The sequence below is a fragment of the Mytilus californianus genome, unplaced genomic scaffold, assembly GCF_021869535.1.
Source record: "Mytilus californianus isolate M0D057914Y unplaced genomic scaffold, xbMytCali1.0.p SCAF_46, whole genome shotgun sequence".
NCBI classification, from domain to species: domain Eukaryota; kingdom Metazoa; phylum Mollusca; class Bivalvia; order Mytilida; family Mytilidae; genus Mytilus; species Mytilus californianus.
The window spans coordinates 74759-146847 of record NW_026262697.1 but is presented as its reverse complement, the minus strand read 5'-3'; the positions used below and the strand labels follow the sequence as shown (position 1 = coordinate 146847).

General features: G+C 30.8%; 1 protein-coding gene across 3 annotated transcripts; it reads left to right on the top strand.

Moving 5' to 3' along the window:
- The first annotated feature begins 43059 nt into the window (after window positions 1–43059).
- Window positions 43060–58407, top strand: LOC127699980 (uncharacterized). Of its 3 annotated transcripts, none has more exons than XM_052203352.1 (13): window positions 43060–43869; window positions 44755–45217; window positions 46227–46313; window positions 46999–47033; window positions 47783–47873; window positions 48244–48324; window positions 48719–48806; window positions 50766–50800; window positions 51036–51123; window positions 51511–51848; window positions 52144–52320; window positions 53136–53237; window positions 53902–58407. In XM_052203352.1, the coding sequence occupies exons 1-13, from the start codon at window positions 43622–43624 to the stop codon at window positions 56857–56859; spliced, it is 4791 nt and encodes a 1596-aa protein (XP_052059312.1). In that variant the 5' UTR covers window positions 43060–43621; the 3' UTR covers window positions 56860–58407. The 3 variants fall into 3 exon arrangements, with proteins under 3 accessions (XP_052059312.1, XP_052059311.1, XP_052059313.1); XM_052203351.1 differs by having other exon boundaries at window positions 51511–51854; XM_052203353.1 differs by lacking the exons at window positions 43060–43869; window positions 46999–47033 and having other exon boundaries at window positions 45072–45217; window positions 51511–51854.
- The last annotated feature ends 13682 nt before the right edge of the window (window positions 58408–72089 follow it).

Genomic DNA, 72089 nt, shown 5'->3' with positions numbered 1-72089 from the left:
AGTTGCATATTGACTGTTTGTAAAAGAATGGTGTAAAATACTATGCTTAATAAATATGAATTGTTTTCTGTGTTTGCTTTGACCAGTATTGCAAGTACATCTAGAAACTAAAGTCTTGATGTACTCTTAGTTAAATTTTGCCTTATATGGAAGTTTTTGATTAAATACCCTGAAAAGACCACAAAAACACTTTTCAAAGGCTTTTTTAAGCAGTTTCATACAAAAAAAACAAACAATTATGTTTCATTTTACTAAATTTGTGTTTTAATTACTTGTAAAGTTCACAAAATGTCATTGACAATCACTCTGCAGAAATTCCTGTTACCCCAACATCAGGATGGTTTCTTCGCCAAAACTAGACAGACAAAACTGAAGTAGAAAAAAGTGCCAAATATGAAAAAATAAGACTGGGTATGACCAAACTTTGCATTTGGAAGATTAAAGCAACAATTTAGAATATTTAAAAGCAGTTATTTAACATAGTAATCCAATTACAAACATTTCAACACTAGTTTCATAGATGATGGGCATGTAATCATAAAAGTTATCTACAATTTTTTTTAAATAAAGAAACGCAATGCGTTATGTAAAAATAAATGAATATCTTCATGCGGTCAGATTATTCAAGTGTTAAAATACTTGAAAAGTGCTTATTTACAACTTGTTCTACAACTTAACATGGTGAAACACAGCTAAAAAAAATACACTGTCAAAGGGAGGTAATTCTGATTTTCCATATGATTTTACACATAATGAGGAGAAATATGTGCAAAATGTGTTGTAAAATGTGGGGAATATTTATGCCTTTCATTGATATCATAACTCTCAAGTGTAATTTCTATTGTTTCTTTCAATCTGGACACAAAAACTGATTTTTACCATATACCCCATGCTTCCTCTCACAGTACACTCAGTGCATCTTGGATAGCCGAGTTAAACATAGAAATTTGTGTAAAAAACAACTTCAAATGGTTCCAAAATGCTTCCATTACATTAATATACACAGGAAATAAGTTTTGTGATTATTGTGTGGCCTTGGACAAGTACAGTGACAGAATGCATATTTTCCTATAGGGGTAAATTCAGTAAAAAATCTCCCATTGACTGTAATGCTAATCTATGTCTTGAATTAAATTTATACCTGATTTACTTTTAGAAATTAGAAAAATTCATATATCATTCATGAAAGTACAAATGTAGCCCTATCATTTGCAACAATAAAAACATAGGGTCATGCGGCATTTTTGGGCATTCACATGGCCTTGTTTACAAACACTGTAGATTCGCACTTAATTCCTTCACTGACCCCCATTACTTTTCAACCCTGTAGTAAAAAAATTTAGTACATTCAGCATTTATTTTTTTTTTTTTTCAACTCTAGTTTTTATCCATCTATCAAAAAATATTTATTACAAACATTATCTACCAATCAGAAGAGCACATGACTTCAGTTTTATACAGAAAGCTCTCCCCCAAATGGGCGGTCCCTGATGACGTATATTTATTTACTGAATTTACCCCTATAAGGGACTTTTTAGTAGCTTTTCCCTCTTTTTTTGTAATAATCATGTAATGTATCCAATTTTAAAGTTCCAGTTTCAATACAACATTCATAAATGCTGAACTTGTAAAGATAGAGGAAAATTTATACTACAGCCCATACTGCGGCCAATGTATATTTGGTATATAAAGTTGCATATTGACTGTTTGTAAAAGAATGGTGTAAAATACTATGCTTAATAAATATGAATTGTTTTCTGTGTTTGCTTTGACCAGTATTGCAAGTACATCTAGAAACTAAAGTCTTGATGTACTCTTAGTTAAATTTTGCCTTATATGGAAGTTTTTGATTAAATACCCTGAAAAGACCACAAAAACACTTTTCAAAGGCTTTTTTAAGCAGTTTCATACAAAAAAAACAAACAATTATGTTTCATTTTACTAAATTTGTGTTTTAATTACTTGTAAAGTTCACAAAATGTCATTGACAATCACTCTGCAGAAATTCCTGTTACCCCAACATCAGGATGGTTTCTTCGCCAAAACTAGACAGACAAAACTGAAGTAGAAAAAAGTGCCAAATATGAAAAAATAAGACTGGGTATGACCAAACTTTGCATTTGGAAGATTAAAGCAACAATTTAGAATATTTAAAAGCAGTTATTTAACATAGTAATCCAATTACAAACATTTCAACACTAGTTTCATAGATGATGGGCATGTAATCATAAAAGTTATCTACAATTTTTTTTAAATAAAGAAACGCAATGCGTTATGTAAAAATAAATGAATATCTTCATGCGGTCAGATTATTCAAGTGTTAAAATACTTGAAAAGTGCTTATTTACAACTTGTTCTACAACTTAACATGGTGAAACACAGCTAAAAAAAATACACTGTCAAAGGGAGGTAATTCTGATTTTCCATATGATTTTACACATAATGAGGAGAAATATGTGCAAAATGTGTTGTAAAATGTGGGGAATATTTATGCCTTTCATTGATATCATAACTCTCAAGTGTAATTTCTATTGTTTCTTTCAATCTGGACACAAAAACTGATTTTTACCATATACCCCATGCTTCCTCTCACAGTACACTCAGTGCATCTTGGATAGCCGAGTTAAACATAGAAATTTGTGTAAAAAACAACTTCAAATGGTTCCAAAATGCTTCCATTACATTAATATACACAGGAAATAAGTTTTGTGATTATTGTGTGGCCTTGGACAAGTACAGTGACAGAATGCATATTTTCCTATAGGGGTAAATTCAGTAAAAAATCTCCCATTGACTGTAATGCTAATCTATGTCTTGAATTAAATTTATACCTGATTTACTTTTAGAAATTAGAAAAATTCATATATCATTCATGAAAGTACAAATGTAGCCCTATCATTTGCAACAATAAAAACATAGGGTCATGCGGCATTTTTGGGCATTCACATGGCCTTGTTTACAAACACTGTAGATTCGCACTTAATTCCTTCACTGACCCCCATTACTTTTCAACCCTGTAGTAAAAAAATTTAGTACATTCAGCATTTATTTTTTTTTTTTTTCAACTCTAGTTTTTATCCATCTATCAAAAAATATTTATTACAAACATTATCTACCAATCAGAAGAGCACATGACTTCAGTTTTATACAGAAAGCTCTCCCCCAAATGGGCGGTCCCTGATGACGTATATTTATTTACTGAATTTACCCCTATAAGGGACTTTTTAGTAGCTTTTCCCTCTTTTTTTGTAATAATCATGTAATGTATCCAATTTTAAAGTTCCAGTTTCAATACAACATTCATAAATGCTGAACTTGTAAAGATAGAGGAAAATTTATACTACAGCCCATACTGCGGCCAATGTATATTTGGTATATAAAGTTGCATATTGACTGTTTGTAAAAGAATGGTGTAAAATACTATGCTTAATAAATATGAATTGTTTTCTGTGTTTGCTTTGACCAGTATTGCAAGTACATCTAGAAACTAAAGTCTTGATGTACTCTTAGTTAAATTTTGCCTTATATGGAAGTTTTTGATTAAATACCCTGAAAAGACCACAAAAACACTTTTCAAAGGCTTTTTTAAGCAGTTTCATACAAAAAAAACAAACAATTATGTTTCATTTTACTAAATTTGTGTTTTAATTACTTGTAAAGTTCACAAAATGTCATTGACAATCACTCTGCAGAAATTCCTGTTACCCCAACATCAGGATGGTTTCTTCGCCAAAACTAGACAGACAAAACTGAAGTAGAAAAAAGTGCCAAATATGAAAAAATAAGACTGGGTATGACCAAACTTTGCATTTGGAAGATTAAAGCAACAATTTAGAATATTTAAAAGCAGTTATTTAACATAGTAATCCAATTACAAACATTTCAACACTAGTTTCATAGATGATGGGCATGTAATCATAAAAGTTATCTACAATTTTTTTTAAATAAAGAAACGCAATGCGTTATGTAAAAATAAATGAATATCTTCATGCGGTCAGATTATTCAAGTGTTAAAATACTTGAAAAGTGCTTATTTACAACTTGTTCTACAACTTAACATGGTGAAACACAGCTAAAAAAAATACACTGTCAAAGGGAGGTAATTCTGATTTTCCATATGATTTTACACATAATGAGGAGAAATATGTGCAAAATGTGTTGTAAAATGTGGGGAATATTTATGCCTTTCATTGATATCATAACTCTCAAGTGTAATTTCTATTGTTTCTTTCAATCTGGACACAAAAACTGATTTTTACCATATACCCCATGCTTCCTCTCACAGTACACTCAGTGCATCTTGGATAGCCGAGTTAAACATAGAAATTTGTGTAAAAAACAACTTCAAATGGTTCCAAAATGCTTCCATTACATTAATATACACAGGAAATAAGTTTTGTGATTATTGTGTGGCCTTGGACAAGTACAGTGACAGAATGCATATTTTCCTATAGGGGTAAATTCAGTAAAAAATCTCCCATTGACTGTAATGCTAATCTATGTCTTGAATTAAATTTATACCTGATTTACTTTTAGAAATTAGAAAAATTCATATATCATTCATGAAAGTACAAATGTAGCCCTATCATTTGCAACAATAAAAACATAGGGTCATGCGGCATTTTTGGGCATTCACATGGCCTTGTTTACAAACACTGTAGATTCGCACTTAATTCCTTCACTGACCCCCATTACTTTTCAACCCTGTAGTAAAAAAATTTAGTACATTCAGCATTTATTTTTTTTTTTTTTCAACTCTAGTTTTTATCCATCTATCAAAAAATATTTATTACAAACATTATCTACCAATCAGAAGAGCACATGACTTCAGTTTTATACAGAAAGCTCTCCCCCAAATGGGCGGTCCCTGATGACGTATATTTATTTACTGAATTTACCCCTATAAGGGACTTTTTAGTAGCTTTTCCCTCTTTTTTTGTAATAATCATGTAATGTATCCAATTTTAAAGTTCCAGTTTCAATACAACATTCATAAATGCTGAACTTGTAAAGATAGAGGAAAATTTATACTACAGCCCATACTGCGGCCAATGTATATTTGGTATATAAAGTTGCATATTGACTGTTTGTAAAAGAATGGTGTAAAATACTATGCTTAATAAATATGAATTGTTTTCTGTGTTTGCTTTGACCAGTATTGCAAGTACATCTAGAAACTAAAGTCTTGATGTACTCTTAGTTAAATTTTGCCTTATATGGAAGTTTTTGATTAAATACCCTGAAAAGACCACAAAAACACTTTTCAAAGGCTTTTTTAAGCAGTTTCATACAAAAAAAACAAACAATTATGTTTCATTTTACTAAATTTGTGTTTTAATTACTTGTAAAGTTCACAAAATGTCATTGACAATCACTCTGCAGAAATTCCTGTTACCCCAACATCAGGATGGTTTCTTCGCCAAAACTAGACAGACAAAACTGAAGTAGAAAAAAGTGCCAAATATGAAAAAATAAGACTGGGTATGACCAAACTTTGCATTTGGAAGATTAAAGCAACAATTTAGAATATTTAAAAGCAGTTATTTAACATAGTAATCCAATTACAAACATTTCAACACTAGTTTCATAGATGATGGGCATGTAATCATAAAAGTTATCTACAATTTTTTTTAAATAAAGAAACGCAATGCGTTATGTAAAAATAAATGAATATCTTCATGCGGTCAGATTATTCAAGTGTTAAAATACTTGAAAAGTGCTTATTTACAACTTGTTCTACAACTTAACATGGTGAAACACAGCTAAAAAAAATACACTGTCAAAGGGAGGTAATTCTGATTTTCCATATGATTTTACACATAATGAGGAGAAATATGTGCAAAATGTGTTGTAAAATGTGGGGAATATTTATGCCTTTCATTGATATCATAACTCTCAAGTGTAATTTCTATTGTTTCTTTCAATCTGGACACAAAAACTGATTTTTACCATATACCCCATGCTTCCTCTCACAGTACACTCAGTGCATCTTGGATAGCCGAGTTAAACATAGAAATTTGTGTAAAAAACAACTTCAAATGGTTCCAAAATGCTTCCATTACATTAATATACACAGGAAATAAGTTTTGTGATTATTGTGTGGCCTTGGACAAGTACAGTGACAGAATGCATATTTTCCTATAGGGGTAAATTCAGTAAAAAATCTCCCATTGACTGTAATGCTAATCTATGTCTTGAATTAAATTTATACCTGATTTACTTTTAGAAATTAGAAAAATTCATATATCATTCATGAAAGTACAAATGTAGCCCTATCATTTGCAACAATAAAAACATAGGGTCATGCGGCATTTTTGGGCATTCACATGGCCTTGTTTACAAACACTGTAGATTCGCACTTAATTCCTTCACTGACCCCCATTACTTTTCAACCCTGTAGTAAAAAAATTTAGTACATTCAGCATTTATTTTTTTTTTTTTTCAACTCTAGTTTTTATCCATCTATCAAAAAATATTTATTACAAACATTATCTACCAATCAGAAGAGCACATGACTTCAGTTTTATACAGAAAGCTCTCCCCCAAATGGGCGGTCCCTGATGACGTATATTTATTTACTGAATTTACCCCTATAAGGGACTTTTTAGTAGCTTTTCCCTCTTTTTTTGTAATAATCATGTAATGTATCCAATTTTAAAGTTCCAGTTTCAATACAACATTCATAAATGCTGAACTTGTAAAGATAGAGGAAAATTTATACTACAGCCCATACTGCGGCCAATGTATATTTGGTATATAAAGTTGCATATTGACTGTTTGTAAAAGAATGGTGTAAAATACTATGCTTAATAAATATGAATTGTTTTCTGTGTTTGCTTTGACCAGTATTGCAAGTACATCTAGAAACTAAAGTCTTGATGTACTCTTAGTTAAATTTTGCCTTATATGGAAGTTTTTGATTAAATACCCTGAAAAGACCACAAAAACACTTTTCAAAGGCTTTTTTAAGCAGTTTCATACAAAAAAAACAAACAATTATGTTTCATTTTACTAAATTTGTGTTTTAATTACTTGTAAAGTTCACAAAATGTCATTGACAATCACTCTGCAGAAATTCCTGTTACCCCAACATCAGGATGGTTTCTTCGCCAAAACTAGACAGACAAAACTGAAGTAGAAAAAAGTGCCAAATATGAAAAAATAAGACTGGGTATGACCAAACTTTGCATTTGGAAGATTAAAGCAACAATTTAGAATATTTAAAAGCAGTTATTTAACATAGTAATCCAATTACAAACATTTCAACACTAGTTTCATAGATGATGGGCATGTAATCATAAAAGTTATCTACAATTTTTTTTAAATAAAGAAACGCAATGCGTTATGTAAAAATAAATGAATATCTTCATGCGGTCAGATTATTCAAGTGTTAAAATACTTGAAAAGTGCTTATTTACAACTTGTTCTACAACTTAACATGGTGAAACACAGCTAAAAAAAATACACTGTCAAAGGGAGGTAATTCTGATTTTCCATATGATTTTACACATAATGAGGAGAAATATGTGCAAAATGTGTTGTAAAATGTGGGGAATATTTATGCCTTTCATTGATATCATAACTCTCAAGTGTAATTTCTATTGTTTCTTTCAATCTGGACACAAAAACTGATTTTTACCATATACCCCATGCTTCCTCTCACAGTACACTCAGTGCATCTTGGATAGCCGAGTTAAACATAGAAATTTGTGTAAAAAACAACTTCAAATGGTTCCAAAATGCTTCCATTACATTAATATACACAGGAAATAAGTTTTGTGATTATTGTGTGGCCTTGGACAAGTACAGTGAAAGAATGCATATTTTCCTATAGGGGTAAATTCAGTAAAAAATCTCCCATTGACTGTAATGCTAATCTATGTCTTGAATTAAATTTATACCTGATTTACTTTTAGAAATTAGAAAAATTCATATATCATTCATGAAAGTACAAATGTAGCCCTATCATTTGCAACAATAAAAACATAGGGTCATGCGGCATTTTTGGGCATTCACATGGCCTTGTTTACAAACACTGTAGATTCGCACTTAATTCCTTCACTGACCCCCATTACTTTTCAACCCTGTAGTAAAAAAATTTAGTACATTCAGCATTTATTTTTTTTTTTTTCAACTCTAGTTTTTATCCATCTATCAAAAAATATTTATTACAAACATTATCTACCAATCAGAAGAGCACATGACTTCAGTTTTATACAGAAAGCTCTCCCCCAAATGGGCGGTCCCTGATGACGTATATTTATTTACTGAATTTACCCCTATAAGGGACTTTTTAGTAGCTTTTCCCTCTTTTTTTGTAATAATCATGTAATGTATCCAATTTTAAAGTTCCAGTTTCAATACAACATTCATAAATGCTGAACTTGTAAAGATAGAGGAAAATTTATACTACAGCCCATACTGCGGCCAATGTATATTTGGTATATAAAGTTGCATATTGACTGTTTGTAAAAGAATGGTGTAAAATACTATGCTTAATAAATATGAATTGTTTTCTGTGTTTGCTTTGACCAGTATTGCAAGTACATCTAGAAACTAAAGTCTTGATGTACTCTTAGTTAAATTTTGCCTTATATGGAAGTTTTTGATTAAATACCCTGAAAAGACCACAAAAACACTTTTCAAAGGCTTTTTTAAGCAGTTTCATACAAAAAAAACAAACAATTATGTTTCATTTTACTAAATTTGTGTTTTAATTACTTGTAAAGTTCACAAAATGTCATTGACAATCACTCTGCAGAAATTCCTGTTACCCCAACATCAGGATGGTTTCTTCGCCAAAACTAGACAGACAAAACTGAAGTAGAAAAAAGTGCCAAATATGAAAAAATAAGACTGGGTATGACCAAACTTTGCATTTGGAAGATTAAAGCAACAATTTAGAATATTTAAAAGCAGTTATTTAACATAGTAATCCAATTACAAACATTTCAACACTAGTTTCATAGATGATGGGCATGTAATCATAAAAGTTATCTACAATTTTTTTTAAATAAAGAAACGCAATGCGTTATGTAAAAATAAATGAATATCTTCATGCGGTCAGATTATTCAAGTGTTAAAATACTTGAAAAGTGCTTATTTACAACTTGTTCTACAACTTAACATGGTGAAACACAGCTAAAAAAAATACACTGTCAAAGGGAGGTAATTCTGATTTTCCATATGATTTTGCACATAATGAGGAGAAATATGTGCAAAATGTGTTGTAAAATGTGGGGAATATTTATGCCTTTCATTGATATCATAACTCTCAAGTGTAATTTCTATTGTTTCTTTCAATCTGGACACAAAAACTGATTTTTACCATATACCCCATGCTTCCTCTCACAGTACACTCAGTGCATCTTGGATAGCCGAGTTAAACATAGAAATTTGTGTAAAAAACAACTTCAAATGGTTCCAAAATGCTTCCATTACATTAATATACACAGGAAATAAGTTTTGTGATTATTGTGTGGCCTTGGACAAGTACAGTGACAGAATGCATATTTTCCTATAGGGGTAAATTCAGTAAAAAATCTCCCATTGACTGTAATGCTAATCTATGTCTTGAATTAAATTTATACCTGATTTACTTTTAGAAATTAGAAAAATTCATATATCATTCATGAAAGTACAAATGTAGCCCTATCATTTGCAACAATAAAAACATAGGGTCATGCGGCATTTTTGGGCATTCACATGGCCTTGTTTACAAACACTGTAGATTCGCACTTAATTCCTTCACTGACCCCCATTACTTTTCAACCCTGTAGTAAAAAAATTTAGTACATTCAGCATTTATTTTTTTTTTTTTTTCAACTCTAGTTTTTATCCATCTATCAAAAAATATTTATTACAAACATTATCTACCAATCAGAAGAGCACATGACTTCAGTTTTATACAGAAAGCTCTCCCCCAAATGGGCGGTCCCTGATGACGTATATTTATTTACTGAATTTACCCCTATAAGGGACTTTTTAGTAGCTTTTCCCTCTTTTTTTGTAATAATCATGTAATGTATCCAATTTTAAAGTTCCAGTTTCAATACAACATTCATAAATGCTGAACTTGTAAAGATAGAGGAAAATTTATACTACAGCCCATACTGCGGCCAATGTATATTTGGTATATAAAGTTGCATATTGACTGTTTGTAAAAGAATGGTGTAAAATACTATGCTTAATAAATATGAATTGTTTTCTGTGTTTGCTTTGACCAGTATTGCAAGTACATCTAGAAACTAAAGTCTTGATGTACTCTTAGTTAAATTTTGCCTTATATGGAAGTTTTTGATTAAATACCCTGAAAAGACCACAAAAACACTTTTCAAAGGCTTTTTTAAGCAGTTTCATACAAAAAAAACAAACAATTATGTTTCATTTTACTAAATTTGTGTTTTAATTACTTGTAAAGTTCACAAAATGTCATTGACAATCACTCTGCAGAAATTCCTGTTACCCCAACATCAGGATGGTTTCTTCGCCAAAACTAGACAGACAAAACTGAAGTAGAAAAAAGTGCCAAATATGAAAAAATAAGACTGGGTATGACCAAACTTTGCATTTGGAAGATTAAAGCAACAATTTAGAATATTTAAAAGCAGTTATTTAACATAGTAATCCAATTACAAACATTTCAACACTAGTTTCATAGATGATGGGCATGTAATCATAAAAGTTATCTACAATTTTTTTTAAATAAAGAAACGCAATGCGTTATGTAAAAATAAATGAATATCTTCATGCGGTCAGATTATTCAAGTGTTAAAATACTTGAAAAGTGCTTATTTACAACTTGTTCTACAACTTAACATGGTGAAACACAGCTAAAAAAAATACACTGTCAAAGGGAGGTAATTCTGATTTTCCATATGATTTTACACATAATGAGGAGAAATATGTGCAAAATGTGTTGTAAAATGTGGGGAATATTTATGCCTTTCATTGATATCATAACTCTCAAGTGTAATTTCTATTGTTTCTTTCAATCTGGACACAAAAACTGATTTTTACCATATACCCCATGCTTCCTCTCACAGTACACTCAGTGCATCTTGGATAGCCGAGTTAAACATAGAAATTTGTGTAAAAAACAACTTCAAATGGTTCCAAAATGCTTCCATTACATTAATATACACAGGAAATAAGTTTTGTGATTATTGTGTGGCCTTGGACAAGTACAGTGACAGAATGCATATTTTCCTATAGGGGTAAATTCAGTAAAAAATCTCCCATTGACTGTAATGCTAATCTATGTCTTGAATTAAATTTATACCTGATTTACTTTTAGAAATTAGAAAAATTCATATATCATTCATGAAAGTACAAATGTAGCCCTATCATTTGCAACAATAAAAACATAGGGTCATGCGGGCATTTTTGGGCATTCACATGGCCTTGTTTACAAACACTGTAGATTCGCACTTAATTCCTTCACTGACCCCCATTACTTTTCAACCCTGTAGTAAAAAAATTTAGTACATTCAGCATTTATTTTTTTTTTTTTTCAACTCTAGTTTTTATCCATCTATCAAAAAATATTTATTACAAACATTATCTACCAATCAGAAGAGCACATGACTTCAGTTTTATACAGAAAGCTCTCCCCCAAATGGGCGGTCCCTGATGACGTATATTTATTTACTGAATTTACCCCTATAAGGGACTTTTTAGTAGCTTTTCCCTCTTTTTTTGTAATAATCATGTAATGTATCCAATTTTAAAGTTCCAGTTTCAATACAACATTCATAAATGCTGAACTTGTAAAGATAGAGGAAAATTTATACTACAGCCCATACTGCGGCCAATGTATATTTGGTATATAAAGTTGCATATTGACTGTTTGTAAAAGAATGGTGTAAAATACTATGCTTAATAAATATGAATTGTTTTCTGTGTTTGCTTTGACCAGTATTGCAAGTACATCTAGAAACTAAAGTCTTGATGTACTCTTAGTTAAATTTTGCCTTATATGGAAGTTTTTGATTAAATACCCTGAAAAGACCACAAAAACACTTTTCAAAGGCTTTTTTAAGCAGTTTCATACAAAAAAAACAAACAATTATGTTTCATTTTACTAAATTTGTGTTTTAATTACTTGTAAAGTTCACAAAATGTCATTGACAATCACTCTGCAGAAATTCCTGTTACCCCAACATCAGGATGGTTTCTTCGCCAAAACTAGACAGACAAAACTGAAGTAGAAAAAAGTGCCAAATATGAAAAAATAAGACTGGGTATGACCAAACTTTGCATTTGGAAGATTAAAGCAACAATTTAGAATATTTAAAAGCAGTTATTTAACATAGTAATCCAATTACAAACATTTCAACACTAGTTTCATAGATGATGGGCATGTAATCATAAAAGTTATCTACAATTTTTTTTAAATAAAGAAACGCAATGCGTTATGTAAAAATAAATGAATATCTTCATGCGGTCAGATTATTCAAGTGTTAAAATACTTGAAAAGTGCTTATTTACAACTTGTTCTACAACTTAACATGGTGAAACACAGCTAAAAAAAATACACTGTCAAAGGGAGGTAATTCTGATTTTCCATATGATTTTACACATAATGAGGAGAAATATGTGCAAAATGTGTTGTAAAATGTGGGGAATATTTATGCCTTTCATTGATATCATAACTCTCAAGTGTAATTTCTATTGTTTCTTTCAATCTGGACACAAAAACTGATTTTTACCATATACCCCATGCTTCCTCTCACAGTACACTCAGTGCATCTTGGATAGCCGAGTTAAACATAGAAATTTGTGTAAAAAACAACTTCAAATGGTTCCAAAATGCTTCCATTACATTAATATACACAGGAAATAAGTTTTGTGATTATTGTGTGGCCTTGGACAAGTACAGTGACAGAATGCATATTTTCCTATAGGGGTAAATTCAGTAAAAAATCTCCCATTGACTGTAATGCTAATCTATGTCTTGAATTAAATTTATACCTGATTTACTTTTAGAAATTAGAAAAATTCATATATCATTCATGAAAGTACAAATGTAGCCCTATCATTTGCAACAATAAAAACATAGGGTCATGCGGCATTTTTGGGCATTCACATGGCCTTGTTTACAAACACTGTAGATTCGCACTTAATTCCTTCACTGACCCCCATTACTTTTCAACCCTGTAGTAAAAAAATTTAGTACATTCAGCATTTATTTTTTTTTTTTTTCAACTCTAGTTTTTATCCATCTATCAAAAAATATTTATTACAAACATTATCTACCAATCAGAAGAGCACATGACTTCAGTTTTATACAGAAAGCTCTCCCCCAAATGGGCGGTCCCTGATGACGTATATTTATTTACTGAATTTACCCCTATAAGGGACTTTTTAGTAGCTTTTCCCTCTTTTTTTGTAATAATCATGTAATGTATCCAATTTTAAAGTTCCAGTTTCAATACAACATTCATAAATGCTGAACTTGTAAAGATAGAGGAAAATTTATACTACAGCCCATACTGCGGCCAATGTATATTTGGTATATAAAGTTGCATATTGACTGTTTGTAAAAGAATGGTGTAAAATACTATGCTTAATAAATATGAATTGTTTTCTGTGTTTGCTTTGACCAGTATTGCAAGTACATCTAGAAACTAAAGTCTTGATGTACTCTTAGTTAAATTTTGCCTTATATGGAAGTTTTTGATTAAATACCCTGAAAAGACCACAAAAACACTTTTCAAAGGCTTTTTTAAGCAGTTTCATACAAAAAAAACAAACAATTATGTTTCATTTTACTAAATTTGTGTTTTAATTACTTGTAAAGTTCACAAAATGTCATTGACAATCACTCTGCAGAAATTCCTGTTACCCCAACATCAGGATGGTTTCTTCGCCAAAACTAGACAGACAAAACTGAAGTAGAAAAAAGTGCCAAATATGAAAAAATAAGACTGGGTATGACCAAACTTTGCATTTGGAAGATTAAAGCAACAATTTAGAATATTTAAAAGCAGTTATTTAACATAGTAATCCAATTACAAACATTTCAACACTAGTTTCATAGATGATGGGCATGTAATCATAAAAGTTATCTACAATTTTTTTTAAATAAAGAAACGCAATGCGTTATGTAAAAATAAATGAATATCTTCATGCGGTCAGATTATTCAAGTGTTAAAATACTTGAAAAGTGCTTATTTACAACTTGTTCTACAACTTAACATGGTGAAACACAGCTAAAAAAAATACACTGTCAAAGGGAGGTAATTCTGATTTTCCATATGATTTTACACATAATGAGGAGAAATATGTGCAAAATGTGTTGTAAAATGTGGGGAATATTTATGCCTTTCATTGATATCATAACTCTCAAGTGTAATTTCTATTGTTTCTTTCAATCTGGACACAAAAACTGATTTTTACCATATACCCCATGCTTCCTCTCACAGTACACTCAGTGCATCTTGGATAGCCGAGTTAAACATAGAAATTTGTGTAAAAAACAACTTCAAATGGTTCCAAAATGCTTCCATTACATTAATATACACAGGAAATAAGTTTTGTGATTATTGTGTGGCCTTGGACAAGTACAGTGACAGAATGCATATTTTCCTATAGGGGTAAATTCAGTAAAAAATCTCCCATTGACTGTAATGCTAATCTATGTCTTGAATTAAATTTATACCTGATTTACTTTTAGAAATTAGAAAAATTCATATATCATTCATGAAAGTACAAATGTAGCCCTATCATTTGCAACAATAAAAACATAGGGTCATGCGGCATTTTTGGGCATTCACATGGCCTTGTTTACAAACACTGTAGATTCGCACTTAATTCCTTCACTGACCCCCATTACTTTTCAACCCTGTAGTAAAAAAATTTAGTACATTCAGCATTTATTTTTTTTTTTTTTCAACTCTAGTTTTTATCCATCTATCAAAAAATATTTATTACAAACATTATCTACCAATCAGAAGAGCACATGACTTCAGTTTTATACAGAAAGCTCTCCCCCAAATGGGCGGTCCCTGATGACGTATATTTATTTACTGAATTTACCCCTATAAGGGACTTTTTAGTAGCTTTTCCCTCTTTTTTTGTAATAATCATGTAATGTATCCAATTTTAAAGTTCCAGTTTCAATACAACATTCATAAATGCTGAACTTGTAAAGATAGAGGAAAATTTATACTACAGCCCATACTGCGGCCAATGTATATTTGGTATATAAAGTTGCATATTGACTGTTTGTAAAAGAATGGTGTAAAATACTATGCTTAATAAATATGAATTGTTTTCTGTGTTTGCTTTGACCAGTATTGCAAGTACATCTAGAAACTAAAGTCTTGATGTACTCTTAGTTAAATTTTGCCTTATATGGAAGTTTTTGATTAAATACCCTGAAAAGACCACAAAAACACTTTTCAAAGGCTTTTTTAAGCAGTTTCATACAAAAAAAACAAACAATTATGTTTCATTTTACTAAATTTGTGTTTTAATTACTTGTAAAGTTCACAAAATGTCATTGACAATCACTCTGCAGAAATTCCTGTTACCCCAACATCAGGATGGTTTCTTCGCCAAAACTAGACAGACAAAACTGAAGTAGAAAAAAGTGCCAAATATGAAAAAATAAGACTGGGTATGACCAAACTTTGCATTTGGAAGATTAAAGCAACAATTTAGAATATTTAAAAGCAGTTATTTAACATAGTAATCCAATTACAAACATTTCAACACTAGTTTCATAGATGATGGGCATGTAATCATAAAAGTTATCTACAATTTTTTTTAAATAAAGAAACGCAATGCGTTATGTAAAAATAAATGAATATCTTCATGCGGTCAGATTATTCAAGTGTTAAAATACTTGAAAAGTGCTTATTTACAACTTGTTCTACAACTTAACATGGTGAAACACAGCTAAAAAAAATACACTGTCAAAGGGAGGTAATTCTGATTTTCCATATGATTTTACACATAATGAGGAGAAATATGTGCAAAATGTGTTGTAAAATGTGGGGAATATTTATGCCTTTCATTGATATCATAACTCTCAAGTGTAATTTCTATTGTTTCTTTCAATCTGGACACAAAAACTGATTTTTACCATATACCCCATGCTTCCTCTCACAGTACACTCAGTGCATCTTGGATAGCCGAGTTAAACATAGAAATTTGTGTAAAAAACAACTTCAAATGGTTCCAAAATGCTTCCATTACATTAATATACACAGGAAATAAGTTTTGTGATTATTGTGTGGCCTTGGACAAGTACAGTGACAGAATGCATATTTTCCTATAGGGGTAAATTCAGTAAAAAATCTCCCATTGACTGTAATGCTAATCTATGTCTTGAATTAAATTTATACCTGATTTACTTTTAGAAATTAGAAAAATTCATATATCATTCATGAAAGTACAAATGTAGCCCTATCATTTGCAACAATAAAAACATAGGGTCATGCGGCATTTTTGGGCATTCACATGGCCTTGTTTACAAACACTGTAGATTCGCACTTAATTCCTTCACTGACCCCCATTACTTTTCAACCCTGTAGTAAAAAAATTTAGTACATTCAGCATTTATTTTTTTTTTTTTTCAACTCTAGTTTTTATCCATCTATCAAAAAATATTTATTACAAACATTATCTACCAATCAGAAGAGCACATGACTTCAGTTTTATACAGAAAGCTCTCCCCCAAATGGGCGGTCCCTGATGACGTATATTTATTTACTGAATTTACCCCTATAAGGGACTTTTTAGTAGCTTTTCCCTCTTTTTTTGTAATAATCATGTAATGTATCCAATTTTAAAGTTCCAGTTTCAATACAACATTCATAAATGCTGAACTTGTAAAGATAGAGGAAAATTTATACTACAGCCCATACTGCGGCCAATGTATATTTGGTATATAAAGTTGCATATTGACTGTTTGTAAAAGAATGGTGTAAAATACTATGCTTAATAAATATGAATTGTTTTCTGTGTTTGCTTTGACCAGTATTGCAAGTACATCTAGAAACTAAAGTCTTGATGTACTCTTAGTTAAATTTTGCCTTATATGGAAGTTTTTGATTAAATACCCTGAAAAGACCACAAAAACACTTTTCAAAGGCTTTTTTAAGCAGTTTCATACAAAAAAAACAAACAATTATGTTTCATTTTACTAAATTTGTGTTTTAATTACTTGTAAAGTTCACAAAATGTCATTGACAATCACTCTGCAGAAATTCCTGTTACCCCAACATCAGGATGGTTTCTTCGCCAAAACTAGACAGACAAAACTGAAGTAGAAAAAAGTGCCAAATATGAAAAAATAAGACTGGGTATGACCAAACTTTGCATTTGGAAGATTAAAGCAACAATTTAGAATATTTAAAAGCAGTTATTTAACATAGTAATCCAATTACAAACATTTCAACACTAGTTTCATAGATGATGGGCATGTAATCATAAAAGTTATCTACAATTTTTTTTAAATAAAGAAACGCAATGCGTTATGTAAAAATAAATGAATATCTTCATGCGGTCAGATTATTCAAGTGTTAAAATACTTGAAAAGTGCTTATTTACAACTTGTTCTACAACTTAACATGGTGAAACACAGCTAAAAAAAATACACTGTCAAAGGGAGGTAATTCTGATTTTCCATATGATTTTACACATAATGAGGAGAAATATGTGCAAAATGTGTTGTAAAATGTGGGGAATATTTATGCCTTTCATTGATATCATAACTCTCAAGTGTAATTTCTATTGTTTCTTTCAATCTGGACACAAAAACTGATTTTTACCATATACCCCATGCTTCCTCTCACAGTACACTCAGTGCATCTTGGATAGCCGAGTTAAACATAGAAATTTGTGTAAAAAACAACTTCAAATGGTTCCAAAATGCTTCCATTACATTAATATACACAGGAAATAAGTTTTGTGATTATTGTGTGGCCTTGGACAAGTACAGTGACAGAATGCATATTTTCCTATAGGGGTAAATTCAGTAAAAAATCTCCCATTGACTGTAATGCTAATCTATGTCTTGAATTAAATTTATACCTGATTTACTTTTAGAAATTAGAAAAATTCATATATCATTCATGAAAGTACAAATGTAGCCCTATCATTTGCAACAATAAAAACATAGGGTCATGCGGCATTTTTGGGCATTCACATGGCCTTGTTTACAAACACTGTAGATTCGCACTTAATTCCTTCACTGACCCCCATTACTTTTCAACCCTGTAGTAAAAAAATTTAGTACATTCAGCATTTATTTTTTTTTTTTTTCAACTCTAGTTTTTATCCATCTATCAAAAAATATTTATTACAAACATTATCTACCAATCAGAAGAGCACATGACTTCAGTTTTATACAGAAAGCTCTCCCCCAAATGGGCGGTCCCTGATGACGTATATTTATTTACTGAATTTACCCCTATAAGGGACTTTTTAGTAGCTTTTCCCTCTTTTTTTGTAATAATCATGTAATGTATCCAATTTTAAAGTTCCAGTTTCAATACAACATTCATAAATGCTGAACTTGTAAAGATAGAGGAAAATTTATACTACAGCCCATACTGCGGCCAATGTATATTTGGTATATAAAGTTGCATATTGACTGTTTGTAAAAGAATGGTGTAAAATACTATGCTTAATAAATATGAATTGTTTTCTGTGTTTGCTTTGACCAGTATTGCAAGTACATCTAGAAACTAAAGTCTTGATGTACTCTTAGTTAAATTTTGCCTTATATGGAAGTTTTTGATTAAATACCCTGAAAAGACCACAAAAACACTTTTCAAAGGCTTTTTTAAGCAGTTTCATACAAAAAAAACAAACAATTATGTTTCATTTTACTAAATTTGTGTTTTAATTACTTGTAAAGTTCACAAAATGTCATTGACAATCACTCTGCAGAAATTCCTGTTACCCCAACATCAGGATGGTTTCTTCGCCAAAACTAGACAGACAAAACTGAAGTAGAAAAAAGTGCCAAATATGAAAAAATAAGACTGGGTATGACCAAACTTTGCATTTGGAAGATTAAAGCAACAATTTAGAATATTTAAAAGCAGTTATTTAACATAGTAATCCAATTACAAACATTTCAACACTAGTTTCATAGATGATGGGCATGTAATCATAAAAGTTATCTACAATTTTTTTTAAATAAAGAAACGCAATGCGTTATGTAAAAATAAATGAATATCTTCATGCGGTCAGATTATTCAAGTGTTAAAATACTTGAAAAGTGCTTATTTACAACTTGTTCTACAACTTAACATGGTGAAACACAGCTAAAAAAAATACACTGTCAAAGGGAGGTAATTCTGATTTTCCATATGATTTTACACATAATGAGGAGAAATATGTGCAAAATGTGTTGTAAAATGTGGGGAATATTTATGCCTTTCATTGATATCATAACTCTCAAGTGTAATTTCTATTGTTTCTTTCAATCTGGACACAAAAACTGATTTTTACCATATACCCCATGCTTCCTCTCACAGTACACTCAGTGCATCTTGGATAGCCGAGTTAAACATAGAAATTTGTGTAAAAAACAACTTCAAATGGTTCCAAAATGCTTCCATTACATTAATATACACAGGAAATAAGTTTTGTGATTATTGTGTGGCCTTGGACAAGTACAGTGACAGAATGCATATTTTCCTATAGGGGTAAATTCAGTAAAAAATCTCCCATTGACTGTAATGCTAATCTATGTCTTGAATTAAATTTATACCTGATTTACTTTTAGAAATTAGAAAAATTCATATATCATTCATGAAAGTACAAATGTAGCCCTATCATTTGCAACAATAAAAACATAGGGTCATGCGGCATTTTTGGGCATTCACATGGCCTTGTTTACAAACACTGTAGATTCGCACTTAATTCCTTCACTGACCCCCATTACTTTTCAACCCTGTAGTAAAAAAATTTAGTACATTCAGCATTTATTTTTTTTTTTTTTCAACTCTAGTTTTTATCCATCTATCAAAAAATATTTATTACAAACATTATCTACCAATCAGAAGAGCACATGACTTCAGTTTTATACAGAAAGCTCTCCCCCAAATGGGCGGTCCCTGATGACGTATATTTATTTACTGAATTTACCCCTATAAGGGACTTTTTAGTAGCTTTTCCCTCTTTTTTTGTAATAATCATGTAATGTATCCAATTTTAAAGTTCCAGTTTCAATACAACATTCATAAATGCTGAACTTGTAAAGATAGAGGAAAATTTATACTACAGCCCATACTGCGGCCAATGTATATTTGGTATATAAAGTTGCATATTGACTGTTTGTAAAAGAATGGTGTAAAATACTATGCTTAATAAATATGAATTGTTTTCTGTGTTTGCTTTGACCAGTATTGCAAGTACATCTAGAAACTAAAGTCTTGATGTACTCTTAGTTAAATTTTGCCTTATATGGAAGTTTTTGATTAAATACCCTGAAAAGACCACAAAAACACTTTTCAAAGGCTTTTTTAAGCAGTTTCATACAAAAAAAACAAACAATTATGTTTCATTTTACTAAATTTGTGTTTTAATTACTTGTAAAGTTCACAAAATGTCATTGACAATCACTCTGCAGAAATTCCTGTTACCCCAACATCAGGATGGTTTCTTCGCCAAAACTAGACAGACAAAACTGAAGTAGAAAAAAGTGCCAAATATGAAAAAATAAGACTGGGTATGACCAAACTTTGCATTTGGAAGATTAAAGCAACAATTTAGAATATTTAAAAGCAGTTATTTAACATAGTAATCCAATTACAAACATTTCAACACTAGTTTCATAGATGATGGGCATGTAATCATAAAAGTTATCTACAATTTTTTTTAAATAAAGAAACGCAATGCGTTATGTAAAAATAAATGAATATCTTCATGCGGTCAGATTATTCAAGTGTTAAAATACTTGAAAAGTGCTTATTTACAACTTGTTCTACAACTTAACATGGTGAAACACAGCTAAAAAAAATACACTGTCAAAGGGAGGTAATTCTGATTTTCCATATGATTTTACACATAATGAGGAGAAATATGTGCAAAATGTGTTGTAAAATGTGGGGAATATTTATGCCTTTCATTGATATCATAACTCTCAAGTGTAATTTCTATTGTTTCTTTCAATCTGGACACAAAAACTGATTTTTACCATATACCCCATGCTTCCTCTCACAGTACACTCAGTGCATCTTGGATAGCCGAGTTAAACATAGAAATTTGTGTAAAAAACAACTTCAAATGGTTCCAAAATGCTTCCATTACATTAATATACACAGGAAATAAGTTTTGTGATTATTGTGTGGCCTTGGACAAGTACAGTGACAGAATGCATATTTTCCTATAGGGGTAAATTCAGTAAAAAATCTCCCATTGACTGTAATGCTAATCTATGTCTTGAATTAAATTTATACCTGATTTACTTTTAGAAATTAGAAAAATTCATATATCATTCATGAAAGTACAAATGTAGCCCTATCATTTGCAACAATAAAAACATAGGGTCATGCGGCATTTTTGGGCATTCACATGGCCTTGTTTACAAACACTGTAGATTCGCACTTAATTCCTTCACTGACCCCCATTACTTTTCAACCCTGTAGTAAAAAAATTTAGTACATTCAGCATTTATTTTTTTTTTTTTTCAACTCTAGTTTTTATCCATCTATCAAAAAATATTTATTACAAACATTATCTACCAATCAGAAGAGCACATGACTTCAGTTTTATACAGAAAGCTCTCCCCCAAATGGGCGGTCCCTGATGACGTATATTTATTTACTGAATTTACCCCTATAAGGGACTTTTTAGTAGCTTTTCCCTCTTTTTTTGTAATAATCATGTAATGTATCCAATTTTAAAGTTCCAGTTTCAATACAACATTCATAAATGCTGAACTTGTAAAGATAGAGGAAAATTTATACTACAGCCCATACTGCGGCCAATGTATATTTGGTATATAAAGTTGCATATTGACTGTTTGTAAAAGAATGGTGTAAAATACTATGCTTAATAAATATGAATTGTTTTCTGTGTTTGCTTTGACCAGTATTGCAAGTACATCTAGAAACTAAAGTCTTGATGTACTCTTAGTTAAATTTTGCCTTATATGGAAGTTTTTGATTAAATACCCTGAAAAGACCACAAAAACACTTTTCAAAGGCTTTTTTAAGCAGTTTCATACAAAAAAAACAAACAATTATGTTTCATTTTACTAAATTTGTGTTTTAATTACTTGTAAAGTTCACAAAATGTCATTGACAATCACTCTGCAGAAATTCCTGTTACCCCAACATCAGGATGGTTTCTTCGCCAAAACTAGACAGACAAAACTGAAGTAGAAAAAAGTGCCAAATATGAAAAAATAAGACTGGGTATGACCAAACTTTGCATTTGGAAGATTAAAGCAACAATTTAGAATATTTAAAAGCAGTTATTTAACATAGTAATCCAATTACAAACATTTCAACACTAGTTTCATAGATGATGGGCATGTAATCATAAAAGTTATCTACAATTTTTTTTAAATAAAGAAACGCAATGCGTTATGTAAAAATAAATGAATATCTTCATGCGGTCAGATTATTCAAGTGTTAAAATACTTGAAAAGTGCTTATTTACAACTTGTTCTACAACTTAACATGGTGAAACACAGCTAAAAAAAATACACTGTCAAAGGGAGGTAATTCTGATTTTCCATATGATTTTACACATAATGAGGAGAAATATGTGCAAAATGTGTTGTAAAATGTGGGGAATATTTATGCCTTTCATTGATATCATAACTCTCAAGTGTAATTTCTATTGTTTCTTTCAATCTGGACACAAAAACTGATTTTTACCATATACCCCATGCTTCCTCTCACAGTACACTCAGTGCATCTTGGATAGCCGAGTTAAACATAGAAATTTGTGTAAAAAACAACTTCAAATGGTTCCAAAATGCTTCCATTACATTAATATACACAGGAAATAAGTTTTGTGATTATTGTGTGGCCTTGGACAAGTACAGTGACAGAATGCATATTTTCCTATAGGGGTAAATTCAGTAAAAAATCTCCCATTGACTGTAATGCTAATCTATGTCTTGAATTAAATTTATACCTGATTTACTTTTAGAAATTAGAAAAATTCATATATCATTCATGAAAGTACAAATGTAGCCCTATCATTTGCAACAATAAAAACATAGGGTCATGCGGCATTTTTGGGCATTCACATGGCCTTGTTTACAAACACTGTAGATTCGCACTTAATTCCTTCACTGACCCCCATTACTTTTCAACCCTGTAGTAAAAAAATTTAGTACATTCAGCATTTATTTTTTTTTTTTTTCAACTCTAGTTTTTATCCATCTATCAAAAAATATTTATTACAAACATTATCTACCAATCAGAAGAGCACATGACTTCAGTTTTATACAGAAAGCTCTCCCCCAAATGGGCGGTCCCTGATGACGTATATTTATTTACTGAATTTACCCCTATAAGGGACTTTTTAGTAGCTTTTCCCTCTTTTTTTGTAATAATCATGTAATGTATCCAATTTTAAAGTTCCAGTTTCAATACAACATTCATAAATGCTGAACTTGTAAAGATAGAGGAAAATTTATACTACAGCCCATACTGCGGCCAATGTATATTTGGTATATAAAGTTGCATATTGACTGTTTGTAAAAGAATGGTGTAAAATACTATGCTTAATAAATATGAATTGTTTTCTGTGTTTGCTTTGACCAGTATTGCAAGTACATCTAGAAACTAAAGTCTTGATGTACTCTTAGTTAAATTTTGCCTTATATGGAAGTTTTTGATTAAATACCCTGAAAAGACCACAAAAACACTTTTCAAAGGCTTTTTTAAGCAGTTTCATACAAAAAAAACAAACAATTATGTTTCATTTTACTAAATTTGTGTTTTAATTACTTGTAAAGTTCACAAAATGTCATTGACAATCACTCTGCAGAAATTCCTGTTACCCCAACATCAGGATGGTTTCTTCGCCAAAACTAGACAGACAAAACTGAAGTAGAAAAAAGTGCCAAATATGAAAAAATAAGACTGGGTATGACCAAACTTTGCATTTGGAAGATTAAAGCAACAATTTAGAATATTTAAAAGCAGTTATTTAACATAGTAATCCAATTACAAACATTTCAACACTAGTTTCATAGATGATGGGCATGTAATCATAAAAGTTATCTACAATTTTTTTTAAATAAAGAAACGCAATGCGTTATGTAAAAATAAATGAATATCTTCATGCGGTCAGATTATTCAAGTGTTAAAATACTTGAAAAGTGCTTATTTACAACTTGTTCTACAACTTAACATGGTGAAACACAGCTAAAAAAAATACACTGTCAAAGGGAGGTAATTCTGATTTTCCATATGATTTTACACATAATGAGGAGAAATATGTGCAAAATGTGTTGTAAAATGTGGGGAATATTTATGCCTTTCATTGATATCATAACTCTCAAGTGTAATTTCTATTGTTTCTTTCAATCTGGACACAAAAACTGATTTTTACCATATACCCCATGCTTCCTCTCACAGTACACTCAGTGCATCTTGGATAGCCGAGTTAAACATAGAAATTTGTGTAAAAAACAACTTCAAATGGTTCCAAAATGCTTCCATTACATTAATATACACAGGAAATAAGTTTTGTGATTATTGTGTGGCCTTGGACAAGTACAGTGACAGAATGCATATTTTCCTATAGGGGTAAATTCAGTAAAAAATCTCCCATTGACTGTAATGCTAATCTATGTCTTGAATTAAATTTATACCTGATTTACTTTTAGAAATTAGAAAAATTCATATATCATTCATGAAAGTACAAATGTAGCCCTATCATTTGCAACAATAAAAACATAGGGTCATGCGGCATTTTTGGGCATTCACATGGCCTTGTTTACAAACACTGTAGATTCGCACTTAATTCCTTCACTGACCCCCATTACTTTTCAACCCTGTAGTAAAAAAATTTAGTACATTCAGCATTTATTTTTTTTTTTTTTCAACTCTAGTTTTTATCCATCTATCAAAAAATATTTATTACAAACATTATCTACCAATCAGAAGAGCACATGACTTCAGTTTTATACAGAAAGCTCTCCCCCAAATGGGCGGTCCCTGATGACGTATATTTATTTACTGAATTTACCCCTATAAGGGACTTTTTAGTAGCTTTTCCCTCTTTTTTTGTAATAATCATGTAATGTATCCAATTTTAAAGTTCCAGTTTCAATACAACATTCATAAATGCTGAACTTGTAAAGATAGAGGAAAATTTATACTACAGCCCATACTGCGGCCAATGTATATTTGGTATATAAAGTTGCATATTGACTGTTTGTAAAAGAATGGTGTAAAATACTATGCTTAATAAATATGAATTGTTTTCTGTGTTTGCTTTGACCAGTATTGCAAGTACATCTAGAAACTAAAGTCTTGATGTACTCTTAGTTAAATTTTGCCTTATATGGAAGTTTTTGATTAAATACCCTGAAAAGACCACAAAAACACTTTTCAAAGGCTTTTTTAAGCAGTTTCATACAAAAAAAACAAACAATTATGTTTCATTTTACTAAATTTGTGTTTTAATTACTTGTAAAGTTCACAAAATGTCATTGACAATCACTCTGCAGAAATTCCTGTTACCCCAACATCAGGATGGTTTCTTCGCCAAAACTAGACAGACAAAACTGAAGTAGAAAAAAGTGCCAAATATGAAAAAATAAGACTGGGTATGACCAAACTTTGCATTTGGAAGATTAAAGCAACAATTTAGAATATTTAAAAGCAGTTATTTAACATAGTAATCCAATTACAAACATTTCAACACTAGTTTCATAGATGATGGGCATGTAATCATAAAAGTTATCTACAATTTTTTTTAAATAAAGAAACGCAATGCGTTATGTAAAAATAAATGAATATCTTCATGCGGTCAGATTATTCAAGTGTTAAAATACTTGAAAAGTGCTTATTTACAACTTGTTCTACAACTTAACATGGTGAAACACAGCTAAAAAAAATACACTGTCAAAGGGAGGTAATTCTGATTTTCCATATGATTTTACACATAATGAGGAGAAATATGTGCAAAATGTGTTGTAAAATGTGGGGAATATTTATGCCTTTCATTGATATCATAACTCTCAAGTGTAATTTCTATTGTTTCTTTCAATCTGGACACAAAAACTGATTTTTACCATATACCCCATGCTTCCTCTCACAGTACACTCAGTGCATCTTGGATAGCCGAGTTAAACATAGAAATTTGTGTAAAAAACAACTTCAAATGGTTCCAAAATGCTTCCATTACATTAATATACACAGGAAATAAGTTTTGTGATTATTGTGTGGCCTTGGACAAGTACAGTGACAGAATGCATATTTTCCTATAAGGGACTTTTTAGTAGCTTTTCCCTCTTTTTTTGTAATAATCATGTAATGTATCCAATTTTAAAGTTCCAGTTTCAATACAACATTCATAAATGCTGAACTTGTAAAGATAGAGGAAAATTTATACTACAGCCCATACTGCGGCCAATGTATATTTGGTATATAAAGTTGCATATTGACTGTTTGTAAAAGAATGGTGTAAAATACTATGCTTAATAAATATGAATTGTTTTCTGTGTTTGCTTTGACCAGTATTGCAAGTACATCTAGAAACTAAAGTCTTGATGTACTCTTAGTTAAATTTTGCCTTATATGGAAGTTTTTGATTAAATACCCTGAAAAGACCACAAAAACACTTTTCAAAGGCTTTTTTAAGCAGTTTCATACAAAAAAAACAAACAATTATGTTTCATTTTACTAAATTTGTGTTTTAATTACTTGTAAAGTTCACAAAATGTCATTGACAATCACTCTGCAGAAATTCCTGTTACCCCAACATCAGGATGGTTTCTTCGCCAAAACTAGACAGACAAAACTGAAGTAGAAAAAAGTGCCAAATATGAAAAAATAAGACTGGGTATGACCAAACTTTGCATTTGGAAGATTAAAGCAACAATTTAGAATATTTAAAAGCAGTTATTTAACATAGTAATCCAATTACAAACATTTCAACACTAGTTTCATAGATGATGGGCATGTAATCATAAAAGTTATCTACAATTTTTTTTAAATAAAGAAACGCAATGCGTTATGTAAAAATAAATGAATATCTTCATGCGGTCAGATTATTCAAGTGTTAAAATACTTGAAAAGTGCTTATTTACAACTTGTTCTACAACTTAACATGGTGAAACACAGCTAAAAAAAATACACTGTCAAAGGGAGGTAATTCTGATTTTCCATATGATTTTACACATAATGAGGAGAAATATGTGCAAAATGTGTTGTAAAATGTGGGGAATATTTATGCCTTTCATTGATATCATAACTCTCAAGTGTAATTTCTATTGTTTCTTTCAATCTGGACACAAAAACTGATTTTTACCATATACCCCATGCTTCCTCTCACAGTACACTCAGTGCATCTTGGATAGCCGAGTTAAACATAGAAATTTGTGTAAAAAACAACTTCAAATGGTTCCAAAATGCTTCCATTACATTAATATACACAGGAAATAAGTTTTGTGATTATTGTGTGGCCTTGGACAAGTACAGTGACAGAATGCATATTTTCCTATAGGGGTAAATTCAGTAAAAAATCTCCCATTGACTGTAATGCTAATCTATGTCTTGAATTAAATTTATACCTGATTTACTTTTAGAAATTAGAAAAATTCATATATCATTCATGAAAGTACAAATGTAGCCCTATCATTTGCAACAATAAAAACATAGGGTCATGCGGCATTTTTGGGCATTCACATGGCCTTGTTTACAAACACTGTAGATTCGCACTTAATTCCTTCACTGACCCCCATTACTTTTCAACCCTGTAGTAAAAAAATTTAGTACATTCAGCATTTATTTTTTTTTTTTTTCAACTCTAGTTTTTATCCATCTATCAAAAAATATTTATTACAAACATTATCTACCAATCAGAAGAGCACATGACTTCAGTTTTATACAGAAAGCTCTCCCCCAAATGGGCGGTCCCTGATGACGTATATTTATTTACTGAATTTACCCCTATAAGGGACTTTTTAGTAGCTTTTCCCTCTTTTTTTGTAATAATCATGTAATGTATCCAATTTTAAAGTTCCAGTTTCAATACAACATTCATAAATGCTGAACTTGTAAAGATAGAGGAAAATTTATACTACAGCCCATACTGCGGCCAATGTATATTTGGTATATAAAGTTGCATATTGACTGTTTGTAAAAGAATGGTGTAAAATACTATGCTTAATAAATATGAATTGTTTTCTGTGTTTGCTTTGACCAGTATTGCAAGTACATCTAGAAACTAAAGTCTTGATGTACTCTTAGTTAAATTTTGCCTTATATGGAAGTTTTTGATTAAATACCCTGAAAAGACCACAAAAACACTTTTCAAAGGCTTTTTTAAGCAGTTTCATACAAAAAAAACAAACAATTATGTTTCATTTTACTAAATTTGTGTTTCAATTACTTGTAAAGTTCACAAAATGTCATTGACAATCACTCTGCAGAAATTCCTGTTACCCCAACATCAGGATGGTTTCTTCGCCAAAACTAGACAGACAAAACTGAAGTAGAAAAAAGTGCCAAATATGAAAAAATAAGACTGGGTATGACCAAACTTTGCATTTGGAAGATTAAAGCAACAATTTAGAATATTTAAAAGCAGTTATTTAACATAGTAATCCAATTACAAACATTTCAACACTAGTTTCATAGATGATGGGCATGTAATCATAAAAGTTATCTACAATTTTTTTTAAATAAAGAAACGCAATGCGTTATGTAAAAATAAATGAATATCTTCATGCGGTCAGATTATTCAAGTGTTAAAATACTTGAAAAGTGCTTATTTACAACTTGTTCTACAACTTAACATGGTGAAACACAGCTAAAAAAAATACACTGTCAAAGGAAGGTAATTCTGATTTTCCATATGATTTTACACATAATGAGGAGAAATATGTGCAAAATGTGTTGTAAAATGTGGGGAATATTTATGCCTTTCATTGATATCATAACTCTCAAGTGTAATTTCTATTGTTTCTTTCAATCTGGACACAAAAACTGATTTTTACCATATACCCCATGCTTCCTCTCACAGTACACTCAGTGCATCTTGGATAGCCGAGTTAAACATAGAAATTTGTGTAAAAAACAACTTCAAATGGTTCCAAAATGCTTCCATTACATTAATATACACAGGAAATAAGTTTTGTGATTATTGTGTGGCCTTGGACAAGTACAGTGACAGAATGCATATTTTCCTATAGGGGTAAATTCAGTAAAAAATCTCCCATTGACTGTAATGCTAATCTATGTCTTGAATTAAATTTATACCTGATTTACTTTTAGAAATTAGAAAAATTCATATATCATTCATGAAAGTACAAATGTAGCCCTATCATTTGCAACAATAAAAACATAGGGTCATGCGGCATTTTTGGGCATTCACATGGCCTTGTTTACAAACACTGTAGATTCGCACTTAATTCCTTCACTGACCCCCATTACTTTTCAACCCTGTAGTAAAAAAATTTAGTACATTCAGCATTTATTTTTTTTTTTTTTCAACTCTAGTTTTTATCCATCTATCAAAAAATATTTATTACAAACATTATCTACCAATCAGAAGAGCACATGACTTCAGTTTTATACAGAAAGCTCTCCCCCAAATGGGCGGTCCCTGATGACGTATATTTATTTACTGAATTTACCCCTATAAGGGACTTTTTAGTAGCTTTTCCCTCTTTTTTTGTAATAATCATGTAATGTATCCAATTTTAAAGTTCCAGTTTCAATACAACATTCATAAATGCTGAACTTGTAAAGATAGAGGAAAATTTATACTACAGCCCATACTGCGGCCAATGTATATTTGGTATATAAAGTTGCATATTGACTGTTTGTAAAAGAATGGTGTAAAATACTATGCTTAATAAATATGAATTGTTTTCTGTGTTTGCTTTGACCAGTATTGCAAGTACATCTAGAAACTAAAGTCTTGATGTACTCTTAGTTAAATTTTGCCTTATATGGAAGTTTTTGATTAAATACCCTGAAAAGACCACAAAAACACTTTTCAAAGGCTTTTTTAAGCAGTTTCATACAAAAAAAACAAACAATTATGTTTCATTTTACTAAATTTGTGTTTTAATTACTTGTAAAGTTCACAAAATGTCATTGACAATCACTCTGCAGAAATTCCTGTTACCCCAACATCAGGATGGTTTCTTCGCCAAAACTAGACAGACAAAACTGAAGTAGAAAAAAGTGCCAAATATGAAAAAATAAGACTGGGTATGACCAAACTTTGCATTTGGAAGATTAAAGCAACAATTTAGAATATTTAAAAGCAGTTATTTAACATAGTAATCCAATTACAAACATTTCAACACTAGTTTCATAGATGATGGGCATGTAATCATAAAAGTTATCTACAATTTTTTTTAAATAAAGAAACGCAATGCGTTATGTAAAAATAAATGAATATCTTCATGCGGTCAGATTATTCAAGTGTTAAAATACTTGAAAAGTGCTTATTTACAACTTGTTCTACAACTTAACATGGTGAAACACAGCTAAAAAAAATACACTGTCAAAGGGAGGTAATTCTGATTTTCCATATGATTTTACACATAATGAGGAGAAATATGTGCAAAATGTGTTGTAAAATGTGGGGAATATTTATGCCTTTCATTGATATCATAACTCTCAAGTGTAATTTCTATTGTTTCTTTCAATCTGGACACAAAAACTGATTTTTACCATATACCCCATGCTTCCTCTCACAGTACACTCAGTGCATCTTGGATAGCCGAGTTAAACATAGAAATTTGTGTAAAAAACAACTTCAAATGGTTCCAAAATGCTTCCATTACATTAATATACACAGGAAATAAGATTTGTGATTATTGTGTGGCCTTGGACAAGTACAGTGACAGAATGCATATTTTCCTATAGGGGTAAATTCAGTAAAAAATCTCCCATTGACTGTAATGCTAATCTATGTCTTGAATTAAATTTATACCTGATTTACTTTTAGAAATTAGAAAAATTCATATATCATTCATGAAAGTACAAATGTAGCCCTATCATTTGCAACAATAAAAACATAGGGTCATGTGGCATTTTTGGGCATTCACATGGCCTTGTTTACAAACACTGTAGATTCGCACTTAATTCCTTCACTGACCCCCATTACTTTTCAACCCTGTAGTAAAAAAATTTAGTACATTCAGCATTTATTTTTTTTTTTTTTCAACTCTAGTTTTTATCCATCTATCAAAAAATATTTATTACAAACATTATCTACCAATCAGAAGAGCACATGACTTCAGTTTTATACAGAAAGCTCTCCCCCAAATGGGCGGTCCCTGATGACGTATATTTATTTACTGAATTTACCCCTATAAGGGACTTTTTAGTAGCTTTTCCCTCTTTTTTTGTAATAATCATGTAATGTATCCAATTTTAAAGTTCCAGTTTCAATACAACATTCATAAATGCTGAACTTGTAAAGATAGAGGAAAATTTATACTACAGCCCATACTGCGGCCAATGTATATTTGGTATATAAAGTTGCATATTGACTGTTTGTAAAAGAATGGTGTAAAATACTATGCTTAATAAATATGAATTGTTTTCTGTGTTTGCTTTGACCAGTATTGCAAGTACATCTAGAAACTAAAGTCTTGATGTACTCTTAGTTAAATTTTGCCTTATATGGAAGTTTTTGATTAAATACCCTGAAAAGACCACAAAAACACTTTTCAAAGGCTTTTTTAAGCAGTTTCATACAAAAAAAACAAACAATTATGTTTCATTTTACTAAATTTGTGTTTTAATTACTTGTAAAGTTCACAAAATGTCATTGACAATCACTCTGCAGAAATTCCTGTTACCCCAACATCAGGATGGTTTCTTCGCCAAAACTAGACAGACAAAACTGAAGTAGAAAAAAGTGCCAAATATGAAAAAATAAGACTGGGTATGACCAAACTTTGCATTTGGAAGATTAAAGCAACAATTTAGAATATTTAAAAGCAGTTATTTAACATAGTAATCCAATTACAAACATTTCAACACTAGTTTCATAGATGATGGGCATGTAATCATAAAAGTTATCTACAATTTTTTTTAAATAAAGAAACGCAATGCGTTATGTAAAAATAAATGAATATCTTCATGCGGTCAGATTATTCAAGTGTTAAAATACTTGAAAAGTGCTTATTTACAACTTGTTCTACAACTTAACATGGTGAAACACAGCTAAAAAAAATACACTGTCAAAGGGAGGTAATTCTGATTTTCCATATGATTTTACACATAATGAGGAGAAATATGTGCAAAATGTGTTGTAAAATGTGGGGAATATTTATGCCTTTCATTGATATCATAACTCTCAAGTGTAATTTCTATTGTTTCTTTCAATCTGGACACAAAAACTGATTTTTACCATATACCCCATGCTTCCTCTCACAGTACACTCAGTGCATCTTGGATAGCCGAGTTAAACATAGAAATTTGTGTAAAAAACAACTTCAAATGGTTCCAAAATGCTTCCATTACATTAATATACACAGGAAATAAGATTTGTGATTATTGTGTGGCCTTGGACAAGTACAGTGACAGAATGCATATTTTCCTATAGGGGTAAATTCAGTAAAAAATCTCCCATTGACTGTAATGCTAATCTATGTCTTGAATTAAATTTATACCTGATTTACTTTTAGAAATTAGAAAAATTCATATATCATTCATGAAAGTACAAATGTAGCCCTATCATTTGCAACAATAAAAACATAGGGTCATGCGGCATTTTTGGGCATTCACATGGCCTTGTTTACAAACACTGTAGATTCGCACTTAATTCCTTCACTGACCCCCATTACTTTTCAACCCTGTAGTAAAAAAATTTAGTACATTCAGCATTTATTTTTTTTTTTTTTCAACTCTAGTTTTTATCCATCTATCAAAAAATATTTATTACAAACATTATCTACCAATCAGAAGAGCACATGACTTCAGTTTTATACAGAAAGCTCTCCCCCAAATGGGCGGTCCCTGATGACGTATATTTATTTACTGAATTTACCCCTATAAGGGACTTTTTAGTAGCTTTTCCCTCTTTTTTTGTAATAATCATGTAATGTATCCAATTTTAAAGTTCCAGTTTCAATACAACATTCATAAATGCTGAACTTGTAAAGATAGAGGAAAATTTATACTACAGCCCATACTGCGGCCAATGTATATTTGGTATATAAAGTTGCATATTGACTGTTTGTAAAAGAATGGTGTAAAATACTATGCTTAATAAATATGAATTGTTTTCTGTGTTTGCTTTGACCAGTATTGCAAGTACATCTAGAAACTAAAGTCTTGATGTACTCTTAGTTAAATTTTGCCTTATATGGAAGTTTTTGATTAAATACCCTGAAAAGACCACAAAAACACTTTTCAAAGGCTTTTTTAAGCAGTTTCATACAAAAAAAACAAACAATTATGTTTCATTTTACTAAATTTGTGTTTTAATTACTTGTAAAGTTCACAAAATGTCATTGACAATCACTCTGCAGAAATTCCTGTTACCCCAACATCAGGATGGTTTCTTCGCCAAAACTAGACAGACAAAACTGAAGTAGAAAAAAGTGCCAAATATGAAAAAATAAGACTGGGTATGACCAAACTTTGCATTTGGAAGATTAAAGCAACAATTTAGAATATTTAAAAGCAGTTATTTAACATAGTAATCCAATTACAAACATTTCAACACTAGTTTCATAGATGATGGGCATGTAATCATAAAAGTTATCTACAATTTTTTTTAAATAAAGAAACGCAATGCGTTATGTAAAAATAAATGAATATCTTCATGCGGTCAGATTATTCAAGTGTTAAAATACTTGAAAAGTGCTTATTTACAACTTGTTCTACAACTTAACATGGTGAAACACAGCTAAAAAAAATACACTGTCAAAGGGAGGTAATTCTGATTTTCCATATGATTTTACACATAATGAGGAGAAATATGTGCAAAATGTGTTGTAAAATGTGGGGAATATTTATGCCTTTCATTGATATCATAACTCTCAAGTGTAATTTCTATTGTTTCTTTCAATCTGGACACAAAAACTGATTTTTACCATATACCCCATGCTTCCTCTCACAGTACACTCAGTGCATCTTGGATAGCCGAGTTAAACATAGAAATTTGTGTAAAAAACAACTTCAAATGGTTCCAAAATGCTTCCATTACATTAATATACACAGGAAATAAGATTTGTGATTATTGTGTGGCCTTGGACAAGTACAGTGACAGAATGCATATTTTCCTATAGGGGTAAATTCAGTAAAAAATCTCCCATTGACTGTAATGCTAATCTATGTCTTGAATTAAATTTATACCTGATTTACTTTTAGAAATTAGAAAAATTCATATATCATTCATGAAAGTACAAATGTAGCCCTATCATTTGCAACAATAAAAACATAGGGTCATGCGGCATTTTTGGGCATTCACATGGCCTTGTTTACAAACACTGTAGATTCGCACTTAATTCCTTCACTGACCCCCATTACTTTTCAACCCTGTAGTAAAAAAATTTAGTACATTCAGCATTTATTTTTTTTTTTTTTCAACTCTAGTTTTTATCCATCTATCAAAAAATATTTATTACAAACATTATCTACCAATCAGAAGAGCACATGACTTCAGTTTTATACAGAAAGCTCTCCCCCAAATGGGCGGTCCCTGATGACGTATATTTATTTACTGAATTTACCCCTATAAGGGACTTTTTAGTAGCTTTTCCCTCTTTTTTTGTAATAATCATGTAATGTATCCAATTTTAAAGTTCCAGTTTCAATACAACATTCATAAATGCTGAACTTGTAAAGATAGAGGAAAATTTATACTACAGCCCATACTGCGGCCAATGTATATTTGGTATATAAAGTTGCATATTGACTGTTTGTAAAAGAATGGTGTAAAATACTATGCTTAATAAATATGAATTGTTTTCTGTGTTTGCTTTGACCAGTATTGCAAGTACATCTAGAAACTAAAGTCTTGATGTACTCTTAGTTAAATTTTGCCTTATATGGAAGTTTTTGATTAAATACCCTGAAAAGACCACAAAAACACTTTTCAAAGGCTTTTTTAAGCAGTTTCATACAAAAAAAACAAACAATTATGTTTCATTTTACTAAATTTGTGTTTTAATTACTTGTAAAGTTCACAAAATGTCATTGACAATCACTCTGCAGAAATTCCTGTTACCCCAACATCAGGATGGTTTCTTCGCCAAAACTAGACAGACAAAACTGAAGTAGAAAAAAGTGCCAAATATGAAAAAATAAGACTGGGTATGACCAAACTTTGCATTTGGAAGATTAAAGCAACAATTTAGAATATTTAAAAGCAGTTATTTAACATAGTAATCCAATTACAAACATTTCAACACTAGTTTCATAGATGATGGGCATGTAATCATAAAAGTTATCTACAATTTTTTTTAAATAAAGAAACGCAATGCGTTATGTAAAAATAAATGAATATCTTCATGCGGTCAGATTATTCAAGTGTTAAAATACTTGAAAAGTGCTTATTTACAACTTGTTCTACAACTTAACATGGTGAAACACAGCTAAAAAAAATACACTGTCAAAGGGAGGTAATTCTGATTTTCCATATGATTTTACACATAATGAGGAGAAATATGTGCAAAATGTGTTGTAAAATGTGGGGAATATTTATGCCTTTCATTGATATCATAACTCTCAAGTGTAATTTCTATTGTTTCTTTCAATCTGGACACAAAAACTGATTTTTACCATATACCCCATGCTTCCTCTCACAGTACACTCAGTGCATCTTGGATAGCCGAGTTAAACATAGAAATTTGTGTAAAAAACAACTTCAAATGGTTCCAAAATGCTTCCATTACATTAATATACACAGGAAATAAGTTTTGTGATTATTGTGTGGCCTTGGACAAGTACAGTGACAGAATGCATATTTTCCTATAGGGGTAAATTCAGTAAAAAATCTCCCATTGACTGTAATGCTAATCTATGTCTTGAATTAAATTTATACCTGATTTACTTTTAGAAATTAGAAAAATTCATATATCATTCATGAAAGTACAAATGTAGCCCTATCATTTGCAACAATAAAAACATAGGGTCATGCGGCATTTTTGGGCATTCACATGGCCTTGTTTACAAACACTGTAGATTCGCACTTAATTCCTTCACTGACCCCCATTACTTTTCAACCCTGTAGTAAAAAAATTTAGTACATTCAGCATTTATTTTTTTTTTTTTTCAACTCTAGTTTTTATCCATCTATCAAAAAATATTTATTACAAACATTATCTACCAATCAGAAGAGCACATGACTTCAGTTTTATACAGAAAGCTCTCCCCCAAATGGGCGGTCCCTGATGACGTATATTTATTTACTGAATTTACCCCTATAAGGGACTTTTTAGTAGCTTTTCCCTCTTTTTTTGTAATAATCATGTAATGTATCCAATTTTAAAGTTCCAGTTTCAATACAACATTCATAAATGCTGAACTTGTAAAGATAGAGGAAAATTTATACTACAGCCCATACTGCGGCCAATGTATATTTGGTATATAAAGTTGCATATTGACTGTTTGTAAAAGAATGGTGTAAAATACTATGCTTAATAAATATGAATTGTTTTCTGTGTTTGCTTTGACCAGTATTGCAAGTACATCTAGAAACTAAAGTCTTGATGTACTCTTAGTTAAATTTTGCCTTATATGGAAGTTTTTGATTAAATACCCTGAAAAGACCACAAAAACACTTTTCAAAGGCTTTTTTAAGCAGTTTCATACAAAAAAAACAAACAATTATGTTTCATTTTACTAAATTTGTGTTTTAATTACTTGTAAAGTTCACAAAATGTCATTGACAATCACTCTGCAGAAATTCCTGTTACCCCAACATCAGGATGGTTTCTTCGCCAAAACTAGACAGACAAAACTGAAGTAGAAAAAAGTGCCAAATATGAAAAAATAAGACTGGGTATGACCAAACTTTGCATTTGGAAGATTAAAGCAACAATTTAGAATATTTAAAAGCAGTTATTTAACATAGTAATCCAATTACAAACATTTCAACACTAGTTTCATAGATGATGGGCATGTAATCATAAAAGTTATCTACAATTTTTTTTAAATAAAGAAACGCAATGCGTTATGTAAAAATAAATGAATATCTTCATGCGGTCAGATTATTCAAGTGTTAAAATACTTGAAAAGTGCTTATTTACAACTTGTTCTACAACTTAACATGGTGAAACACAGCTAAAAAAAATACACTGTCAAAGGGAGGTAATTCTGATTTTCCATATGATTTTACACATAATGAGGAGAAATATGTGCAAAATGTGTTGTAAAATGTGGGGAATATTTATGCCTTTCATTGATATCATAACTCTCAAGTGTAATTTCTATTGTTTCTTTCAATCTGGACACAAAAACTGATTTTTACCATATACCCCATGCTTCCTCTCACAGTACACTCAGTGCATCTTGGATAGCCGAGTTAAACATAGAAATTTGTGTAAAAAACAACTTCAAATGGTTCCAAAATGCTTCCATTACATTAATATACACAGGAAATAAGTTTTGTGATTATTGTGTGGCCTTGGACAAGTACAGTGACAGAATGCATATTTTCCTATAGGGGTAAATTCAGTAAAAAATCTCCCATTGACTGTAATGCTAATCTATGTCTTGAATTAAATTTATACCTGATTTACTTTTAGAAATTAGAAAAATTCATATATCATTCATGAAAGTACAAATGTAGCCCTATCATTTGCAACAATAAAAACATAGGGTCATGCGGCATTTTTGGGCATTCACATGGCCTTGTTTACAAACACTGTAGATTCGCACTTAATTCCTTCACTGACCCCCATTACTTTTCAACCCTGTAGTAAAAAAATTTAGTACATTCAGCATTTATTTTTTTTTTTTTTCAACTCTAGTTTTTATCCATCTATCAAAAAATATTTATTACAAACATTATCTACCAATCAGAAGAGCACATGACTTCAGTTTTATACAGAAAGCTCTCCCCCAAATGGGCGGTCCCTGATGACGTATATTTATTTACTGAATTTACCCCTATAAGGGACTTTTTAGTAGCTTTTCCCTCTTTTTTTGTAATAATCATGTAATGTATCCAATTTTAAAGTTCCAGTTTCAATACAACATTCATAAATGCTGAACTTGTAAAGATAGAGGAAAATTTATACTACAGCCCATACTGCGGCCAATGTATATTTGGTATATAAAGTTGCATATTGACTGTTTGTAAAAGAATGGTGTAAAATACTATGCTTAATAAATATGAATTGTTTTCTGTGTTTGCTTTGACCAGTATTGCAAGTACATCTAGAAACTAAAGTCTTGATGTACTCTTAGTTAAATTTTGCCTTATATGGAAGTTTTTGATTAAATACCCTGAAAAGACCACAAAAACACTTTTCAAAGGCTTTTTTAAGCAGTTTCATACAAAAAAAACAAACAATTATGTTTCATTTTACTAAATTTGTGTTTTAATTACTTGTAAAGTTCACAAAATGTCATTGACAATCACTCTGCAGAAATTCCTGTTACCCCAACATCAGGATGGTTTCTTCGCCAAAACTAGACAGACAAAACTGAAGTAGAAAAAAGTGCCAAATATGAAAAAATAAGACTGGGTATGACCAAACTTTGCATTTGGAAGATTAAAGCAACAATTTAGAATATTTAAAAGCAGTTATTTAACATAGTAATCCAATTACAAACATTTCAACACTAGTTTCATAGATGATGGGCATGTAATCATAAAAGTTATCTACAATTTTTTTTAAATAAAGAAACGCAATGCGTTATGTAAAAATAAATGAATATCTTCATGCGGTCAGATTATTCAAGTGTTAAAATACTTGAAAAGTGCTTATTTACAACTTGTTCTACAACTTAACATGGTGAAACACAGCTAAAAAAAATACACTGTCAAAGGGAGGTAATTCTGATTTTCCATATGATTTTACACATAATGAGGAGAAATATGTGCAAAATGTGTTGTAAAATGTGGGGAATATTTATGCCTTTCATTGATATCATAACTCTCAAGTGTAATTTCTATTGTTTCTTTCAATCTGGACACAAAAACTGATTTTTACCATATACCCCATGCTTCCTCTCACAGTACACTCAGTGCATCTTGGATAGCCGAGTTAAACATAGAAATTTGTGTAAAAAACAACTTCAAATGGTTCCAAAATGCTTCCATTACATTAATATACACAGGAAATAAGTTTTGTGATTATTGTGTGGCCTTGGACAAGTACAGTGACAGAATGCATATTTTCCTATAGGGGTAAATTCAGTAAAAAATCTCCCATTGACTGTAATGCTAATCTATGTCTTGAATTAAATTTATACCTGATTTACTTTTAGAAATTAGAAAAATTCATATATCATTCATGAAAGTACAAATGTAGCCCTATCATTTGCAACAATAAAAACATAGGGTCATGCGGCATTTTTGGGCATTCACATGGCCTTGTTTACAAACACTGTAGATTCGCACTTAATTCCTTCACTGACCCCCATTACTTTTCAACCCTGTAGTAAAAAAATTTAGTACATTCAGCATTTATTTTTTTTTTTTTTCAACTCTAGTTTTTATCCATCTATCAAAAAATATTTATTACAAACATTATCTACCAATCAGAAGAGCACATGACTTCAGTTTTATACAGAAAGCTCTCCCCCAAATGGGCGGTCCCTGATGACGTATATTTATTTACTGAATTTACCCCTATAAGGGACTTTTTAGTAGCTTTTCCCTCTTTTTTTGTAATAATCATGTAATGTATCCAATTTTAAAGTTCCAGTTTCAATACAACATTCATAAATGCTGAACTTGTAAAGATAGAGGAAAATTTATACTACAGCCCATACTGCGGCCAATGTATATTTGGTATATAAAGTTGCATATTGACTGTTTGTAAAAGAATGGTGTAAAATACTATGCTTAATAAATATGAATTGTTTTCTGTGTTTGCTTTGACCAGTATTGCAAGTACATCTAGAAACTAAAGTCTTGATGTACTCTTAGTTAAATTTTGCCTTATATGGAAGTTTTTGATTAAATACCCTGAAAAGACCACAAAAACACTTTTCAAAGGCTTTTTTAAGCAGTTTCATACAAAAAAAACAAACAATTATGTTTCATTTTACTAAATTTGTGTTTTAATTACTTGTAAAGTTCACAAAATGTCATTGACAATCACTCTGCAGAAATTCCTGTTACCCCAACATCAGGATGGTTTCTTCGCCAAAACTAGACAGACAAAACTGAAGTAGAAAAAAGTGCCAAATATGAAAAAATAAGACTGGGTATGACCAAACTTTGCATTTGGAAGATTAAAGCAACAATTTAGAATATTTAAAAGCAGTTATTTAACATAGTAATCCAATTACAAACATTTCAACACTAGTTTCATAGATGATGGGCATGTAATCATAAAAGTTATCTACAATTTTTTTTAAATAAAGAAACGCAATGCGTTATGTAAAAATAAATGAATATCTTCATGCGGTCAGATTATTCAAGTGTTAAAATACTTGAAAAGTGCTTATTTACAACTTGTTCTACAACTTAACATGGTGAAACACAGCTAAAAAAAATACACTGTCAAAGGGAGGTAATTCTGATTTTCCATATGATTTTACACATAATGAGGAGAAATATGTGCAAAATGTGTTGTAAAATGTGGGGAATATTTATGCCTTTCATTGATATCATAACTCTCAAGTGTAATTTCTATTGTTTCTTTCAATCTGGACACAAAAACTGATTTTTACCATATACCCCATGCTTCCTCTCACAGTACACTCAGTGCATCTTGGATAGCCGAGTTAAACATAGAAATTTGTGTAAAAAACAACTTCAAATGGTTCCAAAATGCTTCCATTACATTAATATACACAGGAAATAAGTTTTGTGATTATTGTGTGGCCTTGGACAAGTACAGTGACAGAATGCATATTTTCCTATAGGGGTAAATTCAGTAAAAAATCTCCCATTGACTGTAATGCTAATCTATGTCTTGAATTAAATTTATACCTGATTTACTTTTAGAAATTAGAAAAATTCATATATCATTCATGAAAGTACAAATGTAGCCCTATCATTTGCAACAATAAAAACATAGGGTCATGCGGCATTTTTGGGCATTCACATGGCCTTGTTTACAAACACTGTAGATTCGCACTTAATTCCTTCACTGACCCCCATTACTTTTCAACCCTGTAGTAAAAAAATTTAGTACATTCAGCATTTATTTTTTTTTTTTTTCAACTCTAGTTTTTATCCATCTATCAAAAAATATTTATTACAAACATTATCTACCAATCAGAAGAGCACATGACTTCAGTTTTATACAGAAAGCTCTCCCCCAAATGGGCGGTCCCTGATGACGTATATTTATTTACTGAATTTACCCCTATAAGGGACTTTTTAGTAGCTTTTCCCTCTTTTTTTGTAATAATCATGTAATGTATCCAATTTTAAAGTTCCAGTTTCAATACAACATTCATAAATGCTGAACTTGTAAAGATAGAGGAAAATTTATACTACAGCCCATACTGCGGCCAATGTATATTTGGTATATAAAGTTGCATATTGACTGTTTGTAAAAGAATGGTGTAAAATACTATGCTTAATAAATATGAATTGTTTTCTGTGTTTGCTTTGACCAGTATTGCAAGTACATCTAGAAACTAAAGTCTTGATGTACTCTTAGTTAAATTTTGCCTTATATGGAAGTTTTTGATTAAATACCCTGAAAAGACCACAAAAACACTTTTCAAAGGCTTTTTTAAGCAGTTTCATACAAAAAAAACAAACAATTATGTTTCATTTTACTAAATTTGTGTTTTAATTACTTGTAAAGTTCACAAAATGTCATTGACAATCACTCTGCAGAAATTCCTGTTACCCCAACATCAGGATGGTTTCTTCGCCAAAACTAGACAGACAAAACTGAAGTAGAAAAAAGTGCCAAATATGAAAAAATAAGACTGGGTATGACCAAACTTTGCATTTGGAAGATTAAAGCAACAATTTAGAATATTTAAAAGCAGTTATTTAACATAGTAATCCAATTACAAACATTTCAACACTAGTTTCATAGATGATGGGCATGTAATCATAAAAGTTATCTACAATTTTTTTTAAATAAAGAAACGCAATGCGTTATGTAAAAATAAATGAATATCTTCATGCGGTCAGATTATTCAAGTGTTAAAATACTTGAAAAGTGCTTATTTACAACTTGTTCTACAACTTAACATGGTGAAACACAGCTAAAAAAAATACACTGTCAAAGGGAGGTAATTCTGATTTTCCATATGATTTTACACATAATGAGGAGAAATATGTGCAAAATGTGTTGTAAAATGTGGGGAATATTTATGCCTTTCATTGATATCATAACTCTCAAGTGTAATTTCTATTGTTTCTTTCAATCTGGACACAAAAACTGATTTTTACCATATACCCCATGCTTCCTCTCACAGTACACTCAGTGCATCTTGGATAGCCGAGTTAAACATAGAAATTTGTGTAAAAAACAACTTCAAATGGTTCCAAAATGCTTCCATTACATTAATATACACAGGAAATAAGTTTTGTGATTATTGTGTGGCCTTGGACAAGTACAGTGACAGAATGCATATTTTCCTATAGGGGTAAATTCAGTAAAAAATCTCCCATTGACTGTAATGCTAATCTATGTCTTGAATTAAATTTATACCTGATTTACTTTTAGAAATTAGAAAAATTCATATATCATTCATGAAAGTACAAATGTAGCCCTATCATTTGCAACAATAAAAACATAGGGTCATGCGGCATTTTTGGGCATTCCAGAGGTCGGATGGGAAATATTCTGCATATGCCCAAATTAATATTTAAATTAGGTTAAGTTGCGACGGCGGTTTTCATTGGCTGCTAAAAGGATACATGGTGCTCTCAAACTCCCATCATCCAATGCTGCATCCTACAGCGTCCATCTTCCGACACATTTCTTACCACTGCGATAAAGAAAAAGCTATATTTTGTCGACATTTTGATAATATATCTGAATAGATATTGAGAGTCTGTGTATATATATATTTCCTCTTTTATACGGCATCGTATTTTTGAGACAAACTAGCAAGAAAACTACGACGATAGCGTATTTTTCTGTCTAAATCTTTTGGTACCAAAACCAAAATTATTTCTGAAAATATATTTGTATATATTTGTAAATAATTGTTGTACATAAAACGAGACATAAAGTAGCCAGCTAAGTTTTTTATTGACACAGAATATAGTCCTTTTGATTGTTACGTCTTAGTGTTTTGTATTTGCCTGCAGTTGAAGGAATTTTGTAGTATTTAAATTTTTTAACATATAATTTTGATCGATATTGTTTCATACTTATATTATAGAAATGTTCAACACTAACCTTAATAAAGTTTTGAGAAGCGTTTTAATTGCAGGGGATTCCAACCTGAAGCAGCTTGTACCAATGTTTGAATACCCAGTTAGAACACTGTGCATACCTGGTGCCAAAGTACAGAATGACCGGAAAGAATTCTATTCCCAACTGATGAGTGCCATGAAGACAGAAAACCCGGACCAGATTGTTCTGCATCTAGGTTCGAATGATGTATTTGGTGATGTTGAATCAACTTTGAGGTAAGGAGGTTTAAAAAAAACAAATACAAAAATTTATACCGGTAGTCAACTTTCGATTTGTGCACTTCCCTTAAAATCCCATTTAGTATGTAACAATACACCTAATCGCTATTTGTCCGCCATTACTGGACATCACAAAGGTTCCTGTGAAATTTTGACGCCACAATGGAAAAGTGATTGTTGTATGACATCAAAAGTTAAAGCGGCGCAGATTCTCAGGCCCACTGGCGCAGATTTCCAAATATCGATAAGGTGTATGATTATGTTATTACGTCACAGTAAAAACGGATTGTTCAATGACATCATTTATGCTGATTGACCCCGTGTCAACCAGCGTTGCTCATTCATTAAAAAACAACTCGAGATTGGTGTATTGTAAACCTGTTTGCTGATACTATATAAAAATAAAAGAGATGAGGTATAATTTCCCATTAGATGACTATCCACCAAAGTTCAAATGTAGTGTATGTAAGCAATCATGAGGTTCGTAATAGGGGACCTTCATGATGAACAATGTTAAAAATTCTTGCCAAATGATGTTTTTGGTGCATTACCATGATTACGATAAAATTTACATGTTTTTTATGACGATAAAAAAAAATGAATGAATTTGGCCGAACACATTAAATTCTTTCCCAAAATAATGGTAACCGATAATTATTTGAGATCTTTGACAAATCATGTAATTTGATTGGCTGATTATTATTGATTTCAAAGAAACATTTGTTATATATAATATAAAATTACCTAGTTTCTAATGGTAATGAATTTGGCAGATATAGCTTACCTTTTAATTATAAACAATAGGTTGAATAATCTTATTTACTATAAAGAATATGATGAATATTATTTGCCTCATGTACAAGTTTCTTATTTTGTCTTTAGATCTTATAGATTCCTGATAGAGAATTTGCTGCTGAAATTTAAATCGTTGCAAATAGGTATTTGTGGCATACTTCCCCGTGCAGTAAACCACTATGAGAGTAGTTATTGGAACATGTCAGCATTGCCAAGACTGCAGAGAGATGTCGAGAAATTGAACGCTGGTATACAGTCTTTAACTTGTGGTTACAGTAGATGTTTTTTTATTGATTATGCACAGCTCTTTAAACCTGCTGTTCATCTTGGAAGGGACGGACTTCATGTAAATAGAAATGGAGCTTTTATTTTGAAGATGACTATAGAGAACTATTTAGCAGAGAGACAAAAGTGTGTTACATCCGTGACTGCAACTTTATCTCACGTACATGTACCTGATGTAGAATCTTTGTCACCCAAGATGACCTATGCAGAAGTGGTGAGACTACCAGTACCTTCTTCTGATACAGGAAAGAGACCTTTTGACACGGTATTTAATAGATTGTGTATAAGAATAGATGAAAGCATATTTGTATTTGTCTATCACTATCTTGCATGTCTGACAAATAACTTGTTAGAAATTAACATTTGATTTTCTATGATATTTTTTAAATGGTCTCCCTGGCATTTTAATTCAGGTTTTTAAATGCAGGCTCTGCCTTTGAAAAAAATAAAAGTACATTTGTTCATTGTACATGTTGATGAACTAGATAAGAAATGGAATTATAAACAAATCATAACATGATAATGACATAAGTATTACAAAATAATGGATTTACTCTGAATATTATCTTTTTGTGAAGTGTTTATTATAGTTAACACAATTGAAACAGTTTCCTTACTGTTTATGCAGGAACATATATATTGACGGGACTTGACACTACCTAATTGTAGCCAATTTTATCGTCATGTCATAGGTAATAAAGATACGATACGGAAACGGACATGTTTCAAAAACGTACTCGCTATTATCCTAATAATTTCTGATAATATCAATAAAATGTCATTCAAACTAGTTTTACAGTTGTATCAAACTTGTATTCTGTCACTTCAAGTTTGTTATAATTGCATTCATTTTATCACAGAATGGTACAGAATGCAAACGGTATTAAAAAAATGGCGCCGATTGTATTCCCAAATTCAAAAACATTATAAAACACTTCATATAAAAAAAATCACACTTATTTTGGTCATTTTATATGACAAAATATATCTACTTTATGATAAAACTTGTATTTATTTACGATTAGAATTATGTGATTACTTTATTGAGCAGTTCCGATAAATTTTCAGTCAGACGCCACCAAAATCCATAAATCTTGCGAAGTCTCGAGGAGTCCGAGATTTTATCAATTTTATACTGGAAAGCCTATCCGATTCATTTCCCGTTAGACATACTGTTCCCAGGTTTATGTAACTGCTGATTTTATATGATATGTACATGTATTAACATTTGTCTTTGATTGATGTTGAGAATTACATTTGAATGTTTATTACAGGATGCTGAACATCAGAATTCCTCTAGAACCCCTTCTAAGAGGAAGAGATTGTCTTCAGCTGGGGCAAGAAGATCAAATAATAAAAGAGTAAGTGAAAAATTAAAATTTGTACTATAGATTAAAATTTCTATTAAAATAGAAAATATCATTTTATAATACAAAACAAAGATAATATCATAAAATCATAGATTCTCTATAAGTTCATAAGCAGCTATGATAGACCCTAATTTAAAGTTATAGGATAAATTGCTAATAGATAAAAAAAAAATATAGGGCTGCTAACATACATTTTATTGACATTTCATGGGAAAATATACCTGTCATAATTTATATGTATATATGTATTTTGAATTAATAAAGATGGGATGTTAACAAAGTTCGGTGCTATATTTTTTAAAAGACTTATAAATTTATAGTATATAAATAAGTTAAAAAAACATAACTGATTAAAGGTTTGTGTCCTTGTTTTTAAGATGTAAGCCATTTAAAATTTGGTGGGAATTTATTCTCTCTAGATTTTCCATACATTTAACATTAGCACCTTTTTCTTTTAAAAACTATGTAAAATAAAAATAAAAGGCTTTTTAAACTATATGTTATAAATTCGGAAAAGAATAGACGGAGTTAGCATTCTAACTTTTTGATGGAACTACATGTGAATAAAACCAGAGGATTACCAATATCTGTCAAAAACAAAGACTAGCAAACATCCTTAAATGATTTGAACAAAAATTATATAACTTTATTTGTTTTCATTACCTTCTTAATTTAGTCTCACAGAAAACCAAGAGGAACTTATAAAACAGGGTTTGTCATCATTGCATTATTGTGTTACCTTTTAATGTGTTTTTGTTATTGTAATTACTTGAATGAAGAAGTTTTTTGATTTACAACTCCATTGATGTCTTACTAACATGAATGCATGATGTTGAACAAAACTTTGAAAGTTAATCGTTATAAGTTGAAGTATTCTAATTAATTTTAAATGACCACTAAATACCATGGCATGCCTATAAAAAGTTGATATTTTTTTCACTTGTAATTACTTGAATGAAGTATTTTTGTGGTTTAAAACTTCATTGATATCTTACTAGCATGAATGCATGATGTTGAAGAAAACTTTGGAAATTTATCGTTATAAGTTTAATTATTCTAATTTTATTTTAAATGCACACTAAATACCATGGCATGCTTTTTAAAAGTTAATATTCAAGTGTTTTAAATGCTTGCATGTTAAAAAAAATTGCAACAAAACTTCATGAGGCAACAACAATTTTAGTGTTTCTAATTTTAAATACTATCAAGGAGCTTTTACTTTAAAGGAGAGGTTATATAGAAGTCTGAAAACAAGTACACATATGATGTATATATAAATACTATAGCACATTTGAATTTATATTGTATTGCAGAAGATTCATTTGTACATGCTTAAAAAAAGGTTGAAAACAATGAAATATGAATAACAAAATCCTTTAATCCAAGATTGTACCACAACTTAAATCTCTTCATAGTTTTAAACTGTTATACTTTTCTAATTCTACTTCCACTTCTTATAGATACAGTTTAAAGAGGAATGAAATAGTCCTAGATGTTACTGAGGATCTGGCTGTTATCTTGTCATCCTCAGTCATTCATAGTTTCTATCAGGTATTGTTTTGTTTACTTAAAGACTTATGCTGATATTGAAATGCAGAAAATTAAAATATCATTTATCTCAACATTTAATTTTTTAATCCCTACAAATTATATAGAAAGATTAATGAGACATAATTTTTGAATTCAAAGGCAAAAACATTTAAAGAATACAATAAGTCGCAAGTACAATGTTGCTTGAATACATTTGTTACTCTATCCTTAATACTTTCTTGTGCTTGATTTTGTTAAGTTACTATTTCTATAAAGCTTAAATTATTCAGTTACCCTGTAATATCATAGGAAATGTACTGAATTATTGGACTTGAATATTCATTTTATTGCAAAAAGGAAGATATTTGAATAATTATTGCATTTATTTTAGACTGACACGAAAAAGCAATCTGTGGAATCCTTACAAGTGAAGCAATCAAAGAAAACAGCTGTGACTAAGAAAGAAAAAAAAGTAATCTTGTTACATAGTTTCTATTCAGTTCAAATATTTACACCAAATAATAACATAAGTTAATTAGAATTTTTTTTAAATAATCTATGTAAACGTTTTGAATTCGGTGTATTTCTATCTTGCGTCTATATTAATTTTTTAATAGATTGAACAGAAAAGGCAGATACAATAGTTTTTGTACTGACATGATTATTTTCTGCTTTTAAACATTATTTTACTGTCAGTATTTTGTTTTTTTGTGGGTGTTTGATTTTTTTTACCAGACATCCAGAGGAAGGTGGTATTTAATCTTGTTTACCTACAGATATTGAAATTTGCAAATCATACCAGATTGATAGATGTATGATATATCAAAAGTTGTTCATTTAAAGTTCAATATGCAATATTGTTTCAGAGCACTTATAATTGTCCTGTTTGTCCAGTAATATGCTCCAGAGAAGATTTTCTGATAGACCATGTTATTTGCTGTCATGCTAAAAAAGGTTTGGTATTAAAACTTCTTATAATTTAAGTATTGTGCTTTTCAGTTATGATATTTTTGGTATATAGAATGATTTTTGAAATCACACAATAGGCATTTTTACATTATAGTGGTCAATATTAGGATTAATATAGGATTGAATGAGACTTCTCAGGACCAGTATGAGCAGTATTAAAGTGCCTTCCCTGGGTATAATGTATTATAATAGGAACAGGAATGAGTATATATTAATTAAGCACATTTAAAAATGTATTTAGTCCTCACAGAAATCCGTTTGTATGTTTTCAAATATGCAGATTACTTCAGTCCGTTTATTTTACTATATTATAAATATTCAGTTATCACACATACATATGATATAATAGGAACTATAAAAACAATTGTTACAAGGCAAGCAACACCTCACAGAAAAAAGACACCTCACAATTTTAGACAATGAACTGAACATACATGGACTAGATACCCTTACAGTTTGTTTTTATTACTGTTTTTATGCCCCCGCCGTACCGGAGGGGGCATTAAGTTTTACCCTTGTCCGTCTGTACGTACGTACGTACGTACGTACGTCCCGAAATTGGTTTCCGTTCTCTAACTTGAGTTTGCCTCAACCAAATGTAATGAAACTTATACACAATGCTTATTACCACAAAACACAGATCAAGTTTGAATTTTGGTGGCGTCACTTTAACCGATCTAGAGTTATGCCCCTTTATAAAAGGAAATATTGCATAATTTTTAGTTTCCGTTCTCTAACTTAAGTTTGCCTCAACCAAATGTTATGAAACTTATACACAATGCTTATTACCACAAAACACAGATCAAGTTTGAATTTTGGTGGTGTCACTTTAACCGATCTAGAGTTATGCCCCTTTATAAAAGGAAAAATTGCAAAATTTTTATTTTCTTCTAAATATCAAGTTTATATAATATATTTTTAAAATTGGAGTTATCTTCCTTTGACCATGATTATAGTTGAATCAACTACAATCAATGCTTTATACAATGCAATGTTTAATTTTGACTACCACTGATAAAACACAGATCAAGTTGAATTTGGGTAGTGTCACTTTAACCATTATTGAGTTATGCCCCTTTATAAATAGAAAGATTGCAAAATTTTTTAGTTTCCATTCTGTAACTGAAGTTTTCCCCAGCCAAAGATTGTGAAACCTATACACAATATTCATTCCAACAAAACTCAGTAAAGATCAAGTACATTTTTTTTTGTTTCAGTTCTCTAACTTGAGTTTGCCTCAACCAAATGTTATGAAACTTATACACAATGCTAATTACTACATAATACAGATTAAGTACGAAATTAGGTGGCAACACTTTTACCATTCTAGAGTTATGTCCCATTATAAACATAAAAATTGCTGAATTTTTTAGTTTGTCTCATCCAAATGTTGTAAAACTTATACACAACCGTTCTAGAGTTATGCATCATTACAAATAGAAAAATTGCTGAATTTTTAGTTTCTGTTCTCTACTTAAGTTAGCCTCAACCAAATGTTATGAGACTTACACACAATGCTTATTACCACAAAACTCAGATCAAGTTCAAATTTGGGTAGTGTCACTTTTACCGTTCTTCAGTTATGTCCCTTTATAACTATATGATATGCAAGCGGGGGCATCATCTGTGTCCACATGTGGACACTATCCACATTTTTTTATATTGAGATAAAAAAATAATTTACTAAACTGATAATTCTGTATTTCAAGAATGAATATTATTTAATCTCAAAAATATGGATTAACTTTGGTGATCCAAAAGAGTAAACAATTTCTCATAGGCACTTTCTAAGTTATTTAAGATATTACTGGTATTAAATATATTTAAATTTCCTATGCTTGCACACCTCTAGAAAATGAATGATATGTACAGTCGAATAGGATTGCTGAATGCAAATAGATATGTATATGTTAAAACTTATGATGTCTTTTTTTTTTTTTCCAGGCAAAACTCACTTAGTCAAAGATCTTTCTCTTCAGGTTTGTAATGTTTGGAATTCATTATTTCTGGTGATAATCATTTGAAAATGTGGTGAATTAGTTTTTGTAATTATTTTGTGCGGTATAAAAGAAATGTTTGAATTATTGGTTGTTTCTATATACACAAGGAAAAAAGAGAAGAAATGCATGTACCAATCTGACAATTTATTACTTATAGATACCTTTTTACAAATTTATTTAGGTTTTTGAAAAAAATACTTTTTTATTTTGCTAGGTACCAATAACTGAGGAACCTGTAGAGGAGCTTAGGAGTTCCTATGACGAGAATGATAAACACATAGCATATGGTAGTGTATACATAGGTAAGAGTGTTTTAGGAATTTTAATGTATTGGATGACATAATCTTTTCCACTATATTTAATATTGCAATAGACTTATTACAAATGAAATAGTATGGGCTTCACTCAAAAAGATGCGTCTTTTTTCCCTTGTGCATTTTGTGTATCTTACCTTTCAAATTAGGGTGCTATTTTATTTTTTCCTTGTCTACAGTTACATTTAAAAGCTAGATTGCAACATTTATGCTCTATTATTAATATATTATTTGTGTGCTATGTCCCTATTTAAGCTTAATTTTCGAAATCACACCACTTCCAGTCATATATTGATTATAAAATTCTGAAGCCAGCAAATCAGCTAGGTCTAGGTCAATTGAACAAATTTCTAAGCAAGTCCTTTATTGTTACAGAGGGTTATGAAGTGGATTGTATTATTCCATCACAAACAGAGTTTACAGAGAGTGATGAAGTGGAGTGTAGTATTCCAACAACAATAGAGTTTACAGAGAGTGATGAACTGGAGTGTAGTATTTCAACAATAGAATTTGCAGAGAGTGATGAAGTGGAGTGTAGTATTCCAACAACAATAGATTTTGCAGAGAGTGAGGAAGTACAGTCTAGTAGTCCCACAAGAATAGAGTTTGCACTAACAACAGTGAAGGTTTTGGCAATCAGATGTTGGAAGAACTTCAAAAGGTTTATCCTGCATCTCTGTGGGGATGTTGAAGAAAATCCAGGACCTACAATGGTAGATGTAAAATATATTTATATTACATGATTTTTTAACCAATATGTCCACTTATGACAATTTAATTAAAAACCCTATTTGACTATAACATGTACAGGATAATAACAATGGAGAATACAACAACTTCCTAAAAAAAATCAGACAGCGGATGCCCAATACATTTATGTTTTTTTATGATATAACAGATATATGAAATACATGTTGTATAGGTTCATATAATTTTTATGAAGTGATTTTCAGGTATATAAACTTCTATAACTATTTGTTTATTATATATCCTTTTATTTTCTTTCAGCTGAAGTGCAAGTGGGAGCAGTGTACAGAGGACAAGTTCGCTGATATTCGTCTATTAGCCCAGCACGTGATTTCGCACATTCATCCTGGAATTCTTTGCCAATGGGAAGAATGTGTATATTGTTGTCCAAATGAACAGTACAAACTGGAAATTCATGTGCTACAACATATATACTTGGTACAGATTTTAATTGAAATTATATATAAAAATAAAAAAGATGTGGTATGATTGCCAATGAGACAACTCTCCACCAGAGACCAAATGATGTGGAAGTTAACAACTATAGGTCACCATACGGCCTTCAACAATGATCAAAACCCATACCGCAGATGAAGCTATGAATGAAAGGCTTGAAGTGAAAAGTATATAACAATTCAAACAAGAGAACTAACAGCCTTATATATGTACAAACAATAAATGAAAAACAAATATGATATACAGCAACAAACAACTAACACTGAATTGCAGGCTCCTGACTTGGGACATGCACAAATACATACAGAATATGGCGACGTTAAACATGTTTGCTGGAGCCAAACCCCACCCAACCCCCTCCACTTTAACCTGGGACAGTGGTATAACAGTACAACATCAGAACAAGATATAAGTAACAGTTGAAAAGGACTTAACTCATCTGATTGATACAAAGCGCCAAAAAACTGACAAAAACACAAAAGACACAAAGTATAGATTTGAGAGTACTCAGAGTTTAATACTGAAAACTAGATCAAAGCCAAAAATAACTAATAAAAAACATGTATCTAAGACTATTTGCAATTACTAGTTTCACAAGTTATTTAGGGAAAAGAAAATAGATAAAAGAACATCATAATTTCACCCAAAAGAAAAAAAAGAAAGTATCTTTGTATTGCATGAGGCTAATTGTTATGTCTCAATCAATGGAGATCATATTATATATATTACCATGTAAATTGTACCAATTTTCTTTAAATAATGCGGAGACATTGATTTTAAAGCATTTTTATTTGTAGGAACAGTTTACTTTTCAGTCAATTGAAGAATGGGGAAGAGCACTTCCTTCAGGACAGTTTTCAGAGAATTGTACTGATCTTCACTTGTGTCCTCCTAATTTGGTGAGGTTATGTCCATTTCAGCCTAATATAAAAATAAAAAAAACCACTTTTGTACAATCATTCAACATTGCATATTCCATATCAATTTTTTATTTATTAGTATTTGAAATATGTAGTATGATTGACAATGAAACAACTATCAAACAGTGTCGAAAGAATGTAGATTTTAGCGACTAAAAGTCACTACAATCTTCAACAATGAGCAATACCTATACAATATAGTTAGCTTTAAAAGGGCACAACATGAAAAATGTTAAATTAAAAAACAGTCTGATATATTTTAAAAAAAAATAACGAAAAACAGATATGTATTGTTTACAGAATATAAAAATAAGAAGATGCAGTATGGTTGCCAATGAGACAACTCTCCACAAGAGACAGATTGCCATAGAAAATTAAAAACTATAGGTCACCCTACAGCTTTCAGCAATTATGTTCATTATTTCAGCAAATATTATATTTAATTTATCATTGGTATGCCTAAATGTTCATTAATGACCTTCACAATAGAAAATAAATCTGCCATCAAGAACCTACATGTATTAATTTAATATCAGAAATTTGCATTATAAGATGTCTCAAATACTAAAAACAAATACGATATGTTATAATGCACACACATATATGTAATATATATATATATTTATACTTATTTTTGTTGCAGAAAATTAAGTTAGGACTCCCATTGTTAGATGAAGAATTTAGTATGCCATCTCAGTACCCGTATACTGTTAAAGATCATCAGCTTTATGTACTACAATTACAGACAGAGAATCCAGAAAATTATGAAAGATTAGTATCTGCCTTTCAACAAAAGGTTGAAACCATGAGTGATACTACAGCTAGTCAATCAGAAACTAAACCCTCAACTTCTACTAATGGTAATACCACAGAGCTGACAATCCAGGGAATTGATCAATTGGCTGTCTTGAACTCTAACATGACACGCTCAAGTCAACAGGTTATTGTCACAAACCGTCCTGAGCTGACAGGTACCAATCAGAGTACAGTAAAATTTACACTCAGAGATGAAACAGAAATAGTAACAAGGAAGTATATCTCAAGCAACTCTAAGAAGAGAAAATACGTAGCCTCCAGCATTCAAAACCTTAATGATCTAATAACAAACTTAAATATGTGTAGACAGGCTATTTTGGTGGAACATAATATAATCAGCAAAATGCAAGATATGAAATTTCTTGATCCAAATAATTGTCTATTTTTATTTGAGGAAGCTGCTATTAATATGTCAACTTATCCAGACTGCTCTGAAGGAGTTTTCATTTTTTCAATCTTTGATATTGAGATTGAAAATCACAATGCACCTGTACATTATATACGATACATAGAATCAGGATATTACAAACATTTCATGGAGGAGACTTTTCTGGATGTAATATGTCAAACTTTAGGAATTCTGCAAGATAATGTATTCTTATGCAACATCCTAACTGGTGGAGATCAGCAGAGAATGCTCATCGAAAAGAAAAACAAGGACTCAAGAAAATCTAGAACACGCCCTGACAAAATTTATGCCAACAATTTAAAGAGCTTAAAATCTAGAAGACAACAATTGTGTGAAAAAGTTAAAGACTTTTGTGACATTGAACTAGCTGCTTGTTTTGTGCACACTGCTAGACATGGTTATAAAGTTAAGATAGATTCAGATGCCAGTGATGGTCTTTACTTTTCATCTAACAATGAACTATTCCACACAGAAATCATACAAAACAAGATACTTCATTACCCAGAAGTGAAAAATGCAGAAGTTAGTGACAAATGCTCAGATGACTTTATGAAGCCTCTCCCTGTTAATAATGTTAATAACCTATGTTACAAAAGTTGCATGATTAACTTTCTATCAAATGATCACAACAGATTCCTTGGAAAAGAAAATTTGCGCTATCATTACAGATTTTCAACAAGTCCAAAGGCCACCTCTTTGAGAAATCGGGTATTGTACTTGTACAAAAATCATCAGCTGAATGAACTTCAAACCATTTACTCATCTTTCCAACAAGAAGACCAGAATCAAGAAAACATAAATAACCAAAATATGAATGATCCCACTGGAGAACCTCAAACAAAAAGAACAAGGACATTTATTCCACGGAAGAAAATTCTGACAAAAGAAATGGCTTTGCAGACTATTTCAGGACAAAATGTGGAAAATATGTTCAAAAAAGTAAATTTATATGATAACTACAAGAAAAATCTTTTACAGAATCGAAGTTTTATTATCCAGGTTTACGATGAAGAGAAAGTTATTGCAATTATGAATGATTATGATGATGAAAGTGGGGAATTTAGAAGCTCTGATTATGTAAAAACATCAAGGGATCTTTTCGAGAACGGTTATTTTTACACTTGCAACTGTCGTATCTATCGTACCTTGTTGGAATCCCTGGATAACAATATGGAACAGTTTGATGCTCTGGATGAAAATGGTATTAAATGCATGCATTGTCGTTTTTTGCATCAAGAGGTATCACCAAATTTGGAAAGGAATGAGCAAGCAACCGTAACAAACATTCAAGTAGTCATACAAGATGCTCTGTTATACAAGGATAGGAAAATTATTGAATTGCCAACTACAAGACCAGGAACCAAAAAATTTTCAATTTTGATAGATGATGACATTTCATTAGTTCATTTGACATTCAATTCACGTCTTCAGCGCTATATAGTTTCCTGCTTGAATGGATTATGTAAAAGTAAAAAAGTTCGCAAGAAAAATGTTGACTGTCTTAATACTGATCAAAATTTATGTGTTCATTTGTCTGAGCTGAAGAAAGCTCCTCATTTTTGGACAGAATTTAGCAAACCTGAAGCTGCAGTGAACACTGAAAATGATGAGAATATACAGCTTATTGACCAGGAAATTCAAGAAATTACTGGCAATGACATGGAAGAAGAAATTCCTACAATGAATTCCTGTGACTCTAATTTTGATGTGACTAGTGGACTTTGGTCATTTCCATGCATAAGTAGTCATAAACCACGAAAACAACAAGATCCCAATCTAGTTCAGAATATACAACATCGTTATATATTGGGCGCTCTTAACTTTAACAATGTTGAAAATGGATGCATTAAAGGTCCACATCTTATTCCAGATATTCCAACTTCAGTTTGTCCATGTGGCGCAGGATGGACAAGTAATCAGCAGCTAAATGGTGTAACTACATTTTCCAGAGTACTCACTATCTATACAAAAATAGCACCAGTACAGTGTCAGGTATATAGCAGAAGCTGTGTTAATGAAGAATCACCATATAAAAAAGACTGGGATGAAGGAGATAAAGAATGTTTACATGTAGTTACCCGAGATACTGCAGCTGGAGATGAAATTGGTTGGGCATTTGTAAACCAGGTTTTGTCCACTAAAATAACCTTTTCAGCATTCTGTGATTTAAAAACTAAAGACTACAAAGAATGCAATCCTAATTTCAGGTCATTTATGGATTCATCTGTATTCATAAAGTGGTGGTTTAGTTGGGCATCTAATATGAAGATTGACTTTATAAACCTTGTCCTATCTACAAATTTAGACCTAAACAACTTGCTTGTGATGGAACGAAAGTTGGTATTGGATTCAGACATGCTTCTTTTGATGAAATAAGTAAACCAGATAATCCTGACAATACACTTCCTACATTACATCGTAGAATGGCAAGATGCTTCCTTTTCGACAGAGTTGGAGATAAAGAACAACTTAATACTGCCAGACACCATTTGAACTACTTAGCGAAGTTAAACCTTGATAAAGTTCCACCTCAGGAAATATTATCTGATGAAGAAACTCAGCAGAGAAACAACATACTACTAGAAATATTGGACAACTCAGTAAGGCCTTCTTTCGAACGCTTACTTAATAACATGCCAGATGTGGAAAAGATATCTTATGCCTTCATATTGCATATGCTTTGCACTACTGCACCAGTTATCAGTTTAATTCCCTATTCGTACTTAAATAATCTAACTGAGTTATTAGACCACATTAGTGGCCTTAATATAAATGCTGCTGGAAATGGCTTTTACAACAGAAAAATGTATGAAATGAGAGAGTATGCTCCAGAATTAAGAGATTTGATTGCTTCATCCATGCTTAGTCATACCAATCCTCAAGGAAATAATTTTGTTCCCGATGATGTCATTACATTTATTCGATATTTGATCAAATGTGTTGCAGATATGGAGATCACTCAACCAGATCCTGCAAATCCACAACCAGGAACATATAACCCAGCTAAGTATGGAAGAGCTTACTACTTTTCAGAAACTGGTGAAAAATTGCGCCCCGTTAGAAAATTTACCATTGACGGTGAGAAGAGAAAAAACCCAGCATATGATGACCCACCTCTTCCCCATGACAACTGTGAGAAATATTTTTCCAAAACCCAAAATTCAGCAAGAGGTACATCAACATTGTTTTTATGGTTTTGTCCAAGTCATGGTCACTGTTATGGTTTTCATATGACCAATGCAGAAGGCAGAAAAGATCCATCAGCCTCCCTTTACTCACATCTGGAGCATCCACCCACGGATATCTTCTATGATTTTGCTTGTAATCTACAGGAGTATTGCCTGAACAGAGAAAGTGGCTATTACCGATGTGTTCGTTTCTTCCATGATATTTTCCATGGGTATTCTCATAAATGCTCATGTGCCTATAGATCTTCAAGACTCCAAGGATTTGACACAATAAACTCTGAAATATGTGAACAATTCAACAGCTTTATCCAGTGTATTAAGTCCTCAGCACGCCAAATGACCCAGGAACATTTTTGTTTTTATCTGCAGTTTTTTTTACATGAATGGAATGAGAGAAAAAGGGAAAAATATCAGAAACGAATTGCAGTGGCAGTTGCTGGAGGTCCATAACTACCAACAATACCCATAATTATTCTTCAAAATGTAATACCAAATAATTTTTCTTGCACATGGATATTTTACTTAAATGCAATATAATTCTCGTCATTTACCAATATACATGTAGCATATATATTTATATATATATAGATATCTCAAAAAAAAATTCTGAATGATGTAAAAATTTATATCAATTGCCTTTTGCCTCTTATAATGGTATAATTAATGTGTTTTTTAACAGGTAAACCTTGTCACAAACAATACCTCATTGAGCAGATTTTTCATAATTCAGTTGTTATTAGTTGAATGTCCATTAGTGTTTTAATTGTTCATTAAGTACATTTTTTTAGTAAATACAGCACATGATTACAAAATTTTGGTCAGCATTTAATTTTTTTTTTTTTGTTAAATGTCGTTTAGTATCATAGTATCATATATTTTTGGGGTTGAATGTCCATTTGTATCATAATGTTATATATTGTATTGGTAAAATTTTCCTTTGTTTGTTAAATGTCCCTTAGTATCATAATGTCATACATTTTTGTTGTTCTTTAAGTACATTCTTTGGTAAATGCAATGGTAATATCATAGTGTTAAATATTTTTTGGTTAAATGTCCATTTGTTTGTTAAATATCCCTTAGTATCATAATATAATATATTTTTGTAATTCACTTAGTAAGTTAGTGGTTGTTTTTGGTCAGCATTTCAAAGATTTTTTTTTTTTTTTTATTTAAATGTCCCTCAGTATTAAAAATGTTATACATTTTATTGGTTAAAATTCTCTTTGTTTGTTAATAGTCCCTTAATATTATAGTGTCATATATTTTTTGGTTAAATCTCCCTTAGTATTATAAAGTAATATATTTTTTGGTTAAATTTCTCTTTGTTTGTTAAAAGTCCCTTAATATCATAGTGTCATATATTTTATGGGTAAATCTCCCTTAGTATTATAAAGTAATATATTTTTTGGTTAAATCTCTCTTTGTTTGTTAAAAGTCCCTTAATATCATAGTGTCTTTTTTTGGTTAAATGTCCCTTAGTATTATAAAGTAATATATTTTTTGGTTAAATTTCTCTTTGTTTGTTAAAAGTCCCTTAATATCATAGTGTCATATATTTTTTGGTTAAATGTCCCTTAGTATTATAAAGTAATATATTTTTGGGTTAAATCTCTCTTTGTTTGTTAAATCTCCCTTAATATCATTGTATCATATATTTTTTGGTTAAATCTCCCTTAGTATCATAAAGTAATATATTTTTTGGTTAAATCTCTCTTTGTTTGTTAAATCTCCCTTAATATCATAGTATCATATATTTTTTGGTTAATCTCCCTTAGTATTTAATATATATATATATATATATATATATATTGGTTAAATCTCCCTTAGTATTATAAAGTAATATATTTTTTGGTTAATCTCCATTAGTATTATAAAGTAATATATTTTTTGGTTAAATCTCCCTTAGTATTATAAAGTAATATATTTTTTGGTTAAATCTCCCTTAGTATTATAAAGTAATATATTTTTTGGTTAAATCTCTCTTTGTTTGTTAAAAGTCCCTTAATATCATAGTGTCTTTTTTTGGTTAAATGTCCCTTAGTATTATAAAGTAATATATTTTTTGGTTAAATTTCTCTTTGTTTGTTAAAAGTCCCTTAATATCATAGTGTCATATATTTTTTGGTTAAATGTCCCTTAGTATTATAAAGTAATATATTTTTTGGTTAAATTTCTCTTTGTTTGTTCAAAGTCCCTTAATATCATAGTGTCATATATTTTTTGGTTAAATGTCCCTTAGTATTATAAAGTAATATATTTTTGGGTTAAATCTCTCTTTGTTTGTTAAATCTCCCTTAATATCATTGTATCATATATTTTTTGGTTAAATCTCCCTTAGTATCATAAAGTAATATATTTTTTGGTTAAATCTCTCTTTGTTTGTTAAATCTCCCTTAATATCATAGTATCATATATTTTTTGGTTAATCTCCCTTAGTATTTAATATATATATATATATATATATATATTGGTTAAATCTCCCTTAGTATTATAAAGTAATATATTTTTTGGTTAATCTCCCTTAGTATTATAAAGTAATATATTTTTTGGTTAAATCTCTCTTTGTTTGTTAAAACTCCATTAATATCATAGTGTCTTTTTTTTGGTCAAATCTCCCTTAGTATAAAGATATATTTTTTGGTTAAATCTCCCTTAGTATTATAAAGTAATATATTTTTTGGTTAAATCTCCCTTAGTATTATAAAGTAATATATTTTTTGGTTAAATCTCCCTTAGTATTATAAAGTAAAATATTTTTTGGTTAAATCTCTCTTTGTTTGTAAAAAGTCCATTAATATCATAGTGTCTTTTTTTTTTTGGTTAAATGGTCCTTAGTATCATAAAGTAATACATTTTTTGGTTAAATCTCTCTTAGTTTGTTAAATCTCCCTTAATATCATAGTATCATATATTTTTTGGTCAAATCTCCCTTAGTATTATGAAGTAATATATTTTTTGGTTAAATCTCTCTTTGTTTGTTAAATCTCCCTTAATATCATAGTATCATATATTTTTTTGGTTAATCTCCCTTAGTATTTAATATATATATATATATATTGGTTAAATCTCCCTTAGTATTATAAAGTAATATATTTTTTGGTTAAATCTCCCTTAGTATTATAAAGTAATATATTTTTTGGTTAAATCTCTCTTTGTTTGTTAAAACTCCATTAATATCATAGTGTCTTTTTTTGGTTAAATCTCCCTTAGTATAAAGTAATATATTTTTTGGTTAAATCTCCCTTAGTATTATAAAGTAATATATTTTTTGGTTAAATCTCTCTTTGTTTGTTAAAAGTCCATTAATATCATAGTGTCTTTTTTTTGGTCAAATCTCCCTTAGTATAAAGTAATATATTTTTTGGTTAAATCTCCCTTAGTATTATAAAGTAATATATTTTTTGGTTAAATCTCCCTTAGTATTATAAAGTAATATATTTTTTGGTTAAATCTCTCTTTGTTTGTTAAAAGTCCATTAATATCATAGTGTCTTTTTTGGGTTAAATCTCCCTTAGTATAAAGTAATATATTTTTTGGTTAAATCTCCCTTAGTATTATAAAGTAATATATTTTTTGGTTAAATCTCCCTTAGTATTATAAAGTAAAATATTTTTTGGTTAAATCTCTCTTTGTTTGTAAAAAGTCCATTAATATCATAGTGTCTTTTTTTTTTTGGTTAAATGTCCCTTAGTATCATAAAGTAATACATTTTTTGGTTAAATCTCTCTTAGTTTGTTAAATCTCCCTTGATATCATAGTATCATATATTTTTTGGTTAAATCTCCCTTAGTATTATGAAGTAATATATTTTTTGGTTAAATCTCTCTTTGTTGGTTAAACATCCCTTATTATCATAGTGCCATATATTTTTTGGTTAAACTCCCTTAGTATTATTTTTTTGGTTAAATCTCCCTTAGTATTATAAAGTAATAAATATTTTTGGGTTAAATCTCCCTTAATATCATAGTATCATATATATGTTTTGGTTAAATCTCCCTTAGTATTATAAAGTAATATATCTTTGGGTTAAATCCTTCTTTGTTTGTTAAAAGTCCCTTAATATCATAGTATCATATATTTTTTGGTTTAATGTCCCTTAGTATTATGCTTCTACATGTATATATTTAATCGGTTAAATGACTCTTTGTTTGTCAAATGTCCCTTAGTATCATAATGATGTATATTTTTGTTTTTGGATTTCATTAAGTACATTTTTTAATACAGTTGTAAATTTTGGTCAGCATTCAATGATTTTTGTTGTTGTTAAATGCCCCTTAGTATCATAATGTTATTTATTTTTGGTAAAATGTCCGTAAGTATCAGAATGTACTATATTTTTGTTGTTTATTAAGTACAAATTTTTGTTGTTGATTTTATTGAGTATATTTTGTCGTAAGTACAGTTGTAATTTTTTGTTAGCCTGTCAATGATTTTGTCAATTAAATGTCCCTTAGTATCAAAATGTAATATATTTTTGTTGTTGATTTCATTGAGTACATTTTATATAAGTATATAGCATGTATTTACAGTATACAGAAGAGAACCAAGGGGGGAGGGGTTTACAGTACTAGAGTATCTGCAAGTTAATTCCTGCTGGATAGCAAGGTGTGTCTTTGACACACCAGCAGTTTTCACTGCTCAGATCCTTAAACTGCAGGTAGACGGTACAGTATTGTGTTTTTTTTCATGTGGTTTTTTTTTTTTTTTTTTTTTTTTTTTTTTCATGCTGTTTGTATGTACTATAATTGATGAAATCTTTGTTACATCTTGTTTTTTGTTTAGCTTATTTTTTAAATACTGTGAAAGTGCTATAATAAATCAGATTGTCTCTAATAAAATTTTATTCACATTTGGATATAATGTATTACCTGATGTTCAACATAAAAATCACTTCTTCAGATACTGCTTCCTCAATTTCAAATTAAAATAAAACAAGCCTGACAATTGCTTACACTTTAATTATTGCTAAAATAAAACACTTCTACAGTATTTAAAAGGGGTTTTGATTTTTTAAAGTTTATGTACCACTTATATTTTTTATTGAAATACATGTTACAATTTACAGGTTATTGAATAAATAACTAAAACCCCTTAGAATATTATGAGTGGCTGCTGTTATATTTGATCAGTATACACCATATGTTTTTATGGGTTTTGGTAGAATCTACAAGCTGCATCTAATTTTAAGATGGTTCAACTGTCCAAGTAAGTATAGAGAAAGGTATTCTAACCAATAAATTGGTTGATGTTACATGTATGACAATTCTTAACGCTGGTCGTGATAAACCAGTATGAAATATGAAATATTCAAATACATTCTTGAATATTTCCAGAAATAATGAGGGAAAATATTAGTTGTTTTTAAACAGAACCCTTACATGTACTGTTACTGGAGTAGGGTCATAATGTTTCAATTCAAAGTCTATCTAAAGTGGATTGTCAGTAAATCTGCTACACAAACAAGCTTCATCTTTTCAAATCAAATGCAATAACAGTATATATATATATATATATATCAGTCTAGGTGGCAGAGTGGTCTAGAGTGATGGACACACCTAGATACAGTCTGTAAGTATTGTCTGTGGTACTTAGATACAGTCTGTAAGTATTGTCTGGTTCTTACGTACAGTCTGTATAGGGTACGTAGGTCTATACATAATGGTTATTAAATATAGTTTATATGCATTGTCTGTGGTTCTTATATGCAGTCTGTAAGTTGACATTTGTTCTAAGATACGGTCTGTATATATACATTGCCTTTGGATTTAAGATACAGTCGTGTATATACTTGTCTGTGGTCCTTCACTTCAATTGGACAGACGGCCGAGTCTTGCTGTTATTTGGCCAACCTATTGTATTCATTGCCCAACGGTAAATTTGTTCCCGTCCTGATCATGAATGAAATATTTGCCACTGGATGTAAATACTCTGTTGGACGGAAGGAGTCTAGCGGTTAAATAACCTAACTATTGTATTCATTGATAATATGATCTCGTCCTGAACATGAATGAAATATTTGTCACTGGACGTAAAACAAACATCAATCAATCAATCTAGCGGTTACTAGACCGGTCACAACACAGGTAAAACGACTAACTAAAAGACAACTTTAATTAAAATGCCAAATTAAATTACTTTTTCTACAGAGTTATTTGATAAGTATATGCTCTATATAACGTTCATACACCAATGAAACATAGTGGAAATAGACCCTATACAATGTTCATACACCTATGAGACATAGTTATTTGATTGGTATATACCAGACAAAGGTCATATACCAATGAGACGGAGTTATTCAATGGGTATAAACCCTTTATAATGTTCATACACCAATGAGACAGAGTTATTCGATGGGTATAAACCCTATATAACGTTCATACACCAATGAGATACAGTGAGACAGAGTTATTCAATGGGTATATACCCTATATAACGTTCATACACCAATGAGACAGAGTTATTCGATGGGTATAAACCTTATTTTACATTCATACACCAATGAGACGGAGTTATACGATGGGTATAAACCTTATATAACATTCATACACCAGTGAGACAAAGTTATTCGATGGCTATATACCCTATATAACATTCATACACCAATGAGACGGAGTTATTCAATGGGTATAAACCCTATATAACATTCATACACCAATGAGACAGAGTTATTCGATGGGTATATACCCTATATAACATTCATACACCAACGAGACAGAGTTATTCGATGGGTATATACCCTATATAACGTTTATACACCAATGAGACAGTTATTCGATGGCTATACACCCTATATAACGTTCAAACACCAATGAGACAGAGTTATTCGATTGGTATAAACCCTATATAACATTTATACACCAATGAGACAGAGTAATTCAATTGGTGTATACCCTATATAACATTCATACACCAATGAGACAGAGTAATTGGGGGGGTATAAACCCTATATAACGTTCATACACCAATGAGACAGAGTTATTCGATGGGTATATACCCTATATAACATTCATACACCAATGAGACAGAGTTATTCGATGGGTATATACCCTATATAACATTCATACACCAATGAGACAGAGTTATTCGATGGGTATATACCCTATAAACCATTTATACACCAATGAGACAGAGTAATTCAATTGGTATATACCCTATATAACATTCATACACCAATGAGACAGAGTTATTCGATGGATATAAACCTTATTTTACATTCATACACCAATGAGACGGAGTTATACGATGGGTATAAACCTTATATAACATTCATACACCAATAAGACAGAGTTATTCGATGGGTATAAACCCTATATAACATTTATACACCAGTGAGACAAAGTTATTCGATGGCTATATACCCTATATAACATTCATACACCAATGAGACGGAGTTATTCAATGGGTATAAACCCTATATAACATTCATACACCAATGAGACAGAGTTATTCGATGGGTATAAACCCTATATAACATTTATACACCAATGAGACAGAGTAATTCAATTGGTATATACCCTATATAACATTCATACACCAATGAGACAGAGTTATTCGGTGGGTATAAACCCTATATAACATTCATACACCAATGAGACAGAGTTATTCGATGGGTATATACCCTATATAACATTCATACACCAACGAGACAGAGTTATTCGATGGGTATATACCCTATATAACGTTTATACACCAATGAGACAGTTATTCGATGGCTATATACCCTATATAACGTTCAAACACCAATGAGACAGAGTTATTCGATTGGTATAAACCCTATATAACATTTATACACCAATGAGACAGAGTAATTCAATTGGTATATACCCTATATAACATTCATACACCAATGAGACAGAGTTATTCGGTGGGTATAAACCCTATATAACGTTCATACACCAATGAGACAGAGTTATTCGATGGGTATATACCCTATATAACATTCATACACCAATGAGACAGAGTTATTCGATGGGTATATACCCTATATAACATTCATACACCAATGTGACAGAGTTATTCGATGGGTATATACCCTATAAACCATTTATACACCAATGAGACAGAGTAATTCAATTGGTATATACCCTATATAACATTCATACACCAATGAGACAGAGTTATTCGATGGGTATAAACCTTATTTTACATTCATACACCAATGAGACGGAGTTATACGATGGGTATAAACCTTATATAACATTCATACACCAATGAGACAGAGTTATTCGATGGGTATAAACCCTATATAACATTTATACACCAGTGAGACAAAGTTATTCGATGGCTATATACCCTATATAACATTCATACACCAATGAGACGGAGTTATTCAATGGGTATAAACCCTATATAACATTCATACACCAATGAGACAGAGTTATTCGATGGGTATAAACCCTATATAACATTTATACACCAATGAGACAGAGTAATTCAATTGGTATATACCCTATATAACATTCATACACCAATGAGACAGAGTTATTCGATGGGTATATACCCTATATAACATTCATACACCAATGAGACAGAGTTATTCGATGGGTATATACCCTATATAACATTCATACACCAATGTGACAGAGTTATTCGATGGGTATATACCCTATAAACCATTTATACACCAATGAGACAGAGTAATTCAATTGGTATATACCCTATATAACATTCATACACCAATGAGACAGAGTTATTCGATGGGTATAAACCTTATTTTACATTCATACACCAATGAGACGGAGTTATACGATGGGTATAAACCTTATATAACATTCATACACCAATGAGACAGAGTAATTGGGGGGGTATAAACCCTATATAACGTTCATACACCAATGAGACAGAGTAATTCGATGGGTATATACCCTATATAACATTCATACACCAATGAGACAGAGTTATTCGATGGGTATATACCCTATATAACATTCATACACCAATGAGACAGAGTTATTCGATGGGTATATACCCTATAAACCATTTATACACCAATGAGACAGAGTAATTCAATTGGTATATACCCTATATAACATTCATACACCAATGAGACAGAGTTATTCGATGGGTATAAACCTTATTTTACATTCATACACCAATGAGACGGAGTTATACGATGGGTATAAACCTTATATAACATTCATACACCAATAAGACAGAGTTATTCGATGGGTATAAACCCTATATAACATTTATACACCAGTGAGACAAAGTTATTCGATGGCTATATACCCTATATAACATTCATACACCAATGAGACGGAGTTATTCAATGGGTATAAACCCTATATAACATTCATACACCAATGAGACAGAGTTATTCGATGGGTATAAACCCTATATAACATTTATACACCAATGAGACAGAGTAATTCAATTGGTATATACCCTATATAACATTCATACACCAATGAGACAGAGTTATTCGATGGGTATATACCCTATATAACATTCATACACCAATGAGACAGAGTTATTCGATGGGTATATACCCTATATAACATTCATACACCAATGTGACAGAGTTATTCGATGGGTATATACCCTATAAACCATTTATTCACCAATGAGACAGAGTAATTCAATTGGTATATACCCTATATAACATTCATACACCAATGAGACAGAGTTATTCGATGGGTATAAACCTTATTTTACATTCATACACCAATGAGACGGAGTTATACGATGGGTATAAACCTTATATAACATTCATACACCAATGAGACAGAGTAATTGGGGGGGTATAAACCCTATATAACGTTCATACACCAATGAGACAGAGTAATTCGATGGGTATATACCCTATATAACATTCATACACCAATGAGACAGAGTTATTCGATGGGTATATACCCTATATAACATTCATACACCAATGAGACAGAGTTATTCGATGGGTATATACCCTATAAACCATTTATACACCAATGAGACAGAGTAATTCAATTGGTATATACCCTATATAACATTCATACACCAATGAGACAGAGTTATTCGATGGGTATAAACCTTATTTTACATTCATACACCAATGAGACGGAGTTATACGATGGGTATAAACCTTATATAACATTCATACACCAATAAGACAGAGTTATTCGATGGGTATAAACCCTATATAACATTTATACACCAGTGAGACAAAGTTATTCGATGGCTATATACCCTATATAACATTCATACACCAATGAGACGGAGTTATTCAATGGGTATAAACCCTATATAACATTCATACACCAATGAGACAGAGTTATTCGATGGGTATAAACCCTATATAACATTTATACACCAATGAGACAGAGTAATTCAATTGGTATATACCCTATATAACATTCATACACCAATGAGACAGAGTTATTCGGTGGGTATAAACCCTATATAACATTCATACACCAATGAGACAGAGTTATTCGATGGGTATATACCCTATATAACATTCATACACCAACGAGACAGAGTTATTCGATGGGTATATACCCTATATAACGTTTATACACCAATGAGACAGTTATTCGATGGCTATATACCCTATATAACGTTCAAACACCAATGAGACAGAGTTATTCGATTGGTATAAACCCTATATAACATTTATACACCAATGAGACAGAGTAATTCAATTGGTATATACCCTATATAACATTCATACACCAATGAGACAGAGTTATTCGGTGGGTATAAACCCTATATAACGTTCATACACCAATGAGACAGAGTTATTCGATGGGTATATACCCTATATAACATTCATACACCAATGAGACAGAGTTATTCGATGGGTATATACCCTATATAACATTCATACACCAATGTGACAGAGTTATTCGATGGGTATATACCCTATAAACCATTTATACACCAATGAGACAGAGTAATTCAATTGGTATATACCCTATATAACATTCATACACCAATGAGACAGAGTTATTCGATGGGTATAAACCTTATTTTACATTCATACACCAATGAGACGGAGTTATACGATGGGTATAAACCTTATATAACATTCATACACCAATGAGACAGAGTTATTCGATGGGTATAAACCCTATATAACATTTATACACCAGTGAGACAAAGTTATTCGATGGCTATATACCCTATATAACATTCATACACCAATGAGACGGAGTTATTCAATGGGTATAAACCCTATATAACATTCATACACCAATGAGACAGAGTTATTCGATGGGTATAAACCCTATATAACATTTATACACCAATGAGACAGAGTAATTCAATTGGTATATACCCTATATAACATTCATACACCAATGAGACAGAGTTATTCGATGGGTATATACCCTATATAACATTCATACACCAATGAGACAGAGTTATTCGATGGGTATATACCCTATATAACATTCATACACCAATGTGACAGAGTTATTCGATGGGTATATACCCTATAAACCATTTATACACCAATGAGACAGAGTAATTCAATTGGTATATACCCTATATAACATTCATACACCAATGAGACAGAGTTATTCGATGGGTATAAACCTTATTTTACATTCATACACCAATGAGACGGAGTTATACGATGGGTATAAACCTTATATAACATTCATACACCAATGAGACAGAGTAATTGGGGGGGTATAAACCCTATATAACGTTCATACACCAATGAGACAGAGTAATTCGATGGGTATATACCCTATATAACATTCATACACCAATGAGACAGAGTTATTCGATGGGTATATACCCTATATAACATTCATACACCAATGAGACAGAGTTATTCGATGGGTATATACCCTATAAACCATTTATACACCAATGAGACAGAGTAATTCAATTGGTATATACCCTATATAACATTCATACACCAATGAGACAGAGTTATTCGATGGGTATATACCCTATATAACATTCATACACCAATGAGACAGAGTTATTCGATGGGTATATACCCTATAAACCATTTATACACCAATGAGACAGAGTAATTCAATTGGTATATACCCTATATAACATTCATACACCAATGAGACAGAGTTATACGATGGGTATAAACCTTATATAACATTCATACACCAATAAGACAGAGTTATTCGATGGGTATAAACCCTATATAACATTTATACACCAGTGAGACAAAGTTATTCGATGGCTATATACCCTATATAACATTCATACACCAATGAGACGGAGTTATTCAATGGGTATAAACCCTATATAACATTCATACACCAATGAGACAGAGTTATTCGATGGGTATAAACCCTATATAACATTTATACACCAATGAGACAGAGTAATTCAATTGGTATATACCCTATATAACATTCATACACCAATGAGACAGAGTTATTCGATGGGTATATACCCTATATAACATTCATACACCAATGAGACAGAGTTATTCGATGGGTATATACCCTATATAACATTCATACACCAATGTGACAGAGTTATTCGATGGGTATATACCCTATAAACCATTTATACACCAATGAGACAGAGTAATTCAATTGGTATATACCCTATATAACATTCATACACCAATGAGACAGAGTTATTCGATGGGTATAAACCTTATTTTACATTCATACACCAATGAGACGGAGTTATACGATGGGTATAAACCTTATATAACATTCATACACCAATGAGACAGAGTAATTGGGGGGGTATAAACCCTATATAACGTTCATACACCAATGAGACAGAGTAATTCGATGGGTATATACCCTATATAACATTCATACACCAATGAGACAGAGTTATTCGATGGGTATATACCCTATATAACATTCATACACCAATGAGACAGAGTTATTCGATGGGTATATACCCTATAAACCATTTATACACCAATGAGACAGAGTAATTCAATTGGTATATACCCTATATAACATTCATACACCAATGAGACAGAGTTATTCGATGGGTATAAACCTTATTTTACATTCATACACCAATGAGACGGAGTTATACGATGGGTATAAACCTTATATAACATTCATACACCAATAAGACAGAGTTATTCGATGGGTATAAACCCTATATAACATTTATACACCAGTGAGACAAAGTTATTCGATGGCTATATACCCTATATAACATTCATACACCAATGAGACGGAGTTATTCAATGGGTATAAACCCTATATAACATTCATACACCAATGAGACAGAGTTATTCGATGGGTATAAACCCTATATAACATTTATACACCAATGAGACAGAGTAATTCAATTGGTATATACCCTATATAACATTCATACACCAATGAGACAGAGTTATTCGGTGGGTATAAACCCTATATAACATTCATACACCAATGAGACAGAGTTATTCGATGGGTATATACCCTATATAACATTCATACACCAACGAGACAGAGTTATTCGATGGGTATATACCCTATATAACGTTTATACACCAATGAGACAGTTATTCGATGGCTATATACCCTATATAACGTTCAAACACCAATGAGACAGAGTTATTCGATTGGTATAAACCCTATATAACATTTATACACCAATGAGACAGAGTAATTCAATTGGTATATACCCTATATAACATTCATACACCAATGAGACAGAGTTATTCGGTGGGTATAAACCCTATATAACGTTCATACACCAATGAGACAGAGTTATTCGATGGGTATATACCCTATATAACATTCATACACCAATGAGACAGAGTTATTCGATGGGTATATACCCTATATAACATTCATACACCAATGTGACAGAGTTATTCGATGGGTATATACCCTATAAACCATTTATACACCAATGAGACAGAGTAATTCAATTGGTATATACCCTATATAACATTCATACACCAATGAGACAGAGTTATTCGATGGGTATAAACCTTATTTTACATTCATACACCAATGAGACGGAGTTATACGATGGGTATAAACCTTATATAACATTCATACACCAATGAGACAGAGTTATTCGATGGGTATAAACCCTATATAACATTTATACACCAGTGAGACAAAGTTATTCGATGGCTATATACCCTATATAACATTCATACACCAATGAGACGGAGTTATTCAATGGGTATAAACCCTATATAACATTCATACACCAATGAGACAGAGTTATTCGATGGGTATAAACCCTATATAACATTTATACACCAATGAGACAGAGTAATTCAATTGGTATATACCCTATATAACATTCATACACCAATGAGACAGAGTTATTCGATGGGTATATACCCTATATAACATTCATACACCAATGAGACAGAGTTATTCGATGGGTATATACCCTATATAACATTCATACACCAATGTGACAGAGTTATTCGATGGGTATATACCCTATAAACCATTTATACACCAATGAGACAGAGTAATTCAATTGGTATATACCCTATATAACATTCATACACCAATGAGACAGAGTTATTCGATG

What these genes read in the sequence shown, in the direction of transcription:
- LOC127699980 (XM_052203351.1), top strand. Translation starts at nt 43,622, where the DNA reads ATGTTCAACACTAACCTTAATAAAGTTTTGAGAAGCGTTTTAATTGCA. An exon ending in TTGCTGTCATGCTAAAAAAG is followed by an intron (nt 48,807 to 50,765) that starts GTTTGGTATTAA and finishes TTTTTTTTCCAG; the next exon opens with GCAAAACTCACTTAGTCAAA. An exon ending in TCAAAGATCTTTCTCTTCAG is followed by an intron (nt 50,801 to 51,035) that starts GTTTGTAATGTT and finishes TTATTTTGCTAG; the next exon opens with GTACCAATAACTGAGGAACC.